Source organism: Lolium perenne, chromosome 4 (assembly GCF_019359855.2).
Source record: "Lolium perenne isolate Kyuss_39 chromosome 4, Kyuss_2.0, whole genome shotgun sequence".
NCBI classification, from domain to species: Eukaryota; Viridiplantae; Streptophyta; class Magnoliopsida; order Poales; family Poaceae; genus Lolium; species Lolium perenne.
Window position 1 is genome coordinate 401,901,246 of NC_067247.2, and position 71,683 is coordinate 401,972,928.

The window sequence follows — 71,683 nt, forward strand, 5'->3', positions numbered from 1 at the left end:
GTCAGAACTCCTATTTTCTGCAGCAGCCTAGGAGAGGACCTGATTGCTTTTTTTTTAAAAAAAAGAGTTATTGCCAGTTCCCTTCAGTATTCTCAAGTTTCCAAAGCAATTTGGACAACCAACTCTTCTTTATTGATCACATGTCTACCACATCTAACAATCGTTAGGCAAGCACACAAATTGACAATGTACCGAATGGTATCTCTTCTTGTCATCCAATTCATGCTACACCATCTTTTTAATTACTTAATGAGTGTTTCAAATTTAGATATGAATTTCTGTGATTTCATAGGTATTTCCTCTGACTTCTTTTATAGAACGTTTACGTGGGCTCAATTGGTCCTTCAAAATGTCATATAAAAGGGAACAAAGGGAGTACCTGGTATGTCTACATCGTTGCCTGATAGGTTCTAGCTTGATCGAGCGTGGTGCGATGAAGCTGACGATGGAGATCCCGGCAGTGGGCAGTGAGTCGTCCTTCCTGGATTCAGGTAGTCCAAACAATATTCAACGGTAGAGTTCAGGGGTTCAGGCAGCGCGTGGTGCCTCCCTGCTGGCCTGCTCCCGTACTACCGAGATCGAGATGCCAACTTCGCCGCGGCACCGCGAATGTATAAACTGGCAACTGATCGTAGGCGCCAGACACAAGAATGCAATGTCCAGCTGCGTGCCAGTTCTCTGAATTTTCGTCGTTCAGAGTGTCCACACGACTTGTCTGAATATTTTAAAGCCGAGTCTGAATATAATACTTGTAGGTTCGTTTTGCAGCCGTTCTGTATTGTATCAGAGCAGACGCAACCGCTCCCTTTGGCGCGTCCACGTTTTGGGCTGCGGAATGCTTCTCACATGGACCTCATTTCCAAGCTGGCGTTGGTTGCTCGGGAAATTCAACGGGGAATAGATTCAGAACCCATTAAAGAAAGACACTGGTGAAGCAACAAGGAAGAAGCAGCCCCGTCTGGGAGGACTAGGAGCAAGCGAGCGCCCACCTGAAGCCTCCAATCCCATGGCCCAGGTTGCGTTCCATTTCCGTTAATTATGAACCACATCACAGGGTTTTTCTTTCTTTATTTTCAAATTATACTGGGCGAATGAAGGAGCAAGTCAGATTAAAAACCGTCCTGTACTCTGAACTGAAGCTGCTGGCAAGATGATCCCCAAATCACTCAGCGTCTGCTCAAATGGACGACAAACATGGACAGTTGCAGACTTTCAGACAAGGAACTTATGCGGCGGACATCAATGATATGCGGCTCTGTCTGAAGACGAACGTAGGTGCATCAACTCTACACTGATTATTATTAACCAGGACTTGGCTCCTTCACAATTAAAATGAGGACCTCGTACCGAGCTATGATTTCTTTGTCATTATATTGAGCTCCTAACGCTGTTTCTTCCCCCTATCTTGAGGCGTTGGTTCGAACGGATACATAAACAATAGCGGATACAGACAAGAGCAGTTTCAAACTAACGTTTTGCAGCATCTCCACATAAACTATGCTGATTAGGCCATGCATAAAATTTGCGCGGCCACTAGCTGCCTAAAGCACCGGTACAATAGTATGATCACTATCCAGCTCATCTATCTGCCTGCCTTGACGACACGCATTTAACGCCTTAATTGACTAGTTAATTTATCAATTACAATGTGGTATGTGCGTCGCGTTGTAATCGGACAAACCGACTTCCAAATACATGTGTTGATATTTTCTATGTAGAAGGTTTGGCAAATCGGCTTTGAATTAATAAATCTAAAGAGAGATATGCATCGTACTGAAGAAGTTATCTTACAAAAAGAGTCAAAGGTTACGCTAGACACAGGAGAAAAGCTGCGCAAATCTACACTGAATGAGCATCTCCCTGCAACACATCATTCTCACTAGCGATGACTCGACGACGGTCGTCCCTACACACCAAAAATGTGCAGACCAGAGGCTGTCCACCCCGAGAGAAAAACCTCGGGCCACGGCGCATGAAGACCAACAAAGGGTCAGCGGCTCGAAGCAGTACAAGAGCACACACAAGAAAGACTCGAGGTTAGAGCGCCGAGGAAAACATAGAGAAGCATTTCCGATCGAAGACATGCTATGTCATGCCCAACAAGGCTGCCCGCTACAGATGTGTGGCGACCTGAGATTCAGTGCCTAATGTGCATAAAAAACAGGTTTCATAATGCAGAATCTAAAAGGAATGAATTGGAATCCAGAGGGTTTTGGAGATACTGCGAAGCATTTGTTTGTCAGAGAGATCATTAGGGAACATAAGTTAGATTTCCTAGCCTTGTTGGAGACTGGGAGATCAAATTTCTCTATTCCTTTTCTGAACCAACTTGCTGCAGGATACAATTATTCTTGGTTTTGTTTACCTCCTCATGGTAGATCTGGGGGTATTCTAGTGGGAATAAACTTAGACACTCTACAAGTGGTAAAGGTAACTACTTGGGATTTTTGTGTAAAACTTCATATAAAATGCAAAAAGGATGGCTTTGAATGGATTTTTATGCCGGTTTATGGGGTTGCCCAAGACACGCACAAAGGTGAATTTTTAGCAGAGTTAGTGAGAATATGTGAGTCTGAAACATTACCTATTACCTATGTTGGTAGGTGGTGATTTCAACATTATTCGGAAGACGGAAGAAAAGAATAATAATAATTTTAAGGCTCGATGGCCCTTCGTTTTTAATGCAATTATTGAACATTTGAACTTAAAAGAAATTGCTCTTTCGGGGAGACAATATACGTGGGCGAGTCGTCGAGATGAGCCTACTTATGAGAAGTTAGATAGAGTTCTAGCATCCATCTCTTGGGAACAGAAATTTCCTTTAGTGACTGTTCGTGCATTAACAATGAGCGCTCTACTGTGCGCAACTCGGCGAGCGTCCACATCGATTAAACGCGTGCACAGAGGCCGCGCGGCCTGGGGCAATGGTCAGCCAGCGGGAGACGCGAAAAAGCGTGCGCGCAGCGTTTACGCGAATCCCTGTTTAGGCCGGCTCAACTAAGCCGGCCCTGACGGGCGGCCTGGATCCACGCGGAGGCTCGGATCGGACGGCCCAAAAACTCAAATCGCTGAGAGTGTGCCTGGAGGTCTCACCGTTTATACTTTTAGATGCTCATAGTGCTTCACTTACATATATATTGAGTAGTTCCTCTGTTTATTATAACTCTTTGTTCTTCATTTATATCTTTTTAAGAGCATTGCTTTGCGCATTTTTTAAGAAAGAATTAGAACTCTTGCTTCACTAAGAAAGAATTAGAACTCTTGCTTCACTTATACACTTTTGGAGAGTTGAATAGTAATTGATTTGGTTACTTGGCTATATGTTGGGACTAAAACTTGCAAAAAAATATTTCATCGTTAGGCTAGGAGTGGTTGCGGTAATATGGTTAGCCCCCCTACGTAAAAAACATATGGTTTTTAATTTTGAAAAAACTCTCCATTGCAGGTTATTTACGGGTGTACATACCGGCTCCATTTTGTGGTCTTCTCTTCCGCGTCTGGAAAATCACGACATGTTTATAGAGATGTGTACAAGATTAGAAAAGATGTCGAGTGATATCCTTACTCAAGCATAACGACGGTATAGTCTGTGGATCGGCCCTCCGACACCCTAGTCGGTATATGCATAACGACGGTATAGTCTGTGGATCGGCCCTCCAACACCCTAGTCGGTATATGAGTTCGACATTTTATACTTATTCTTGCGGCTGTGTGTATGCAGAGGCCGGGTATAGAACTATCGTGATTGTATGGCCTTGATGCAAATGTTTCAGCTTAGTAAAAGCGCCATTTTTATCAAGAAGAAAAATGAGTCAAAAATTTGAGCTACGCAGAAACTTTTGAAAAAAAAATCTAGTCGGACATAATTTTGTGCATATCCTGGCAAATTTATAGCTATAAAATTGACAATACTATATTGAGAGGAACCTGTTGTTCTGGTTTAGTTTTAAATTTGCATACAAAATTCAAACTGTACGGGGTTTTAATACAGTAAAATCAACAATAATCCATTAACCAATATTTGAGACGCGGTGACCAATTATGGACTGGTTTCTCGCCCGGATCTGAAACTACATAGTTACCATCCTTGTCACAAAATGGATATAAATGTAGCGACTGTTCATAGCATCCGGCTATCTATTAGTACTGTCACGAAGAATGAGGTCTCACAGCCAAAAATCGAGGCCTGATCGAGCAGAATTTGAAACTGGCAACCTGGCCAGCGCAAGACATCCTAACATACTAGTGCTAGCTATTAGTAGTACTCAGTAATTCCGATGCAGGTGTCACAGACCCAGACCCAGCATCAGCCCTTGCTTATCTTACCCACACGCTGGGGATCCTCCACGGCCTTCTCGGCTTTCCTGCAATTAATCAAGTTGCAAACATCAAAAAGCGTCGAAACTACATCTCCACCGGCAGATCGACCAACAAGGGATTTCGATATATGCCCGTGGATCATGGATTCAATTGCTGATTCAATTGCTCAATAACCCAAGACAAGCAATGTCAGCGTTACCTCAGTTCTTCCTTAATCTCTTCATTGTTAGGGTCGAGCTGCAGCGCCTCCCGGAATGCATCAGCGGCGCCCTCGTAGTCCTTCACACAATGAGAAAATAACATACCAGGAGAGGGAGGTATATACAAGTGGAGATAATGGGTTCGATTGCGAGGGTAGAATCGATACAAGCAGCTGTACCTTCATGAAGCTGAGGGCCACGCCTTCACGATACCAGGCCTTGGGCCAGCGGGGCTGCATCTTTCTGCACTTGCGCGCAACTTCCAGAGCTTTATCCCCATGTCTCATACGCAGCCAGCAGATGCTCTGGTTGGCATACATGGCGGCATCTGTAGGGTGTATGTCAAGTACCTGCATTTACAATGAGCAAACGTGCACTCAGTTTAGCTCAACAGGTTGGTGAATAGATCTACTAACAGGCTCTATGGAGCATATCATTGCCTTTTCATCAGTTTGTTTTATTTTTATTTTTATTTTTCTCAAAATGAGGCTTATTCTCCAGCCTCTGCATCACTAGTTTAATTAATGTCTGACCCGAAGTAACAAAACCACGGATATAAGTTGTTGTCTGATTTAAGGCGGGAATGGCTCTACGGATATTGAGCTCACCATAAACCATCAGACAAGTAGTAGAGCTACAGAGAAAACTAAAACACCACATTTTCAATACTGAGCCCGATGTTCTGGAACTATTTCTGTGTGATCTTTGCGATTGTTTCAAACAAGTACTTCCTCTGTTAACTAGCTTGCTAAAAAGGCTTATATTGTGGAACGGAGGGAGTACTAGATAGGCTCGTGCACTTACCTTGCCAAAGAAGGATATCGCTGTACGGTAGTCCTCCTTTGCATATGCTTCCTTTCCTTGTGACTTCCAAGCAGCAATTCTTTCGTCCACAGAAGCTGCATTCTGAACAAAATAGCATGTTCAGTTACAGGCCTACCGAATGACAGTTGGACAGCACAGTAACAATTTAAAGTTCGAAAATTAAATGATGTGCTGCCTGGTCCAAATTCCATCATCCATAATCTCGTTAGCGCAAACTTGGCTGGGGGCAGTACCCATACAACCATCATGGTTTAAATCAGTTAGAAACTTTCCTAGTGAACAAAACGTCAACCCAAATTTGAATACAAACTCTATTTAGGTATAAGAATAGCATCTCCCATCCCAATACATAAAGGGTGCATGGACTAAGAGTTTATGAAGAATGTAGAGGCTTGCAGGTATAAAATGGTGACTACGGTTTCACAAATGTTATCATGCATAAGACTTGCCCTATTTCTTCTAGCCACATCAAACAATTGAAGGACCAACGAGATCCATGCATGCAAACAGAGTTCATGAGTACGCGTACTACGTGTTGAGACTTTTGAATTTGTTAAGGAGAACGCAGCATAAGCCATCTACAAGGGCACAACGAATATTTGTGGTCTAAGTAGAAAATACAACTCAACCACACATTAAGCTTCATGAGTATAACCTGGAATGAAGTGATAAAAAAAGTATGTACATGCCTGATTGAAGGCCTTCATTATCCCATCAACACTCCAATCTGGCACTTCGGGATCTGGTTTTGTCCCATAAAATAGAACTTCAACAAGGTCCCGATGCCCACCAAATGCTGCGATCTCAAATGGAATATTACCATGCTATATCATAAAAAAAAAACATAAGATGCCATATAATCCAGCACGAAATACAAAGCCATAAATGTCATTAGATTTTCTTTTCGACAAAAAACTTTCCGAGAAAATGAGATATTCCTGAATTCATCGCACTGGCAGTAACAGAATTAGACACTGTTAAATGAAAAGAACATAATTTACAAGAAAGCAAGACATAGTACTCCCTCTTGATCCATAGTACATGTACTGAGGGGAACGTTAAAACATAATATGGAACTACGGTGACGAACTAGTATTGCAAATCTCAAAGCATAAAAAATGGTAAGAGAGATTATGAGTTACCCTGTCAGGAATATTAGGATCGGCTCCCGCTTCTATGAGCAACTTAAGACAATCCAGGGAGTCATGAAAAATAGCATGCGTTAAAGCAGTCGGTCCAAAGCTACAGTGAGCATTCAGATCTGCACCAGCCTATGGATAACAGTAAAAGAGATTTAGACGCACAGCTGGTACAAGTTATCATGACACATTCAACCAAAAAAATAAGTTCCTCTACAAACTGAGGACACCTAATAGTTACCGTAAGAAGATAAAACTCAGGACAGTCAAACATAACAAAATATATCAAGTCAGTGAATTACTGGACCTCAATCAGTAGCTCCATGCATTTCAAGGACCTCTCATCGACAGCCCTCGCCAGTGGTGTAAACAAGAGTTGCTTTTTGTTTGGCTGAAAAGGGAAATGAATCACGGTTTTCAAAATAATATTTAGGTGCCACCTCCAAGAATAAAGCATACATCATCAAGCACACACAGTTTATCGCATTTGCCTTTTCAATTTATAATATGCATTCAACTAACTGAGGATGGAATAAACATACTTACATCAGCACCATGCTCCAGCAGAACCTTCACAGCCTCAGCTTTGTCCTTTCCAAGCGCCGCGTGTAATGGGGTACCATCCTGCTGATCAACAGTGTCCACGGGAAGTCCTCGGGACAGCAATAGCTTTATAGCCTCGCAGTGACCTGGTGTCATCACAAAGATAGCAGAAATCATGATATATCAGAACCAGAGGAACAGAGAATATCTATACCACTATATAGTACACCAGTTTTTGAATTCTGGTTAGCCACCACGATGAGGTGCAATCAGTTACTAGCCGTTGATTTGATTCACATCGTGAATATCAACCAGTTGTCGATCCCCAAGCTAATTGATCTAACGGCTGACATTTCTGGGATTCGCTCGGTACGGACGCACGCCAAAACGAGGCCATTCAGGATCTTTCTAGAGTCCTCACGGACGCACAAACGTCCTCAAAATTTACTCATGGGAAATCTATTTAAGATCTTTTGTGGCTGGCTGGTTGCTATGACTATGAGCTTACGTACACAACGATTGGAGATGCACAAGATCTGACACCAATAACGACACCAGCTCTAATAAATCAATCAACTCTGCATGATTCCGATTAAGGAGCAAGAACTTGGCAACCGCTTCTAAAAATCTAACGTGTTCTACAAAATTTGGGAATCTCAAACACACAAAAGGTACATTAGCAACCATAATGTGAGTGTCTCCGCATCGTTGCTTGAGTTTAACAATATATTGTTAATTTTACATGTAGATGTAATATCTTAGTACTATTTTCAGCACGATCATCAACCACCACCTCCGCTGCACGGATACGGGGCAGAGAGGCCGTGTCGGATACGGCTCGGATACCGTATCCCTACGGTTTTTGACGTATCGCTAAATTAACGAATTTAAAATAATTGGTGAATAAATCGGATACCTATTCCGATACGGTTTGGATACATGTCCGATACAGCCCAGCCTAGATAAAAAATCCTAACCTCTTTTGTAACCCTCCCCTCGCTAGTTCCCACCCTCCCCTGAGACCCCAACATAGCCGCATCCTCCCCCTTGTGGTGGCACCACTAGATCTGCACCCAGCAGCAGGCGGGGACATAGCCGGCGAAGACCCGACAACTTTTGCACCTCAACACAAGAGCCAAGAAGCAGCAGCTCGCCAACTCGCCAGTGGGAAAGCAGGAAGCAGTAGCTTGCCGCCCCACCAGCGGTAAACAGCAGCTTGACTAGCGACTGCAGCAAGCAGCCGATGCCAGGAGCAAGCTACAAATCCTAAGGTTCTACTGTGTAGTCATGTTACTATTTTAGAGAAATCAGGGGTTGTGGGGCAATACCAAATGCCGCTGTATCAATGTACTGGTGTAAATTTATTTCTAATTTAGAAAGCTAGTAAAACGTATCCTCGTATCCGTGCTTTTTCAAAATGTCGTATTTCCGTATCCGTATCGGTCCGATACGGATACACGTATCCGTATCGGTGCTGCGTAGACCACCACGCGTACCTTTTGCTAATATAGATAATACTTGTATTCAAGCAATGACATTGCTTCAATTTACCAAAAAGTGAGAAAGCAAACCTTCCTGTGCTGCAGCATGCAGCGGCGTGCAGCCCTTCTCATTCGGCATGGCAGGATCGCCACCGTGATCGAGAAGATACTTCACAAGCTGGATGTCCCCATTGAGTGCGGCATAGTATATCGGCGTCTCACCTACACGGGGATATAATAAATTGGTGATAAAAGAAATTTCTCCTGCCACGGATGCATACAGAATTTTCAACTAGGTGCGCACACCTGATTTGGAGAGGGAATTGACATCAACTGCACATGTCTCCAGGAGGAAGATGCAGCTCTGGAGGCAGCCCTTGCTTGCTGCCAAATGAAGCGTGTTTCTCCCCTCGGTGTCCTTAACTCCCTGCAGGTCAACCTCCATCGCCATTTCTGATATCGCAGGAACAGTGAAGTCAGAAAACGCAGATGATTATCGCACAATTTTTTTTTTGAGCCCACGCAGCCCCCAAATTTAGGGTTTTTCTGGGTTCCTCCCAAACTCGAAAGAGAGAGAAAAATAGATCGGGGCGGCGCTTACTCTTGAGGAGGGAGAGGTCTCCCTGGTAAGCGGCGTGGAGGGCGATCTCCGAGGGGGAGGAAGCCATGGTGATGGCGGCGGCGACCATGGTGGAATAAATTTCTCCGCCTCGAGCGGTGTAGGGTTCGGGGGAATGGGGAGGGGAATGGTGAGTACAGGGGATGGCGTGTCTGCTTATGCGCGTCCTCTAGCGCTAGGGCCGGCCCACATAGGCTGTCTCCGACGGTTTCGGGAACGTTCTAGATACTCCAGTTGGTTTTTCAGTTTACTCGTTTCTCTTCTGGTTTTCTGTTTTTTTCTGTTAGTTTTTCTTCTTCTTTTTCATGAGCATATTTCAATTTTGTGCATTTTTTAAATGCATGAACAGTTTTTTAAAATTTATGAACATTTTTTCAAATCTACAAATATTTTTGAAATTCATGAACATTTTTTTCAAATTTGTGAACATTATTTTTAAATCCATGAACTTTTATTTTTAAATATGAACATCTTTTTTCAAATTCATGAACATTTTTTAATTCATTTTTTCCAAATTTTTGAACAATTTTAAAACCTGTGACTATTTTCTAAAATCTGGAACATTTTTTGTTTCCTGTTTTTCTCAGAATTGACATAAAAACCGGATGCGTTTTCATGTACTAGCATCAGCCAAAGTGGAATGGAAGAAAACAGCCGCGATTGTGAGCGTGCGAGATAATGGGCCGGCCCAAGGGGGCTCCCACGCGAGAGTCAACGCCGCAGCGGACGCTACGAGCGCTGAATAGGAGCGTTGGTGTTTCTTGCTCCCACGAGTCGGTTGCCCTTTCTTTATTCTTCTCATATGTTGGCTGGTGAGTGTTTCATTGTCGGTGGCCAATTTCTGGTCAAAGTGGTGCTTCACTAGGCATTAAGCGACACAACAATCAAGACGCTTCTTCTTTGGCGCGTGCTGAGCATCCTCCGGAGGAACGGAAGCAGCAATCCTCTAGTTCCCGCGTCATCCGATCACGAGCCTCGTGACCGTCTGATGCTTTCTTTAACCCCACGCGTAGTCTCTCCACTGAACAAAAACAAAAAAAACGCATGCCTTACCTTTCCACCGCGCACATCCCGCACGACTTTGGGGTGGAGGAATGTCGATGTTTCGTAACCGGCTAGTTAATTTATTTGTAGGTAAGTGCTTGTGACCATGATCGGATGGGCTAACAGCATCAAGAACACAAGAATGTATACAGGTTCAGGCCCCGGGATCGTCCGGGTAAAAACCCTACTCATGTTGGGATCGATGTATTTTGCCGTGTGAGGCGCTCAAGGTGCAATGGTTTAGTTGGATGGATGGATGGTGGAGTCTCCGGTGGGGAAGGTGTATGGTGTGTGGATGTGTGTATGTGAGAGAGATGTCCCTTGCTTATATAGGGGTGCACTACCGCCTTATAGATGTGGCAAAGTAGTGTTACAGGTCCAGGTACAACCTATGATAGGATGTGAGCTATACTACACTATTGCGGCTGTCATCCGGTTGTCTGGACCGTACAGAGCATGGCCTCAGGAGGCTACTGTACGGGTCGTCAGTGATGACTTTTGGCCCCGGGGGCCCCTTCCCATCTTGGTTACTTGGGATGGGATTAATCATATAGGGCTTCTTTCTTCGTAACGTATGCCCTGGTGGTCACGACAGTGGCCTTGGCATCGAGGATTGTCTTTGATATGATGGATGGCCTTTGGCCAATTGATAGGCCTGGTAGGGCGAGTTACCTAGCTGGAGTCGTCTGCCCGACCTGACCTAGATGACGACCGGCTAGCCCCTCAGTCGGCCTTGCAGTTTTGCCTTCGAATGGTATTGGGTTCCCATGGTTCCTTCAGTAGCCCCCGAGCCTTCGCGTGACTCAAAGAGGTACGCGGGGGATTTTGTCATCTCGCCCGGCAACATGGGTATCTTGAACATAGGCCTTCGTGGTTCGACTTCGTTCATGGCAGCTTAACGGTTCTCTTTGGATTCACGCCCTCCCGTAACCAGTCGGACAACCGGTCCAAAAGGGGGACCTTGTTTGGTTGTGAAGAGCCACTGTTGTAGCGTGTGGTTTGAGATTTACTGACCGATGCGCTCATGTGGTAGTTGATGGGACCTGGCACCTCTATGATCGCTCAAGCCCCCTCGGGATGGAGCGGTTACCAGAGGCTTTGATGACGACGCATTGATGGTCCGCGGGGGAGGCAGTGGTAGTTGGCGATTGAGATTGAGCCACCACTGCAGGAAACAGACACATGTCATCGCGGCGCCACAGTACCCCCTGTGTGGTGGGTCCGTTTCAAGGCTTATTTAGGGAAGGAACGGAGTAGACGCGGGGAAGATTCCACCTGTTCTGACTCCCCCCCCCCCTCCACTGCCCCTTTTCTACTTCTTATTCATAGCCTTCCTTCATGGGTCCCCGGCCATCTCGAGGCGTGGTTGGGCCAAAATAGGTAGTTGGGGAATGGTGTAGGTTGACGGTCACCGAGGATTAGCTTCAAGGCCTCTCCTTTTTGGTTCTTCTTCCTCCGCCCGGCCAATGCTCGTGGAGTGTGTCGCGTCGAGAGAGGTTTCCTACTCCATAGGAACACGAAAGTGTACTCTTTGCTTCTTTTCTTGAGCGGGGGTTGTCGGTTCCGGCAAGCCTCTTCTTTTGGCCGGTGTTGTAACTGTACGAGATCCAGCCCCACCACCTGTAGGGTTGCACGTACGGAAAACAAAAAAATCTCCATACACGAACCAACCAAGATCTGTCTATGAAGATACAAGCGAGAGTTCGATCTGCTCATTACCAACACCGTGCAACAGAAGAATATGTTGATGACGATGTCGATGAAGCCTTATGAAAATCCTCACAGCTAAGCCTAGCGGTGAGGATGTCGCCGATTCCCCGATCCAACCTTCTGCGTCTAGTCGAGCAAGGATAACAGGTGTGATCCCTTTGAGAGTGTGCACGCATCCATCTCTTCTAGTCCAGTAGAGCTTCATCGTCCAGGGCTCATGAACTACTGGTGGATGCTAAAGGTGGAGTTCCCAACACATGGGAGAGAGAGAGAGATTAGATCTAGATCTACCAGAGAGGACAACTAAAAAACAACAGATTTAGATCTCATCTAGAGGGAGAGAGGAGAGGGGAGGAGCAGCCTCCACAACTCAATTGTGTGGGAGGAGGGTTGCCCTCCCCTCCTTTATATAGGAGGGAGGGTGAAAGGATAGTGGGAAACCAATACCCCACTGAGGCAAAACTACGAGGCCAGCTAAAGCGCTAGCCGAACACCCGCCAATGCTAATACACCAGCCGGCCCTCCTTTCGGCAAACCCAGCCGAGGCGGAAGACCGGCTGTCCAAAGATTGCTGCACCACCACGTGACTCTCGGGCACAAATAAGGGGTGGCCCCACTGGATCCATCCCATCCTGTGCAATCAAGGCCGACGTCATCACTAATCGTCTAAGCCACCGCTGGCAATAGTAAGGCCGATGATGACACATCATAGCATGTACCCGGGCCTGTCAGCATGGCGCCAAACAGGTGTTTCATGCAGAAGCCCTCTCCGGAGTATGGCCGGAGTCTGTCCGGAGACTTGTTGAAGTCTCCGGTCTGGCCGGAGTTTCCGGTCCCTCTGTGGGCCGGAGTTTTTGTGCCAGGCCGGAGACTCCTGTCTTCCAGACCGGAGACTCTGGCACTAGTTTCCTGCAACGGCTAGTTTCACGTGGACACTATATAAAGCCTACCCCTACCTTGGAGAAGACTACCATGACCAGAAATATCTTACCCCCCATTGTTGCAAGCTCCAACTTCCTAGATCTCTCATCCTATCCACTCCTAGCTCATGCCCTTCTAGGGTTTGGGTGAGAAGACCTAGATCTACCCTTCCACAAAAGGAATTTGAATTCTCCCTTGATTCCATTGAGGAACTTGTTACTCTTGGGTTCGTTGGAACCCTAGATGATTGTTGGTCATCCTTGTTGTTTTGGTAGCCACGAGAAGTTGTTGGGAGCCTCCAATTGAGTTGTGGAGTGTGCCCCAACCTTGAAGCATCTCGGAGTCTTGGCGGCTCGCGGGATTTGGTGAGGACCCTCCAAGTTGTGGAGTGTGCCTCATCCTTATGAAGGTTCTAGTTGTCGACCTCAAGGGCAACATAGTGATTCGTGCCTCTCCGTATTGGTGGAGGACACGAAGGAGATACAGTGTGCCATTTGACGGCTACTCGGTGTTTCACTTTGGTGACACCGCACCACTCCAACGGAGACTAGCTTCTATTGGGAAGTGAACTTCGGGATAAATCTCCGTGTCACTTTGTTGGTTATCTCTAAACTTACCTTTACTACTTGTTGCAAGCTTACTTGTTTTAGATATCCTTGCTAGCTTATATCTTGATCATCACATAGGATTGTTCACTTAGTTGCATAATCTAGACAATCTATATTTGAGCAACCCCATAATTGAAAAAGTAAAGTAAAATTTGTAGTTGCCTATTCACCCTCCTCCCCCCTCTAGTCAACCTCTTCGATACTTTCAATTGGTATCAGAGCAACATCTCTTTATTAAGGGCTTAACCGCCTAAAGAGGAGGATGACTAACTCGGACAACGAGAGAGAGACGGAGAAACTTAAAAATGCCACACCCTCTGTCGTGGGGTCTCCACGGCATATCCCATGCTTTAGGGGCTAGGATTTCGTAAAGGAAGATGAGCGTTGGTGGACTACTCGGCTTGACAGGACTCGGGGCACGATTTACCCAGGTTTAGGGCCCTTACTAGAAGGTAACACCCCTACTCCTGCCTGTCTATTTTATTCGGCGAGTTGCTCTTGATTACAGAAGCTACGGCGCAGAGATTGGATCTGGCGCAGGTGAGTTTTGCGGATGTCTCTAGGGTTTGCTATGACCCCCTCCCAGCCTTTATATAGGAGGCTGGGTCTCATGAGTTCGTACATGAGTAGGACTCGACTAAGAGTCGGTAACCTAACCTAGTCTTGCCTTGCAGGGTACCCCTTCCCGAGTTAGTCTTCTTTCTGCACCCGTGGTGGGCTTAAGCTTCATTGCCCTGATGGGCCGCCTGAGGGACCCACAGATGGGATGCACCCGATACATCAACCGTGGGGGTCCATTTAGTATCCCCATGTGAGTAGCCCCCGAGTGCCTGGTTGAGTCGAAGACTCGATCAGGGACTCACCCTGGACAATTGTTCGAGTCCGTCTTGAGTACCTGAAAAGGGAGGTATGCCAACTCGGAAGTTCATCGAGTCAAGACCGAGCTGGCAGTGAGCAGCTATATCAGAGTCGAGGGAAATTACTGAGTAGGCTTGGCGCACTAAATAGTTCGAGGCCAATTAGTCTCACTCGGGAGAAAACACCACTAGCCTTCTCAGGTTTCGAGTCCCCGGGCTCGAACCTGGAAATACCTGGGGTAGCTCGACTCGTGCCGCGGAGGCCTTACCGAGTCAAACTCCAGTTTTCAGTAAATTTTTACCCAACGCGTCCGTTAGGATTTTCATCATGTCGCAGGCACGGAAAAAACTAGGTAGCGCAGCAGTGGTGCGACTCCCAGGCCGGCGGACTCGATCCGCGGGTCTTACCTTCATGCTATGAACGTGGCATCCAGACTTATCACGCGGCTGACGTGGTCCGGGAACAGAGGTGTTTGCACACGACTACCCGAGTCCTGGGTACAGGCCACTGAGGAATGCTTCGACTCGTGGGGCTTTACCTCAGCGTCAGGCTCGAGGGTAGTAAATGAGAGGAGTCGAAAAAGTTGTAAGTATCAATTGACTCGAGAAATATTTTTCCTTACATGCGTCATCTGTGACGTCACAGCGCACTATGCTGCCACACCTTGTCAGGCGATGGGACGCGACAGGGGCTCCTGTCTGTCAGAGGTGACGGAGGCGTGTGTTCAGTTGACTGAACTTGACCATTCAGTACACGAGAATCGAGGGGTCCGGCGTAATGGCCTCCTCAATTTTCGCGCGTAGTGGAAGAGGTGGTGGCGCGCCGGTTCACCTCCGCGCACCACGTGTAGGCTTTGGATGGCAACGTGGGTTACCAGTAAGGATCTGACGGCTCAAAATTGTCGAGTCCGCGCATAAATAGCAGTTCACCGAGGACGATAAAAATCTTCTCTTCTTCCTCGCTCCCGCATCCTTTCTCTCCCAGCGCATCCCGCCATTACTCTGCCTCCGAGCTTCCTGCTCCCCCAACCATGGAGAAGGGAAAGAAGCCCGGGCGCAAGGCCACGGCCACTGACTCCGACGCGCCGAAGAAGAAGACGGCGACCTGGCTGAAGTCCAACATCCCCGCGAAGACGTTCCAGAGCATGGAGAGGGAGGGACTTATCCCACCGGAGAACGCCAAGGCTTGGCGGCGCGCAGGAAAGGAAACGACGCCGGTGCCACACGCGAATGAGCACGTGGCCTTCGTCGATCACATCTCCAGAGGTCTCTCCTTTCCCCTTCACCCCTTTGTTCTCGCGGTGTTAGCGGCGTATGACATCCAGCTGCATGATTTGCTGCCCAACAGCGTCCAAAGATCTCGCATGCTTCATCGTGCTATGCGAGTGCTTCCTGGGTGTCGCCCCGCACTGGGTGCTGTGGAAGCGAATCTTCGTCGTGAAGCCCCAGCCAAGCAAAACCGACCTCCACGAAGTTGGCGGCTGCAACCTCCAGGTTAACCCGCAAGTCGAGTACCTGGAGATGAAGTTCTCCCAGTCTGCCCAAGGCTGGAGGAGTCGCTGGTTCTACGTCAAGGACGAGGCAAGTGTTGATGGAGAGCCACTGGTTAAGATGGGCGTGCCGGTGATCCCTCGAAAATCTTGGAGGAATGAGTTGACCGCGGAGGAGAAAAGGCAAACTGATGGCCTGATGGATCAAATCGCCACCCTCTGAGAAAAAGAGCTGACCGGCGTTCATCTTGCGGCCACCTTCCTCAAGAGTCGCATCCAGCCTCTCCAGGCCCGAGTCCATAGCATGTGGGCTTACTCGGGTGCCTCCGATCCTACTCGAGTTCGAAACGAAGAACTTTCGACTAACGAACTCGAGGATAATGTCAGGGCGATCACCAAGATCAAGGCGAGTGACCCTTGTGACGCCATCCCTCCAGTTGCTCCCTTCGAGGCTAGCAATGCACCAACGATGGTAAACTTTTTTATCTCTGACTTGTCTTCGATTTCTTCATCCCTTTTAGAGTAACCTCATTTACAACTCGCCATTTCTTGCTTCTTCATCTTCAGAATCAGGGACTCACCCCTAGTGAGCCGCCTGCTCCTGGTAGCGCGCAGTTGGCTGAGGGCTTAGAGCCATATGTCGAGTCGGACACCAAACTCAATCCTTCTATGGAGATGCAGGAGGAAAGCGACGATGACGAGACAGCCACCACCAACACCTCAACACTGCCCCACAAACGCACCTGTGGTGAGGATCTTGACACGGAGGCCACGTCAAAAGATTCCTCTGCACCGGAGCAGTCTACCTCCCAACTGCTGAAGAATCCCATCAACGCGATTCCGCTGGCCTTCAAGCCTCCCATCTACGGAGGTAGCGCAGGTATCCCACTCGAGAAACCGCCTGTCACCAAGAAGCCTAAGCGCCTCTTTGGCCTTCGCATGGCACCAATCGACATCACCGACGACGAGTAAGTTTCTTCTGCTTCAACAGTTGATTTTTATGTCTCCCGACTAACCCATAGAGCCTCCTTTTCAGTGAGCCCACAGAGAAAGCCAAGACTTCACCACCCAAGGAGGGGAAGTCGAAAGCCACCCCAGAGACCGAGTCAACTCCAGCTGGAGAATCGAATCTTCTGAAGGGAAAGGTCACAGACTCGGGGAGGACGGTGGACTCACCAGTCATCGCGACTGACGCGGGACAACCTTCAGCAGCTGCCCCTGAGATTGCCCGGGCAGTTCACGCGTCAACCTCAGGGAATTCGCCAGACATCCTGAACCATGTAAGTTTTTTCGACTGAACTTCTCCGACTGGTTTTTCTTTGACTGAACTTCTTTGACTGGTTTTCTTCTGTTTATCGGGTGCGCGACCAGCGCTCCCAATGGGAGTAGCCCCCGAGTCTATGTTCGGCCGCATGCAGTCGAGCATAGACTCAAATCTTCATCTTCTAACTTGGTGATTTCCCTTGTTCAACCTTTCATCCAGAGCCTCGCCAGCTTGGGTCGCCAGTTCATTAATACTGAGACAGAGCGAGACCAGCTGCGCTCCCAACTGAGCACAGCCGAAGGTATTCCCCTTTTACACAACATGTTTGCCTTTGCTTCATAATTTCTTCATCTTCTGAATCTGCTCACCCTCCGAATCTCGCATAATCTCTATCTCAGGCTACCTTTGACAAGGATGTTGCCTTGACTCGAGTTCGCGAACTGGAGAAGGAGGTCGACAACTTGAAGAGGGAGTCTCAAGCTGCCCTTGATAAGGTTGCCGAGTCCACCCAGTGTGAGAAAGATGCACTCGAGCGGGAGGAGGCCTTGGCAGCTCGACTCCAGTCGGTGATTGAATCATTGTCTGGTAAGTTAGCAGCTTCTCCCTTTCATGAGCTCATCAGACTTGGCCATTGCTTAAAACTTTCAATTTTCTTCAACAGGGGCTCTTGACACTTCTCCGGATCTCGCCGATCGGCTTCGCGTTGACGCTCTGACTGACTCCATCGTGCTGGCCGAGGAGTAGAGCTCAAGAGCTAAAGTGACTCTGGAGAAGGCCAAGACTGTGCTAGCCTCGTTCCACCGGGACATGTTCCCTGATGAAGGGCTCCCGACAACGATCGACACCTTGCTTGGCACATATCTGGGCACCACAGCTCTGGCGGACTTTAGTCGGGAGCAGACAACCTCTGGAGCCGAGACTGCTCTCACGCTTGCTATGGCGAGTGGAATTGCTGGCGACTACGTCAAAGCTTTCTCTGGCCACCCGAAGGACTCCCGCGGCAAAGAGGTAGATCTCACGCCGTTTGCTCAGTGAGCTGCTGTCTTAGCTAAGCAGTTGCTAGCCATGCTTGAGGCCCAGGCGCGAGCCGACGACAAGGCCCGGGGGAAAACTAAGGAGAATTAGGGCCTTTTAGTTTAGGTCACAGTTGCTGTCTCCAAGTCCTAGACTCCTTCGTTTTTATCCTTAAGCTTTGTAATGAACTCGCTCTGTTTGAGCCTTTGATCTTTTGAATGAAAATTTTCACCTTCTGCTGCTGTACTTGTATTGCTTTTCTGAATTAGATTAGATCCTCCCGATGGGAGTAGCCCCCGAGTACAAGGTAGAGCTCGAAGAGACTGCCGAGTACTCAAGTTGAACTACTCGAGTCATGATTTTCCTTTGTTTTTTCTTACCCAGGCTAACACTTCTGGGTGCTCCGCGTCTGCTTCTGGCACTGATGTCCAACTTCAAAAAACGTCGTCGACTCAACCTCTTGCTGCCCCTGCCACGCGACAACCTTGTGTCCGACCTGATGACTCGACAAATTTCCTTCGCGCCCAGCTGAAAGATAGAGACCAGCAGCTGAAACGTTTGCAGGCTAAGGTGGACATAGCTCAGTCGAAGCAGAGGCGGGCTGCCGAGCGTGAAGAATTTCTCATGACAGAAGTGTCGAATGTCAGCAAGGACCTTGCATGTAAGCGCACAGTCCAGCCACCAAGTATTTTTATTAACTCCGTCATGATGATTGTTATTAAACTCGACTTTTTTCCTGTTGCAGGCATTCAACTTAACTCTGCAGACGAGCGTCGACGTGTTGAAAACCGGCTGAGGACACTCGCCAACAATGCTGGGTCCGATGCTTCAATCTTCTGGTCTGACAGGGGTAAGGCCTTCATATTGGCGACTCTTCAAGACCGCGCCAGCCAGGTTGGCAGAGTTATCGGGTCCTGCAAGTCTGCTCTTGCCAACATTTATCAAGCTATGTTTCCGCTCAACAAGCAGCCTGACGGTCTTTTCAGTCTGCTGAAAAAATTATGCGACTTCCTCCGGACCAAGGTGTTGGTACGACGCCAGCTCGTTGGTGGTGCCAAAGTTGCGCTGGCGGTGGCGAAGGCACATTACCCGGATGTCGACTTAGGTAGGATAGGCCAAGGTACCCCACCCGCCGCTGATGGTGGGGCAGTCGACTTGAGGCCTTACTACTCTGCTGCTGCTGATCCAGCCGTGAAGCTTATGCACCTTGGAGAGGAGGAGACTGACTCGCTACTTGCCCAGGGTTGGGAACCCAGGTTTTAGGGGTAGTTGGTGACGAAGGATTAACTTGTCAATGCCTACAGATTGTAGACTTAGGGTTTCGTAGAAAGTGGAGGGCAAGTAGATCTCGAAGGTTCAGCCGAAAAGGCGCTCGACTATAAAAACTAGGGTTTGTGTTGACAATGATTTTCGATCCCTTCTTCCTCCCTCGGCTCCCCTTTGTATAGGAGGGAGAGCCGAGAGATTTCGTATCATACCAGTTTACAGAGTCCGGGTTTCTCCCGTATTGTTACATGACCCGTGTTTCCTAATACAACTCTATTTCCATATCGAGATCTTGGGCTTCTGGGCTTCGAAAGCTTCGGGTCATGGACCTCGCATCCTTGCCATATATCCCGGGTACCTTCTTCGGCATGCCTATTTGGTATGCCTATGTCAGTAGCCCCCGAGATTTTGCTTGAATCGCAGAGTCGAGTAAAATCTCCATTGTAAAATTAAGTCGCATCTTTTCATACCGTAGAGTCGAATATTTTGTCTAACATATATTTTGTACAAGGATATTGGTAGATGGGGCTGGTTCATCTGACGGATCAGGTACCAGTTAACTGCTCTTGTGGCAATCCCACATAAACCTGCTTCAAGTTCAAGTCCTTGGACTCGAACTCGGGATACTGGCGTAATCCGACACGCGCCGCTTAAGGACTTATCGTGAATCGAATTCCAGTTATGTTTTATCGAGTACCTAACGCGTCCGCTAGGATTTTTCTTCGTATCTGTTGATACGGATAAAGTGGTAGAGCGCATTCGGGTGCGATGCCACGCCGCGCAGGACGGATCCTGGGGACTTACCTTCGTAAAATATTACGGCATTCAGAGTTTTTACCGCGGCGGACGCGCTCTGAGAATATATTGTCGAGTGCCTTTATCGGCTGCTAGAATTATGATTTTTTTCGAGTTGTCTGCTGACAATATCTTGATCTCCCGATGGGAGTACATGACGAGTTATGTGTAACTCGAAGATGTACGGTGAAAACTCTTCGTCTGCACTTCTATATTGTCTTGTCATTCTCTTGTTTTTCCTTCACCATATTTCATCGGGTGCGCGACCAGCGCTCCCGATGGGAGTAGCCCCCGAGGCTACAGTCGAGTGTTTGCACTTGGCTGTAGGCTCAACTTTTGCTATTTTTTGACCAACTCTGTATTTTTGTCTTTCGCATTATCCTCTTATCAGAAGTGTAAACGATACTTCTAATAAGAGTAGCCCCCGAGCATATGAACAGATGCTTGCATTTGATCATAGGCTCCCGAAACTTCTATCCTTGAGTATCCGATGTTTTATTTGTCGCTATATTTTGTTAAAGCAGTCGAATCTTTCTTGTGTGACGTTGCTGCTGACGCTGGCCACGATACCCATCTTGGGAAGCCACGACTTCTGTCACCTTACTGGGTCATGGGTCCAAAGTTCTGCACCATAAACACGTCGCGCAAGTGGGGAGCACACGTCATCCGTAATTTCCGGCACACGCGCAGTAACTCCCGTCCAGTAATTTCAAACTGATAAGACCTTTCTACCCTTTTGGACACGCGTAGGGATGGAAACACTCCCCCTTTTCATCCAACGGCTTGACGGATCAGCTTCTCGCTATAAATCTACCCCGTCGTCCTCATTCGTTCCCTTCACCGCGCCGCACATCTGTTCTCTCCCCTTCTCTCTCCGCCATTGCTGTCACTCAAGCTCCTTGCGCTCTTGCTTCTTTTCGTCCTGCTCTTCCACCAAATCACCCCCATGGCTCCACGCACGAAGCTGCTGAAACACTAGGCTCCGGGCACTGATGCGCCGGCGGAAAAGGCGCAGATCTCTGGCTGGGAACGGTCAAAGATCTCCGCCCAGGACCAGAAGACGCTGAAGAAGCTGGGCCTACAGAAAAAGCAGGAGTCCTTGAAGTTTCCCGGAGATGAAAGCGTTCCTCATCCTCCTATCGGATTTCGGGTAACATTCATCGATTTCCTTATTCGCGGCCTTTCCACTCCTATCCATGAATTTCTTCGTGGCCTTCTTTTTATCTACGGGATCCAGCTGCATCAGCTGACCCCGAATTCTCTCCTTCATATTTCCATTTTCATTACTCTCTGCGAGTGTTTCCTCGGCATCCATCCTCATTGGGGCCTATGGAAACGCATTTTCTATCTCCGGCGCAACAACTCTAGGAACGTCACCTACAATGTAGGTGGCGTTTGTATCTGCGTCCGTCCCGACGTTGATTACTTCGACGTGAAATTCCCTGACTCTGTCCAAGGGTGGCGCAAGAATTGGCTATACATTCAGGACGAATCTACTCCCTCTCAGGAGTATGGTATCGCGCCATTTGAAGCTGCCGAGGAAATTCAGAGGCGTAGATCCTGGGACACAGAGGCTACTGCCGAAGAAAAGGAGGCCACTGAAGCCCTGATGACCCGCGTCCATCAGCTCGAAAACACCGACGGAGAAGAACTCTCGGGTGTGCAAATAATCGCTTATTTCATTAGAATTCGGGTGCAGCCACTGCAGGCTCGCAAAAACCCTCTGTGGATGTACTCAGGAGCTAAAGATGTCGACCGTATTTCCAAGGACCTCTCTGTGAAAGACTTGGAGAGGCTCGTCCGACGTTTTACCTCTTTGAACAAAAACCATCCCGTTCCTTCATCCTGTCGCGTGGAACCATATAGTGCTTCCCACGCTCTTCCCCAAGTAAGTGTTTCTTCGGGTTGAATTCTCCATTATTTGTCGACTGCTGCTGATTTTCCTCGTGTGCTCATTTTTTGTCTTCTTTGCTTTGTATTTTGTAGGACCACCAAATTCTCTCTTCTCTTCCCCCACTTCCTGAAGGTGGAGAGGTAGATGGGCGAGTCGTTGTCACTGACGATTCGCAAGAATCTTCTCTTCCTGAGAGTGAAGCTGCTGAATCTCAGAAATCTGCGAGTTCCTCCAAAAAAGAAACTGGGTCAGAGCAACAATCTGAATCCAGCCACTCCATCTCTCCTCCTCTTGCCACTTCTCCCGAGCGCAAAAGGAAGAGAGACGAAGTCGAAGATTCCGGTGCCTCCAAGCTTACTGAACCAGCTGCCGAAGAATCCTCTCCGGAGGAAGAGGGTGCCTTCAACCCCTTCGATGATGCTGGCTCTGTTAGCTCGTGAGTTGCTTTATTTTTGTTTTTGCCTCTCTTTTTTCTTCGGTATTCTCATATTTTGCCTTACTGTTATATTGACAGGTCTGAAGGAGCGGAGGAAGAAGAACCCGCAGCCCATGGCACGGCTCCTACGAGCACGTCCAATACCATGGTTCTTTCTGAAGAACACCGCACAGCTGCGGAAACTTCGCCTCCCCCACAACAGAACACAGAAGCATCGACTCCTATGCCCATCCCCCGAGCGCCTCTGCCGAAGAAAGCAAGACTTGGGGCTGGTAGTACCCAAGAGATTGTCACGGGGAATAGTGTAACGACCCGGAAAAACCCTAAATAGATTTTTCTTCACCGCTGTTTGTTTTTCCGTGTCGTTCCAAGTTCATCATGGCATATGCATCATATCATCCATGTTTTGCCAAAATAAAATTATTTTATAAACCTCCCTTGTCCTTCCTTTAAATAAAACCAAATCTTCTCCCTCTCTTATTTCTTATTTTGTAATTAAGTTGTGCAACAAATAATTTCAGAATGAAATGTTGTTTTGTTTTGGGTTACAAATAAAGTAATATTTGAAAACCTAATTTTGAAACTCTCTCTCACCTTGCCTCAAGATTCAAAAACAGTTTAAAATCAAAAGAAAAAGAAAACAGTTTTAAAATAAAAATAAAAAACAGCAAAACCTACCCTAACCCTAATCAGGCCGCAGCCCATCTCCTCTCTTCCCCCTGGCCTTTCTCCTTCCTTTCCCCGCAGCCCACCTAGCCTCCCACCAGCCCAGCCCACCCCGGTGGCCCAGCCCAGGTTGGCCTGCTTACCCCTTCGATGGAAAAAGGGCAGCCTCCAGCGTTGTCGTCTTCCTCCTCTCACGAAGATGGCGTGGTGGATGCCGTGGTCCTCCCCTCCTCCTTACCTGCTCCCTCTCCCCCCCTTAAGGCTTCTTCCGAAACCCTAGCATCCACCAACCCTCTCTCTTCCCCTCCTCGCGCCGCCGCCTCCCTTTCCTTCTTCTTCCTCTGCAAGAAAACACGGGAGAAAACCCCACAGCACCGCCACTGCTCACCGTCGACCCGCCGCTCCGGTCATCCCCCTCCCCTTCCGAGCACACCCCGAGCTTCGCCTCCCTCTCCTTGTTCACCTCTTGCAAGCAATCAAACCGGGATGCGTTAAATCCTCATCGTTTTCGCCGTTCCCCTTCTTCGGTCCCGGCAGCAGATCGTCGATTCCGGCCGCCGTGGTTCTCCTCCGGCACCGGCGACCACACGTTGAGAAAGCTGGTGAGATGGCGCACCTCCTGGACCCCTTTTCCTCCCCTCTCTCTTCCTGTTTCTCCCTCTCATCGCGTTGCCGGCCGCCTTTGCCCGCAGATCTTCGCCGTCGATGCCTCTCCGGTGAACCTAGCCAGCGGCGCCGCCTCCATCTGGTTCGCGTCGACGAGGGACGCCGAACGCACACGCGCGCGCTTGCTGGGAGGCCGCCAATCGTCCGCGCGCATCCGTGCTTGCCGCGGTGACCACCCTCTGCCCGACGCGAGCGGCATCGCCCCAGTGTCGAACAGCTTCAGCGCGTGCGCGGACGCTTCGCCAGCTCAGCGCCACGCTGGCCTCCACGTCATCCACCAGGCCCCACGCGTCAGTGACCGCGGGTCAAACCCCCCTGGGTGAGAAAAGATCCCACCCATCCAGATCTGGTGTTTTTGCACCGAGGCCCCTGGCCCTTTTGTTTTATCAACCCGCCGTCCCTGTCAGTGACAGTTTTAAACAAAACCCCCTGCACCTTCTGTATACTAACCCGGGGTCCTCCCCCTAATTCAAAATTATTTACGAGTCCTTTTCTATTTAAAATAAATCTGTTTTCTATATTTTAAATACTAAAAACTGTTTATTTAATAACTTTTAATCTGTAACTCGGAATAAAATGTTTTCTATATGAAAGTTGATCAGAAAAATGCACTGAACATGAATATGCCATCCATGCTTGCTGTTGCATCTTGCATCATATAATCTCGTGATAGTTGCAATAACACCTAATATGGAACATATGGAATATGTGGGATACTATATAAATGTTGTCCCGGTTCCATTTAACTTTGTTGTAGCTCACCCCTGCCATGTTTGCTATGCTAATCCACCCTTAAAATTGTCGGTAGAAAATGCAACCTCAACCCTAATTGTTTGTCCGGGGTTCCGACTCCGCTTAAATGGATAAGTTGCATCGCATCATATCTGCCATGTCATGCATACCTGCAATTGATCATGCTGGATCTTCTTTATCCGTAGTTGTAAGACTTGCATCCGTTGTTTGTCCAGCATTTGCTTCTTCCCGGATAGGATCGCGAAGTGGTGTTGTGAGCTACGACGAGTTCTCCGGATGTTCTTCGACAACCTTTAACAGGCAAGCATTTCCTATACTCCTGTCTCTGCAGGAGTCGCTCACCTATTTTATTTTGCCTTCTCTCTTATGCTAGCCTTGAGTTGCGTTCTTGTCACGTGTCCTATCCACTTGTTACCTCAAGCAGCCCATATTGCCACCACCACCTCCTACCGCTATTGTTTGGTTATCGGGTCTGCCTTGCGAGTCGTAGTGCTTGCTAGTGCTGTTTATGTCTCGTTACCGTTATTGTTATCTTATCGGGTTAGCGGTTGGGGAATCATGACACATGGTTTGTGGATATGTTGTTGGAGATAATCACACTTACTTTATTGTTAACAACTAAAATTGTAAGCAGAGGCATCTGTGAGCCCCTTTGCGAAAGCATCGGAACTTTGACTCGCTAATGTCCCCTAGGACCCGAGTTCTTGTTATCTGTTCCGAGATTGAGCGCTCTACCCATGCGTGGGGACGTTTATCGGGACCCCCCCTCACCCATTACCTTTTCTCAAGTCAGTTGAAAAGGGGGCCACAACCTTGGTTTTATTTGCCTATGCCATGTATGCCATGCTTTACTTCCTGTTGCCTTCGGGTGTTTACTTCCTGTTGCCTTCGGGTGTTTATATTCTCGCATCGTACCTTGCGGGACGTTTAGCGAAGCGTGTGGTTCGCACGCCTAGCCGCCGGCGCAAACCCTGAGTCCGTCTCGGAGTACGGCCGGACTTCGTCACGGGTAGCTTAGTCGGGTGGCCCCCCTAGACTTTCTTGTTGAACTGGGAACGGTCTTGTTGTGAGACTCCGCCGTAATTAAGCGGGTTCGAGCATGCGTATGGTTACATTTGGGCAACCCCTGCAGGGTGTACATCTTATCGATAAGCCGTGTCCGCGGTTATGGACGACTTGGAATTGTATAGCTCGATCATAGAACAACTTACACTGTTATCTTGATGCTAATAATTTGCTAATAACTTGCGTAGTAATATAGCATTACTACAACGGCTGCCTAATAAAACTTGTCCACTGTGTGAGTGCCTTTGTAAGTACTTCCTTGCGAGGGGGGAACACATCGGTCGGGTTATGTTTGCAGAGTATAGAACTGTTAGTTATGCGCTCTCTCATCTTCTCTGATAGACGGCTGTTGTAGAGTGTCTCTATAGGTTTTTAGTGCTTGCGCGCTGCCGCTTAACCCCACCATATTGCCTATGACGTTCCTCTTGCGTCCTCTAAGTCCCCTGCGTGCCTCAAGTACAAAGGACGACTGGTTGACGAATGTTTATACGTCTTGAAGTCTTGTTAAGTACGAACCCGTACTTATTGCTGCTTCTTTGGGATATAACCGGGCAGGTATGAAGTTTTGTTCGACGAAGGCGACGTTAGCAAGGTTACCCTTCCGGCTTGGCCTGGGCAGGGCTATGGACGCCACTGGTTATCTTCAGGACTCTTAGTCCAATTTGTATCTTGTCCGTACTCGGATGTATTCGATCTTCTGTATGATTTGGCTTTTTGTGCTGTATTTGTATCTTGACTCGTTGGAGTCGTTGTTGTAATATATGTCTCTTGTGGGCTCTATTGTAATCCTGTTGTAATGTTACCGCTCGTGTTAATTCCTCTGGCATCACGTGTGTGATTCGTCGCGCACGTCGTGTCGGAGGGCGTCTCTGAATCGATATCGTGCGGATTTCGGCGGGATCGCTGGAATCCTCATGGTACCGGTTCCGGGGCGTCACAAGTTGGTATCAGAGCCTCAGGTTGACGGTACCCCACTAGTCCAGCCTGTAGGATAACCTTGCCAACGGTCGTTGAGTTTGGAGTGTCAAAACTATTTTTGAAAAATTCGTTGGATAGATCTGATTAGCTCTGAATTTTTCTCCGTACCTATATTCTTTCTCCTCTTACCTTTGCGAGTTTTGAGTCTTCTCTCTTATCTGAGTTTTCTGAGTCTTAGGTCTCTACGCGGGTTGGACGATCTCTGCCTTTACCCTAATAGGTCCGATCTTCGGAGGATCCCGACGGAAGAGCATCATCGACAGCGGAACAACGACTTCTTGTTAGTGGTGTCGACCGTTCTACATGGAGCAAGACTTCTTGTTAGTGGTGTCGAGAAGATCAACATTTCGCCAGAAGAAGGTTCCACCCCAAGGTCGGGTGATTGTCAACATGGTACAAGAAGACTCGGTAGTTCACCTCTCTCCCCCTTGCATGACGTGGAATCTCGGGGCGAGATTCCTTGTTAGTGGTGTCGTTTGTAACGACCCGGAAAAACCCTAAATAGATTTTTCTTCACCGCTGTTTGTTTTTCCGTGTCGTTCCAAGTTCATCATGGCATATGCATCATATCATCCATGTTTTGCCAAAATAAAATTATTTTATAAACCTCCCTTGTCCTTCCTTTAAATAAAACCAAATCTTCTCCCTCTCTTATTTCTTATTTTGTAATTAAGTTGTGCAACAAATAATTTCAGAATGAAATGTTGTTTTGTTTTGGGTTACAAATAAAGTAATATTTGAAAACCTAATTTTGAAACTCTCTCTCACCTTGCCTCAAGATTCAAAAACAGTTTAAAATCAAAAGAAAAAGAAAACAGTTTTAAAATAAAAATAAAAAACAGCAAAACCTACCCTAACCCTAATCAGGCCGCAGCCCATCTCCTCTCTTCCCCCTGGCCTTTCTCCTTCCTTTCCCCGCAGCCCACCTAGCCTCCCACCAGCCCAGCCCACCCCGGTGGCCCAGCCCAAAGTTGGCTCGCTTACCCCTTCGATGGAAAAAGGGCAGCCTCCAGCGTTGTCGTCTTCCTCCTCTCACGAAGATGGCGTGGTGGATGCCGTGGTCCTCCCCTCCTCCTTACCTGCTCCCTCTCCCCCCCTTAAGGCTTCTTCCGAAACCCTAGCATCCACCAACCCTCTCTCTTCCCCTCCTCGCGCCGCCGCCTCCCTTTCCTTCTTCTTCCTCTGCAAGAAAACACGGGAGAAAACCCCACAGCACCGCCACTGCTCACCGTCGACCCGCCGCTCCGGTCATCCCCCTCCCCTTCCGAGCACACCCCGAGCTTCGCCTCCCTCTCCTTGTTCACCTCTTGCAAGCAATCAAACCGGGATGCGTTAAATCCTCATCGTTTTCGCCGTTCCCCTTCTTCGGTCCCGGCAGCAGATCGTCGATTCCGGCCGCCGTGGTTCTCCTCCGGCACCGGCGACCACACGTTGAGAAAGCTGGTGAGATGGCGCACCTCCTGGACCCCTTTTCCTCCCCTCTCTCTTCCTGTTTCTCCCTCTCATCGCGTTGCCGGCCGCCTTTGCCCGCAGATCTTCGCCGTCGATGCCTCTCCGGTGAACCTAGCCAGCGGCGCCGCCTCCATCTGGTTCGCGTCGACGAGGGACGCCGAACGCACACGCGCGCGCTTGCTGGGAGGCCGCCAATCGTCCGCGCGCATCCGTGCTTGCCGCGGTGACCACCCTCTGCCCGACGCGAGCGGCATCGCCCCAGTGTCGAACAGCTTCAGCGCGTGCGCGGACGCTTCGCCAGCTCAGCGCCACGCTGGCCTCCACGTCATCCACCAGGCCCCACGCGTCGCTGACCGCGGGTCAAACCCCCGGGTGAGAAAAGATCCCACCCATCCAGATCCGGTGTTTTTGCACCGAGGCCCCTGGCCCTTTTGTTTTATCAACCCGCCGTCCCTGTCAGTGACAGTTTTAAACAAAACCCCCTGCACCTTCTGTATACTAACCCGGGGTCCTCCCCCTAATTCAAAATTATTTACGAGTCCTTTTCTATTTAAAATAAATCTGTTTTCTATATTTTAAATACTAAAAACTGTTTATTTAATAACTTTTAATCTGTAACTCGGAATAAAATGTTTTCTATATGAAAGTTGATCAGAAAAATGCACTGAACATGAATATGCCATCCATGCTTGCTGTTGCATCTTGCATCATATAATCTCGTGATAGTTGCAATAACACCTAATATGGAACATATGGAATATGTGGGATACTATATAAATGTTGTCCCGGTTCCATTTAACTTTGTTGTAGCTCACCCCTGCCATGTTTGCTATGCTAATCCACCCTTAAAATTGTCGGTAGAAAATGCAACCTCAACCCTAATTGTTTGTCCGGGGTTCCGACTCCGCTTAAATGGATAAGTTGCATCGCATCATATCTGCCATGTCATGCATACCTGCAATTGATCATGCTGGATCTTCTTTATCCGTAGTTGTAAGACTTGCATCCGTTGTTTGTCCAGCATTTGCTTCTTCCCGGATAGGATCGCGAAGTGGTGTTGTGAGCTACGACGAGTTCTCCGGATGTTCTTCGACAACCTTTAACAGTAAGCATTTCCTATACTCCTGTCTCTGCAGGAGTCGCTCACCTATTTTATTTTGCCTTCTCTCTTATGCTAGCCTTGAGTTGCGTTCTTGTCACGTGTCCTATCCACTTGTTACCTCAAGCAGCCCATATTGCCACCACCACCTCCTACCGCTATTGTTTGGTTATCGGGTCTGCCTTGCGAGTCGTAGTGCTTGCTAGTGCTGTTTATGTCTCGTTACCGTTATTGTTATCTTATCGGGTTAGCGGTTGGGGAATCATGACACATGGTTTGTGGATATGTTGTTGGAGATAATCACACTTACTTTATTGTTAACAACTAAAATTGTAAGCAGAGGCATCTGTGAGCCCCTTTGCGAAAGCATCGGAACTTTGACTCGCTAATGTCCCCTAGGACCCGAGTTCTTGTTATCTGTTCCGAGATTGAGCGCTCTACCCATGCGTGGGGACGTTTATCGGGACCCCCCCTCACCCATTACCTTTTCTCAAGTCAGTTGAAAAGGGGGCCACAACCTTGGTTTTATTTGCCTATGCCATGTATGCCATGCTTTACTTCCTGTTGCCTTCGGGTGTTTACTTCCTGTTGCCTTCGGGTGTTTATATTCAGATCGTACCTTGCGGGACGTTTAGCGAAGCGTGTGGTTCGCACGCCTAGCCGCCGGCGCAAACCCTGAGTCCGTCTCGGAGTACGGCCGGACTTCGTCACGGGTAGCTTAGTCGGGTGGCCCCCCTAGACTTTCTTGTTGAACTGGGAACGGTCTTGTTGTGAGACTCCGCCGTAATTAAGCGGGTTCGAGCATGCGTATGGTTACATTTGGGCAACCCCTGCAGGGTGTACATCTTATCGATAAGCCGTGTCCGCGGTTATGGACGACTTGGAATTGTATAGCTCGATCATAGAACAACTTACACTGTTATCTTGATGCTAATAATTTGCTAATAACTTGCGTAGTAATATAGCATTACTACAACGGCTGCCTAATAAAACTTGTCCACTGTGTGAGTGCCTTTGTAAGTACTTCCTTGCGAGGGGGGAACACATCGGTCGGGTTATGTTTGCAGAGTATAGAACTGTTAGTTATGCGCTCTCTCATCTTCTCTGATAGACGGCTGTTGTAGAGTGTCTCTATAGGTTTTTAGTGCTTGCGCGCTGCCGCTTAACCCCACCATATTGCCTATGACGTTCCTCTTGCGTCCTCTAAGTCCCCTGCGTGCCTCAAGTACAAAGGACGACTGGTTGACGAATGTTTATACGTCTTGAAGTCTTGTTAAGTACGAACCCGTACTTATTGCTGCTTCTTTGGGATATAACCGGGCAGGTATGAAGTTTTGTTCGACGAAGGCGACGTTAGCAAGGTTACCCTTCCGGCTTGGCCTGGGCAGGGCTATGGACGCCACTGGTTATCTTCAGGACTCTTAGTCCAATTTGTATCTTGTCCGTACTCGGATGTATTCGATCTTCTGTATGATTTGGCTTTTTGTACTGTATTTGTATCTTGACTCGTTGGAGTCGTTGTTGTAATATATGTCTCTTGTGGGCTCTATTGTAATCCTGTTGTAATGTTACCGCTCGTGTTAATTCCTCTGGCATCACGTGTGTGATTCGTCGCGCACGTCGTGTCGGAGGGCGTCTCTGAATCGATATCGTGCGGATTTCGGCGGGATCGCTGGAATCCTCATGGTACCGGTTCCGGGGCGTCACAAATAGTTCGACTCCTTTGCTGGATGATGTGAGTTCCCTTTTTCCTCGGTTTCCCATTTTGTTTTGCTTGTCTATTTTTCCTTCTTCTGCCGATGTTTTTCACCTTTGTCGGGTTTCCTTCCTCTGACGATGTTGTTTCTATCTTGTTGTTTCTTAACAGCCCCTGATGAAAGAACTCATCAACCTGGGCTCCCAATTTATTGGGTTCCGTGATGAAGCCGCCACTTTGAGAGGTAAAACCACACGGTTCCTAACATATTTCCAATTTCTGCCAAGGCATTGTTCTCCTTCTGTCGAAGATTCTTTGCCTTCTAACCTCTTCCCTTCAGAGGCGCTCCGCCGTGCCGAAGAGCGTGCTGACGCGCTGGAAGCCAAGCTTAAATCCAGCGAGACAGCTCGTTTAAAAGCCGAAGAAGATGCCGCTGCTGTCGAGGGTCTCCGCCAAAGACTCAGGACTGCTGAAGATGCTTTAAGCGAGAAAGAGGCCCGGCAAATTGAGCGTGAAAACGCCATAGTAGAGCGCTTCAATACGCAGAACCGGAGATTCACCAGTAAGCTTTTACGTTGCTTGCCTTTTGCTTCTGTCTTTATTTGTTTCTCTGATGTTGATGAATTCATGGTTTGCTCCAGCAGGGCGGATGGGTGAAGAGTATACCTTGCATGAAGAGACCGAGGACCGTCTTCTCGACACTCTTTCGATCCTTGAGCTGAACGGCGACTTGGCGCGCACCAACATTTCTGCTGCACGTGGCGCGCTGAAACGCATCTTCCCCCATTTCTTTCCCAAGGAGACGCAGCCGGAGATTTTCTCTGAGCTCGTCCAACGCTTCATGGTGAAGGAAGATCCTGCTTTGGCCCATCGTCAGAATAGCCTGAAGATTGGGGTTGAAGGGACCATCGCCTTGGCTGCCGCCAGCGGCCAGGAAGTTGACTGGGTGAAGGCTGGCACTCCCCAAGGACTGAACAAGGAGAAGTGGAGAGCTCTGGTGAGGGACGCCAAGCCTCACTCGAAGAAAATCATCGCCTATCTCGACCCAAAGTCTGATGCGTCCACCAGCACTGCCAGGACGGAGGTCAAGTAGACCAACCTGTATCTATGTTTTTCTTTTCTTTTGTAGTTGTTGCTTTATTTTGTGGCTCGCGAAAATTCCTATTGGCTCGCTAGGAGTCGCCTTTTGTAAGGATCCTCTTCTATGTAAATGTCTTGGGACATTAATGAAAAAGTGTTCCCTGCCGAATGATTGATGTCGATATTTCTTTTCTTCCAATTGGTTTTTGATAACTATACCGAGGCTTCTGGACCTTCCGACGCTTCAACCGCCGCGTCTCGTTCTGCAAGAACTCCTGCCGGCGTTTTCTTAGACGATTCGTCATGCGCTGATTCAATCCATCAAGAGTTAGCTGATCTTCGACAGCAACTCCAAGCGATGAAGAAACAGGCCGTGACTGTTATGGACCAATCCCACAAATCTTTGGATCACGAACAAGATGCACTTCAACAGGCACAGGAAGCTCTGAAATTGAAAGAATCTGCTGCTGCCGATGCCTTGCGGGCTATCACACGCGAAGATTATATGCTTGACCTCATGACTGACGCAAGTCAGGATATGGTGGGTATGTTACGCTTTTATCCTTTTCCCTAACATTCCTCGTGCTTCTTCTCACACTTTTGTTGTTTTCTTCATTGCATATAGGTTCGTTTCTGGATGCTGTCGCCGAAGAACAACGCGTTAATGCACGAGTCGAAATTCTTCTTCGACTTGCCAAACAGAACGATATCGACTTCTGGGCTAGTGAAGATCGCACTCATCGAATTGTCCGGTTCCAGGACCGAGCCGCTCAAGTTCGGCAATTCCGTGATTTCTTCGGTAGTACTCTGGCCATGATATATAACACTTTATTTCCTCGAAACCCTCAGCCTGCAAATCTCACTGAGCTGATGAACAAATTCAGAGATGTAGAAAGTATTCACGACTTTGTGAAGGCGCAGCTGGTGGCCGGCGCAAAGTTTGCTCTGATTTGGTTGAAGGTCTGTCACTCGAAATTGGACGTCAACAACCTCTTCGACACTTTTTCCCGCAAGACGTCGAAAAGGAGGGTAAACGTTGACAAACATAATGAAGTTGTATCACCTGTAGCCGAGAAAATGATCGATGAGCTTCTTCGGTACGACGCTGCTTTCTTCACAGATTGTCGGTATGATGACTCGACACAGATTGTTCGTGCTGCCAGGGAAAACATAACCATAGATAGATTTATGTAGAAACTGTTTTTCTCTTTTCCCGACATATTTGGTTTGAGACGAATATATCTGTAAGTCGTATATATTGTAACCGAGACTTGTGTGTAGTCAAGGTGAATTTTTATGTTTGTTTCCTTGAACCCCCGAGTGTTCTCGGTTGGCATAACTATATTTGTTATTCGCGAGATTTATTACGAAACCAAGGCGTGTCTTTTGCGAGTGTCGAATATATTGTAAATTCATCGGGTGCGAAGTCCCGAGCCTTGTTCTTGTAAAAATCATATGCAATCATTATTTTTATTTCAACTATGCTATATTGCAGCTTCGCAAGCCCGCCTCATTAAAAACCTTCCAGCCCCACTCGGTGCCCTGAAAGGAAAAGAGTGCGTCTGGAAACTTGCGAGCTCTTCAGATACAGTGTGTGTTTACATAGTTGATACTATATTGACTTCTCTCTAAGCGTAGAAGCGTCGTAGCTGCGCCACGTTCCACGGGTTTGATTCATCCTTGCCTGTCTTCTTATTCTTCAATCGATACGCTCCTCCCGGAATAACTTCAGTGACGATATATGGCCCTAGCCATGGAGACTCGAATTTCTCGTGTCCATCTTGGTTTAGTCGTAGAACTAAGTCGCCAACTTCAAAAGATCTGGGTCGCAATCGTCAACTGTGGTAATTTTTCAGATTTTGCTGGTATGCAGTCACCCTTGACAACGCTACGTCTCTTGCTTCGTCGAGTGCATCGACATCGTCCTCCAGCGCCTTTCTTGCAGTTTCTTCCTCATATTTCATGACTCTGGGAGAGTTGTGTTCTATTTCTATCGGGAGTACTGCCTCAGCTCCATGGACCAAAAAGAACGGGGTTTCTTGCGTCGCTGTGTTTGGCGTTGTTCGCAGACTCCATAACACACTTGGTAACTCATCAATCCAAGTATGTTTTGCTTTTTCGAGAGGTGTCAGCAGGCGTTTCTTGATACCGTTGCAGATTAGACCGTTTGCCTTCTCGACTTGCCCGTTGGTTTGCGGGTGCGCCACCGACGCAAACTGTAGTTTGATTCCAACGCCTTCGCAATACTCTTTGAATTCTCGGGATGTAAAGTTGCTGCCGTTGTCCGTAACGATGTTGTGTGGGACGCCGAACCAAAAAATTATCCCCTTAATGAAATTCACCGCCGATGCTGCATCTGCCGAGGTTACTGGTACTGCTTCTATCCATTTGGTGAATTTATCGACAACTACTAGCAAATATACGTGTCCTCCTGGCCAAGACTTGTGCAATTTTCCCACCATGTCGAGTCCCCATTGTGCGAAAGGCCAGGACAATGGTATTGGCATTAATTCTGCTGCCGGAGAGTGAGGTTTTGCCGCGAATCTTTAGCAAGCATCGCAAGTGCGCACTATGTCTTTTGCATCTTCTATTGTTGTCAGCCAATAAAATCCTGCTCTGAAAGCTTTTGCTGCTATTGCTCGACTGCTTGCGTGATGGCCACATACTCCTTCGTGTATATTTTTCAGTATAACTCGGCCTTCTTCGGGTGTAACGCACCTTTGCAAAAGACACCAGATATGCTTCGTTTGTAGAGTTCTCCTTTCACCACGGTGAAGGCTTTGGATCGTCGAATAACTCGCCTTGCCTCAACCGGGTCCTCAGGGATTTCCTTATGATGTATGACACATATGCCTGCATCCAAGGGATTTCGACCATCATGACTTCCTCTGGTTCTTCCTCATCATCTGATATATGGTCCTCTGAGGCTGCGGGAGCCCCCGAGTCTTTCGTGACCTTCTCTTTTTTTCTTCGGTTGCTTTGGTGCTTTCTTCGGCTTGGTTGATCTTTCACTGATTTCCTCCAAAAAGACTCCAGGTGGGATAGGGAGACACTGCGACCCGATGTTTGCCAAAACGTCGGCTTCGTCATTGCTGAGCCTGCTCACATGATTTACCTCGCAGCCATCAAATTGTTTTTCGAGTTCGTTGTATACCTCCTTATATGCCATCATGCTGTCGTTGAATGCGTCGCACTTGTTCATCACCTGTTGAGCCACTAGCTGGGAGTCGCCGAAGATCTTTAAACGTGTGGCGCCGCACGCCTTTGCCATCTTCATCCCATGAATAAGAGCCTCATACTCTGCCTCATTGTTTGATGCGTTGGGGAAGGTCATTCGAAGTATATATTTTATCTTGTCGCCCTGTGGTGAGACAAGTACCACACCTGCTTCGGCTCCTTCTAATCTCTTGGACCCGTCGAAATTCATGTGCCAGGTACTCGACAAATCTGGGGGTCCCGTATTTTGAAGTTCCATCCACTCTGCCACGAAGTCTGGTAAAATCTGTGATTTGATCGCCTTTCTTTTTTCATATGTGATGTCCCGAGGGGAAAGCTCGATTCCCCAAAGGGAGACACGTCCTGTAGCTTCTGGATTGTTCAGTATGTTTGAGAGAGGTGCCTCATTGACTACTATTATCGGGTGTGCCGAAAAATAGTGCCTTAGCTTGCGTGCTGACATGAAAACTCCGTAGGCCAGCTTCTGATATTGCGGGTAACACTGTTTAGATGGCGACAAAACTTCGCTGACGAAGTATATTGGCCGCTGAACCCCATGAATCTTCCCTTCTTCTTCTCGCTCAACCACGAGTACTGTGCTGACGACCTGAGGTGTGGCCGCAATGTATAACAACAGAGGCTCCTTTTCGCGTGGTGCTACCAACACTGGAGGTGTCGATATTGTGCGCTTCAAATGTTCGAAAGCTCTGTCTGCTTCCTCGTTCCACACGAACTTTTCCCCTTGCTTGATCACCGCGTAGAAAGGCAACGCTTTTTCTCCTAATCTTGCGACAAATCTGCTCAAAGCTGCGACTCGCCCGGTCAGCTGCTGTATCTCCTTGAGCTTGGTTGGTTTCCTCATCATCAAGATAGCCTGTATTTTTTCTGGGTTGGCCTCGATTCCCCTGGCTGACACTAAGTATCCGAGGAGTTCTCCCGTAGGAACACCAAAGGAGCACTTTGTCGGGTCCAACTTGAGGCGATACTTGTCGAGATTATCGAAAGTTTTTTCTGAGATCATCAATCAGAGATGACCCTATCTTTGTTGTTATGACGACGTCATCGATGTATACTTGAACATTTTTTCCAATCTGTGTGGCCAGGCACTTCTGCATCATCCGCTGATACGTGGCTCCCGCGTTTTTCAACCCGAAGGGCATTGTTCTGTAGCAGAACACGCCATAAGGGGTTATGAAAGCTGTTTTGACTTCATCATCTTCTTTCAAGCGGATCTGATTGTAACCAGAATACGCGTCGAGGAAGGAAAGACGTTCGCAGCCTGCCGTGGAATCAATAATTTGATCGATCCTCGGGAGGGGAAAGTGATCCTTAGGATAATGTTTATTGAGACACGTGAAATCGACGCACATGCGAAGGACTTTAGTGTTTTTCTTCGGGACCAACACTGGGTTAGCGACCCACGTGGCCTCTGTATGCAGCTCCTTGATGAAACCCGCGTCGTGGAGTCGACGGATCTCAGATAACATGGCCTTGCGGTTTGGCTCGGAGAATCGCCACAAAGGTTGTCGGATTGGTCTCGCTCTTGGGTCTAGATTGAGGTGGTGCTCGGCAAGTTTCCTGGGTACTCCTGGCATGTCAGCTGGACACCATGCGAAGATTTTCCAGCGCTCACGGAGGAACTCGACGAGCGTGCTTTCCTATGCGCTGTCCATGTCGGACGCGATGGATGTCGTCTTTTTTGGATCTGTCGGGTGGATCTGTACTTCCTTTGAATTTTTTGAGGTGTCGAAAGCTTGCTCTTGCAAGGATCTGCCTCCGTCAGGTAGCACGTCGTAGTTGGTGGTGAGCTTGGATGCTTCGAACTCAGCCTGCATCCCAAAAGTTTCAGAAAGCTTGTGGAAATCTTTGTCGCACTTATCTGCTAGGGCGAAGCTTCCTTTGACTGTGATTGGGCCATTGGGTCCGGGCATTCTCCACAGCAAGTATGTATAATGCGGCACAACCATGAATCTGGCATACGCGGGTCGTCCCAAGAGAGCATGATACTGTGATGGAAAATCGATAACCTCAAACTCTAGCTTCTCCTTCCTGAAATTTTCTCGAGTTCCGAACTGTACGTCGAGTGAGATTTTTCCTAGCGGAAAATTCGGCTTTTCAGGTGTGATACCATGGAAACGTGTATCTGTTGGCGTCAGATTTGCCAAGGATATATTCATTTTCCACAACGTATCCGCGTATATGAGATTCAAGCTGCTTCCTCCATCTATGAGTGAATCCTATGGCTTGTCCCGACCAATTAAGGTACTCGATGGTTGGTGGAGGCATCTTCTCTGCCATATATACCTGTCACGAAATCAACTTATGCGCCCTATTCGAAGGTCTGCCCTTCTGTATCATCGATACTGCTCCCGTTGTATCTATGAAACCATCGTTATTGCCTGGAGGTGCCGCAAGTTGCAGCTGATGTTGATTTGAACTGGTAATTGCGGGTGGTGGTGGTAGGTGAACTTCACTTCTTGGCCCCTGCACGTATGTCCTATTTGCTGCTTGCGTGTTGGTGTTTTCAGCGTATCTTCGCAGAGCCTGGAAAGTTCGGCAGTCCTTCTGGAGGTGACATGACTGTCTCTTTCATTCGCTGTCGAGATAAAAGTGCATCTGGCACGGCCCGTTCAGCAGATCTTCAGGTGATACATTATATGGCCTTGGGAACCTAGGCCGATTATTTTGTCTGCTGGAACTCGGTGCATCTCTGCGATCATTGCGCTGATCGTTGCTCCGCTGGTAATCATCTCGATAATTTCCTCCACTGTTTCCTCGGAAGCCAGCCGCTACTTGGCTAGGACCGTCATAGTCTGTGTTTTGGTGAAAACGTCGCCTATTTTGATAGTTGCTTCTGTTGCGATTCTCTTCGGGTGACCTCTGCCGTTTATTGTGAACAGCATCTTCTCCATCAGCCCAGCGATTTGCTATGTCCATGAGGTCTGCTATGGTTCGCGGGTTGGACCTGCCCACTTTCTCGATTAGATCTCTTCTTCGGATTCCAGCTACAAATGCGTCGATTGCTCTCATCAGACACGTTCTCAGCCGAATTTTTAATGATGCTCCACCTTTGGATATACGCCCTCATTGGCTCATCATACTTCTATCTGCAGGTCCGTAGCTGCTCTATTGACGCAGGTTTCTTGCACGTGGAACGAAAGTTTCTCACGAACAAGTCCTCGAAGGTTTCCCAACTGTCGATGGATCCCTCCGGCAACTTTTTCAACCACGATCTTGCGGCTCCGCTCATGTGGACTTGAATGCTCTGCATGGCTGTTGCCCTGGTTCCGCTCGTCAGCTTCACCGTCTCTAAGTAATCAACTAGCCAATCCTCAGGATCTTGCAATCCATCGAATTTCTTGTAATTGTCGGGTAACTTGAAGCTAGAAGGTACTTTAGTTTTTCGAACTCGTCGGGTGAAACAAGGGAGTCCGCACAATTCCTCTTCGCTAACTTCCGGTGAGTGCCGACGTTCTCGCGTTCTGTTCTCTCGTGCTCTATCGATTCGGGCCTGGGTCACCGTATTTCTCGCGTCACCTTCTCGTGGAGGATCTCGCGCTGCCACCGTAGTGTGTCGAGGACTATTTTGCCTTGGAGTATTTTCGGGTTGCGGTGTGCTTGAACCTGCTATCGCTGCCCCCATAACGCCGACTCCTGCCATAGCCATGTTGTACAAAGCTTCCCTGGGGTCTCCCGCAGGTGGTTTGGATGCCATGATGAAAGCATGTGTCGCCATATATCCTGCTTCCGGAGTTTTTGGGATGATGTGACCTCTTGTGTCTATCGACATAAATGACATGTCGAGATTCTGGATCAAGTTCTCACGATCTGCTTCAGGTACGTTTGCTAATCGAGATCTCACTCTTGCGCGGGCGTCCCTGTGACTATCTCCCGAAGTTCCTGATTGTCGACTCAGGTTGGCCCTGCGCACACTTGACGCAGAAGCTGCAGCTCTTCTTTCGTCGAGTATCTTTTGCTATTTTTGTAGCTCTCGCGCAACACGAGCGAGTTTATATTGATATGCTTGCAACGCTTCTGGTGAAGCCGTTGTAGTTATCGGCTCTGCACCGCTCATGGCTCTCTGAGCCCGATCCCAAGCTTCTTGCGGCAGTCGCACTTTCTCTCGTGGCGTAGTCCCGACGTACTTGTTGCCTAAACCATGTGTGAGATCTGCGGGATCGATGTATGGATTGCCCACATCATCGAAAGCCTCTGACGCTTCGTCTTCTGCACGGCTTGATTCGCCAATTGCACAGACTTGATGATATATTGTAGCTCTGTTTTTCTCATCTTCAGGATCGGTGACACCGTCGTATAGATCGGCGAAGACCTTGATAGAAGTAGATTTGTCGATGAAGTCGAAGTTGTCGATGCTGTCGGAGTCGCTGCCCAGATCGGAGTCTGTGAATGACCCGAAAGTCGTGTCACCGATTGGATCGGCGAGTTCCGCGCCGATGGCGGGCTTGATGAAGCTTGGTGGCGAAATCTCCTCGTCGCCTGACTCGATTGATGTTGACGATCCCGAGAAATCGGAAACGACCGCTAACGGTCCCGATAGAATCGGTGCCGCGAGACGGTGCGATCCTTCTCTCCCCACGACGAAGTGGAAGCTCCCGAACGTCATCCTCGTCGACTCTTCCAGATCGGCATATGCATGCAAACGGGCGGGAGGGTGAGGAACAAAAGCGTCGAGATCAGAGCGGATCCATTTACCTCCATCCATCGCGTTGCTCGCTGTCGATGATGTTGACGATGATGTTGACGATGCCATCGAGATCACCTCCTTGCAGCCTCCAGTTCCCACAGACGGCGCTAATTGACGAAGGATTAACTTGTCAATGCCTACAGATTGTAGACTTAGGGTTTCGTAGAAAGTGGAGGGCAAGTAGATCTCGAAGGTTCAGCCGAAAAGGCGCTCGACTATAAAAACTAGGGTTTGTGTTGACAATGATTTTCGATCCCTTCTTCCTCCCTCGGCTCCCCTTTGTATAGGAGGGAGAGCCGAGAGATTTCGTATCATACCAGTTTACAGAGTCCGGGTTTCTCCCGTATTGTTACATGACCCGTGTTTCCTAATACAACTCTATTTCCTTATCGAGATCTTGGGCTTCTGGGCTTCGAAAGCTTCGGGTCATGGACCTCGCATCCTTGCCATATATCCCGAGTACCTTCTTCGGCATGCCTATTTGGTATGCCTATGTCAGTTGGTCTATCTTCCTCGTTGTATCTTCAGCTTTGTATATAACTTGTACATTTGTAGCCTGTGTGCTTCAGCCTTGTAATGATAATGTTTCCATTATACTTCAAGTCCTCCCGCAAACTCGCATTCCTTCCGTTAACTTGGTTTTGCGGGTACAAAACAGCTACTCAGGTGATTGCGTGTTAGGGTACGATTTGTAGTCTTGATTCTGTGGCCGTCAGGGTGTGATCCTTAATGTAGCTCGCTGGTGATGCAGCCCCCGAGTGTCCTGGCACGGCTTCAGTAGATTGTCGAGTTCGGTAACTCAATTTTTTCGACTGTTTTGCTGCGCAGCCCCCAAGTATCTCGAGTGCAACTGCGGCGAGGTGTCAACCTAAGTTTTCAGTTCATAACTTATTTGCGGCGCAGCCCCTGAGTGTTTCGAGTGCGACTGCGGCTAGGAGTCACCCTAATTTTTCAGTTCATAACTTATTTGCTACACAGCCCCCGAATGTTTCAAGGGTGACTGCGGCTAGGAGTCACCCTAAATTTTCAGTTCATAGCTTATTTGCGGCACAGTCCCCGAGTGTTTCGAGTGCGACTGCGGCTAGGAGTCACCCTTAATTTTTCAGTTCATAACTTATTTGCGGCACAGCCCCCGAGTGTTTCGAGTGCGACTGCGGCTAGGAGTCACCCTTAATTTTTCAGTTCATAACTTATTTGCGGCACAGCCCCCGAGTGTTTCGAGTGCGACTACGGCTAGGGGTCACCCTAATTTTTCAGTTATGACTTTCGCGGCTCAGCCCCTGAGTATTCGAGTGCGACTACGGCGATCGGTCAGCTGTAGCTTGTGAAGCGACTAAGCCGCGACACAGCCCACGAGTGGTCGAGTGCGGCTGCGGCGACTAGTCGAGCTCCAGGTAGGGTATTGAACTGTAAGAGGACAAAGGAAAAAATGCTCGCAGTGGAGGGTGATGTTCATATTTATTCAAGTGTGTTACACTGATGGCTAAGTAGCCTTATTGAAATAACAGAAATGAAATCTAAGCGTAAAAGCGACGTAGCTGGGAGACGTTCCAGGGGTTGCTGTAGACTATGCCGGTCTTCCTATCCTTGAGCTTGTAAGCGCCGTTCCCGAGAACCTCTGCGACGATGTAGGGTCCTTCCCAGGGAGACGACAGCTTGTCATGGCTTGTCTGCTTTAGTCGTAAGACCAAGTCCCCAACGGCGAAAGTACTGCTGCGCACTCGACGACTATGGTAGTTCCGCAGTCCTTGCTTGTACACCGCTGACCGTGCGAGTGCGATGTCCCTAGCTTCGTCGAGTGCATCAATAGTGTCGTCAAGCGCGGCGTTTGAGTTGGCTCCGATTAGACAGCGACTCGCGGTGCATTGTGGCGAACTTCGGCGGGTAAGACAACCTCTACACCGTAGACCATGAAGAACGGCGTGTAGTCAGTTGATCTATTGGGTGTTGTTCTTAGGCTCCATAGTACTGATGGTAGTTCTTCAACCCATGCTCCGGCTGCACGATGAAGTGGTGTCATTAATCGCTTCTTGAGGCCGCTGGTGACTAGGCCATTGGACCGTTCCACCTGGCCATTGGTTTGTGGGTGCGCCACAAATGCGTAGCTGACTTTGATCCCTTGCTCTTTGCAGTAGTCCTGGAACTCTTCTGCTGTGAAGTTGGTGCCATTGTCCGTGATGATGCTATGTGGGACTCCAAACCTGCACACGATGGACTTGATGAAATTGACTGCGGAAGTCACGTCCTGAGTCGTGACGGGCATCGCCTCGATCCACTTGGTGAATTTGTCGACTGCTACCAGGAGCCTTGTGTGTCCGCCGTGTGAGGAATGCTTGAGTGGCCCCACCATGTATAGTCCCCATTGTGCAAAGGGCCATGCTAGTGGTATCGTGTTGAGCTCGGTTGCAGGGACGTTGGGCTTAGTCGCGAACATCTGGCATGCCTCACAGTGAAGGACAATATTTTTGGCGTCATGCTCTGCTGTTGGCCAATAGAAATCGGCTCTGAATGCCTTGCGGACCAACATTCGACTACCCACATGATGTCCGCAAGTGCCTTGATGAATGTCGAGTAGAATATCTTTTCCCTCCTCGGGTGTAACACACCTCTGGAGTACGTCATATATGGTGCGTTTGTAGAGTTGCCCGTCGATGACTGTAAACGCCCTTGCGCGGCGCATCACCCGACCTGCCTCTGTCTCGTCGTTGGGGAGCTCTTTCTGTAGCATGTAGTCGAGTAATGACTGCATCCACGTAGTCTCAACCTGCAGCACATGTTCTGCTTTTTTCTCTGGTTCACTAGTTGATGCGGCTGCTTCCGTATCTGCGCCTACAACCTGGTTTTGACTTCTCCGTGACTGTGGGTTTGGGTTTGATTGAGTGCTCATCGATTTCCTCGTAGAAAACATCGGGTGGTATGGGCGCACAGGTGGACCCAATGGTTGCTAGTTCGTCAGCTTCTGCGTTACTGCTTCTCCCAATGTGCTGTAACTCACATCCATCGAATTCGCTCTCAAGTGTATTGTAGAGTTCCCGATATGCGGCCATGTTTTTGGCTGGGGCGTCGCACTCCTTCATGGTTTGCTGTACCACGAGGTTTGAGTCGCCATAGATGACGAGTCGAGTGGCGCCACAAGCATTTGCCATCCGCATCCCATGTATTAGGGCTTCGTATTCAGCTTCGTTGTTTGACGCGTTCAGGAAGTTCACCCGAAGCACGTACAATGTCCTGTCTCCCCTTGGCGAGGTGAGCACAATCCCAGCTCCTGCTCCTTCATTGCGCTTGGATCCATCAAAGTACATTGTCCAGGAACTCGACATATCTGGCTTCTTTGGTGCTTGCAACTCGAGCCATTCAGCGTGGAAGTCAGGGAGTACTTGCGACTTGATCGCTTTCCTCATCTCGTAGGTGATGTCTCGAGGTCCCAGCTCGATTCCCCACTTCGCGACTCACCCTGTTGCGTTGTAGTTGTTCAGTATCTCTGAGAGCAGGGCTTTGGAAACCACCGTTATTGGGTGCTCCTGGAAATAATGTCTGAGCTTGCGAGCCGTCATGTACACCCCATAGGCGAGCTTCTGGTAGTGCGGGTACCGTGGCTTTGATACAGATAGTACCTCGCTGAGGTAGTAAACTAGGCGCTGTACTCCATGGACTGCACCTTCTTTGGGTCGCTCCACGACTAACACAGTGCTCACTACTTGTCTGGTTGCTGCAATGTACAGGAGCATTGGCTCCTTCTCCTGGGAGCAACGAGGACAGGGGGAGTCGACAATGTTCGCTTGAGTGCTTGGAATGCTTCCCGGGCTTCTGGTGTCCACTCAAAATTATCTGACTTTTTTAGCAGCTGGTAGAAGGGGAGGGCTTTTTCGCCAAGTTTGGCGATGAATCGGCTGAGTGCTGCGACTCGCCCAGCCAGCTGCTGCACTCCCTTCACATTTGTTGGCTCCTTCATCGTCAGAATGGCTTGTATCTTTGTCGGGTTCGCCTCAATGCCTCTAGCGGACAGGAGGTACCCAAGTAGTTCTCCCTGGGGCACGCCAAAGGCGCACTTCTTCGGGTTCAGCTTGATGCAGTACTTGTCAAGTGCGGCGAAAGTCTCGCGGAGGTCGTCGATGAGGGTAGCCTCTTTCCTCGTCTTGACAACTATGTCATCCACGTAGACTTGCACGTTGCGGCCTATTTGCTTCTCTAGGCAAGCTTGCATCATTAGCTGGTATGTGGCACCCGCGTTTTTTAGCCCGAAGGGCATAGTTGTGTAGCAGAACACCCCGTAAGGTGTGATGAAGGCTGTCTTTTCCTCGTCCTCCTTTTTCATACGAATCTGGTTATAGCCTGAGTAGGCATCGAGGAAGGAGAGTCTCTCGCATCCAGCTGTGGAGTCGATGATCTGGTCAATGCGCGGTAGCGGGAAGTAGTCCTTGGGGGAAATGCTTGTTCAATGAAGTGAAGTCAATGCACATGCGCAGCACGTCTATATTTTTCTTCGCGACAAGCACCGGGTTTGCCAGCCAAGTTGCTATCTTGATCTCGCGGATGAACTTCGCTGCTAAGAGTCTGTTGATTTCCTTGCCAATGGCCTTGCGCTTTGGTTCTGAGTAACGTCGTATCGATTGCTGTACCGGTTTTGAGTCCTTGTTGACTTCAAGTGCGTGCTCGGTGAATTCCCTAGGTACTCCTGGCATGTCCGCTGGGGCCCATGCAAAGATTTCCCAGTGCTCACGGAGGAATTCGACGACCGCGCTTACCTATGCGATAGGCAATGTGGTGGACACGAGTGCGGTTTTGGCTGGGTCAGTCGGGTGCACTTGGTACGCCTTGGTGTCCTTCTTCAGGTCAAACTCCATCTCGGGTGCAGTTTTTTCGGTTAAGGGTAGGATCGAGTGATCTATTGTTGCCGCAATTTCTGCGAGCTCCTGCTGCATCCCGAAAGATTGAGAGATCTTGCTGAACTCGACGTCACAACTGTCGGAGCGCTTGTAGCTTCCATGAACACTGATTGTTCCTTTAGGTCCTAGCATCTTGAGCATCAGGTACGCGTAGTGGACGACGGCCATGAACCGGGCGAAAGCGGATCTACCCAGTATGGCGTGGTACTGCGAGGGCCAGTCGACCACCTTGAAGTCGAGTTTCTCCTTCCTGAAGTGAGCTGGAGTGCCGAAGACGACCTCGAGTACTATCATGCCCAAGGGCCGGACTGCTTTTCCAGGTACAATCCCGTGGAATGAGTTTTCCGACTGAGCTAGGTTTTTGATGGATATGTTCATCTTCTCCAGCGTATCGGCGAATATGATGTTGATTCCACTTCCTCTATCCATAAACACCTTACTCATGTCGAAACCCCCGATCTGGGCATCGAGCACAAGCGCGGCGCGACCTAGGTAGGGTACCCGGGGTGGATGATCAGCTCTTGAGAACGTAATGCTCGCCTCTGACCAATGGAGGTACTCGGGCGTAGCGGGAGGTGCGGTTTCTGCCAAGTTTACTTGTCGAGTGACTAGATTCTGGCTTTTTTTGGACGAAATTCCTTTATGTATCATGTATACCTTGCCTCGAGGTTGAGGGTATCTGTCTTCCTCGTCTGCGCGATGAACTCGCAGTTGATGATGGATAGCTGCGGACTGGTGCGGCCCTGGTGCTGGTAACGCGGGTGGAGCTGGCGGAGGTGGTGGCAGCGCGGGGGGCGGTGGTGAACCAACTGCTACGGTTCCAGGTATGACCGAGTAACCCGCTTGCTGCGCCTCCTGCTGCTTCTTCCATGCGATTTCTGCGAGTAACTGGAACCTCCGGCAGTCCTTCAGCTTGTGGTTCGACTTCCGGTTACCATTGTCATCTGTGTACATGTGTGTCGGCCAGGGTGCATCGAGTTGCTGTTCGGCTAACATTGGCGGCAGTCCATCGGGGCGAGGCTTGCGTGGCTGCCACTCACGTCCTTGCCTGCGATAGTTGTTGCCACGGTTCTCGGTAAACCCTGCTGCAACCATCTCCGTGTTCTCGGCTCTGCGAAGGCGCGGACCTTGCGCTTCCTTCGGCGCCCGAAGTCGCGGTTGTACCTTCTGCCGCCCTCGCTCGGATACTGGATCTCCATGTCATCATCTTCTGGCGAGTGCGGGCGCGCGCTGTGTACTGACTCTTCGCCATCTGCCCAGCTGTTGGCGGTTTCCATGAGGTGACTCACCATTTTTACCCTTGCGCGTCCTATTTGTTCCTTCAGGTCCACTCGACGTAAGCCTTTCTTGAAACTCTCGACTGCGGCTTCGTCGGAGATGTCCTCCGCATTGTTTTTCATGACGGTCCACCGCTGGATGTATCCGAGGATGTTCTCGTCGTCATTGTCGACAGGCCTTCAGCTGCCCTATTGTTACGGGGCACTTGTAGGTGGACTTGAAGTTCTGCACAAAGTCATGTTCGAAGTCCTCCCAATTGCTGTACTCATTCCTGGGCCGGCGATTCAGCCAGTTGCGTGCGGCTCCGGTGAGCTGCAACTGTATGTACTGCATGGCTGTGGTTTTGTTGCCCCTCTGGAACCTTACTGCTGTGAGGTAGTCCTCCAACCAAGCTTGCGGTTCTTGAAGGCCGTCGTACTTGGGAGTCTCAGCCATCAGTTTGAAGTTCTTGGGCTTTCTAGCCTCCCGAATCTCGCGGGTGAAGCACGGTGACCCGTAGAGATCTTCCTCATCGAAGTCGGGTGAGTTGCGCGCTGCGCGCTCTGCCTGGGACCTGTTGACTCGGTCTTGTGTGGCCTTATTGATTTCCTCTTCCCGCTCACGGCGTCTGCGGTCCACCTTACTCTACGTAATCTTACTACGCAGAGCCTCTGGGTCGGCATCGCGGCGCGAGGCGCGGTTTGCCCGAGGCTCGGACTTGTCGACTACGGCCGGAGTAGGTGCAGTCACCGTACGCGGGGTCGGAGGTGTTTCGAGTGCAGCGCCAACCATATTCAGACTGCGGATGGCTTGTTCGTGCATCTTTGCCCACAGGTCGCTGGCTGGCGGCTGTATGGACATGAGGTACGTTTGAGCTTGAAGGAGGCCGCCCTGAGGCGTCTTGGGCACTATGTTACCCAAAGTATCTGTCATCATGAAGGAGGTGTTGAGATCCGCTCCGAGGTCCCTGATTGTTTCCTTGATCGCAGCCTGGGGGATCTTGTCGACACGGGATAGTCGTTTGGACGCAGGGTGCCCCTGCTCTCGACTGGCTTCGTTGGCGACTTGCTCCGCCCTTTCCGCATCAGTTGCCTGCTGGCGCTCGTCGAGTTCCATTTGCAACTTCAGCAGCTTTTTCCTGTTTTGGTTCAGGACGTAGCGGTATGCCGTCAGCTCCTCCCATGACGAGCCTTTAGGCATGTTGCGCCCTTGTGTGACTGCTCGTTCGGCCGTTTCCATCGCTAAGCTGGAGATGCGCACGACCGGTAGGGTGCGGCCTCGCTTGCCCCTTTTGCGCTTCACCGCTGACCCCAAGTCTCGGGGCTCGCGGCTTCCGTCCTGCTCGCTCCGCCGGTTGCTGTCGGGGCCTTTACCTCGGGGGAGGCGGTTGCCTCTAGATCTTCATCTTCGAGTTCCTCCAGGCCATTCGCCCACCGTTTTTGGCGTCGGTCGGGTTGGCGGGGTCGGATGAACTCTCGCTTCCGCTGGGACTCTCAGAGTCAGTCCTATCATCATCGCGCGGAACTCGGTGGACCATCCCCACGAAGCGGTGAAGGTCGAGGTAGGCGCGGGGAGTTGAGTCGAAGCCAGATTCGATCTCGCTCCTAGGGCCAAAGGACGGTGATGAGGTTGTCACTCGGGTTGGCGAAAGTGTCGACTCCGTCACTTGGGGACGAGTCGAGTCTTGAAGGCGCAAGATGCCCACGCGGCTTGCGCGGAAGTTCATGTCACCGAACGTCAGATCGATGCTCTCGTTGAGAGCGTCGAAGTCTGGGCGCGATGCCGGCGAGTGCTCGGTGAAGTCGACGAACCCGAATCGAATCAATCCAGCCCAGATTGGCGAGTCACCGCGAACGGTTGTTGATGCCGAAGAAGTCTCGACTCCAGCGCTCCGGCTTCCCACAGACGGCGCCAAATGTCTTGGGGTCTCCACGGCATATCCCATGCTTTAGGGGCTAGGGTTTCATAAAGGAAGATGAGCGTTGGTGGACTACTCGGCTTGACATGACTCGGGGCACGATTTACCCAGGTTCAGGGCCCTTACTAGAAGGTAACACCCCTACTCCTGCCTGTCTGTTTTATTCGGTGAGTTGCTCTTGATTACAGATTCTGCGGCGCAGAGATTGGATCTGGCGCAGGTGAGTTTTGCGGGTGTCTCTAGGGTTTGCTATGACCCCCTCCTAGCCTTTATATAGGAGGCTGGGTCTCAGGAGTTCGTACATGAGTAGGACTCGACTAAGAGTCGGTAACCTAACCTAGTCTTGCCTTGCAGGGTACCCCTTTCCGAGTTAGTCTTCTTTCTGCACCCGTGGTGGGCTTAAGATTCATTGCCCTGATGGGCCGCCTGAGGGACCCGCAGATGGGCTGCACCCGATACATCAACCGTGGGGGTCCATTTAGTATCCCCACGTCAACCTCCAACACGGACAATGAACCTCTCACCTTGGGCACCGTGAAGAAATTCATGGACGACATGTTGGAGAATAATAGGAAGTTGGAGGAAAGACTAACGGCCAAGTTCGCATCTACATCTTCCTCCGCAACTAGTGGTAGTGTTGATGTAGATGGGAAATCCCCCCAAAAGAAACCGCCTCCCGAGATGACTAATATTGATGCCTCTCTTGATTCTCATGCCACTAAGTACCTTTATAACAATGCACCAAATGTTGCACATCCTCATATAACCAACCTTGGTCCACCTCTCTTGCTAGATAGCACTCGTTTTACTAATTGGAAAGCTTCTATGAAGTCTCATGTATGTAGCTCATCGATGCAATTATGGAGGGTCATCAAGAATGGATATTCACTGAGCGACCCCGACAACTTGACCTCGAGTGAGATCATTGATGAGCAACTCAATGCTTCCGCAATGCACATGCTTGAAAAATCAATGGCCAATGAAGGTGTTGATCACATTCGGTCTATCAAGACCGCCAAAGAAGCTTGGGACTATATAGTTGATTTGTATGATGGTAACACGAGCATGCAACGCTCGAAGAAGGCCATTCTTCAACAACAAGTTGACGACTTCATCATGAAGGATGGAGAGTCACGGAAGAACTCTACCAGAGACTCAAATCTCTTACCGTTGCCATGAGGGATCTTGGATTCAAGGATGTTGATGATGAATGGCTCAAGGGAAAGTTCCTTCAAACCTTGATGCCTTACAGTGAGAACATAGTGATGAATGTCTATGCAAGAACGGACTACATGTCTCTATCACCTAGTGATGTGTTGGGGGTCTTTGTGACCATAAACATGATGAAGAAATCCTCAGAGCATACAATTGCTAGAGTGAATGGTGCAAAAAGAGTGAACCTTGCTTTGAAGGCCAAGGCTCATGAGGAAGAAGGTGATAGTGATGATAGTGGGCGTGTCCATGTGCCTGATACTAAGGAAATGTTTGAGTCATGGAATGAGTGTTTGGCGCTTGCGGCCAACCAATGGTGGAAGAAGAAGGGAGACTTCACTTCAAGCTCCTCAAGATACAAAGGAAAGGTAGCCTCAAGGGACTCCAATGGGAATGAGAAGAAAGCAAGGACATGCTTCAATTGTGGAAATGCCTCTCACTTTGTCAATGAGTGCCCTTATGAGAATAGAGCCGAAAATGGTGGAAGGCTCGCCAAGAAGACCAAGTTCATTCCCCAAGGCCAAGAACTTCATGAAGAAAGCACCTCAAAGGGCTCTTGTTGCTAACCATGAAGAGTATGAATCCGGTGGTGAAGAAAGTGAACAAGTGGGCATGGCGGCCGTGGCTATTGGCGTCTTGCCTTCATCATTGAGACCTCTCTTCACCTCCCCCAACGACAACAAGAGCTCCACCAACCACAAGTGCCTTATGGCTAAGGCTTCTACCTCTAAGGTGACTCCTCCACTCAAATAGCATATTTCATCTACTCCATCTTTATTAGATTGTGTTGAGGAAGTTGAGGATAAGGACAAGACAATGGGTGGCTTTGCCATTTTTGTGAAATCTCTTCGTGGAGATGCGAAGCTAGCATTTGAGTCCCTCAAGCTCCAACTAGGAGAGGCAAATGGCCTCATTGATGAGCATGAGGAGAGGATTGAGGAGATAGAAGGCTTTGCCCGTGATGATGCCGAAAAGATCGCGGAGCTTGAGGAAGCTCTTCTAGAGGAGAAAAATCTTAAGGAATCAATTGTGGAGACCTTCACCTTGGACTTAGCTAAGATGAAGGATTCCCGTGATCATGCTCTCAATAAGCTTAGAGAATTCATTGGGTCTAATGAAGAACTTAAAAATGGTCACAATGAACTTCTTAAGGATCATGCGCAACTTGAGAAATCTCTCAAGGAAATCTCAAGTGAGCTCAAGACTCTTAGGGAGCTACTTGACACTCTACTAGCTAAAGATCTCATGAATCATTATGACAACCTCTCTAAAGATTCAAATGTTAATGCTTGTGCCACTAACCCTTCGTGTGACAAAGCATCTCTCATTGAGGAGAACACTAGGTTGAAGGCCCAACTTGAAAAGGGTCTAGCCACTTGCATCCAAGGGGAAAAGAACCTCAATGACCTTTTGAGCAATCAAAAGGGAGTTGTTGGGAAAGAGGGACTTGGGTTTGCACCTAAGTCCAAGAAGGCCAACAACAACAAGAAGAAGCCCACTCCCCCCCACTAATGCTATTATTTTTGTGAAGGAGGGGGAGTTGGCTAGTGAGGATGATTCGGAGACCAACACCATTGTGGGTGGTGGTGCCACAAGGGGCACTCCCATTCATAATGATTTTGCGGGAAAATACAACCCATCTTATGTTCTTTTAAAATCTTATGATGGACATGTATTTGCTAAATATGCGGGTACTTCATATGGTGATGATTATCACTGGGATATTTGGGTTCCTAAGACCCTTGTGACTAACAAAAGAGGACCCATCCAAAAATGAGTACCTAAAACAAAGACTTAATTCCTTGTAGGGATATGCTTCCGGAGGAGGATCAGGGCTTATTGATAGCGGTTGTTCCGCACATATAAACAGAAGTAAAGAATTGTTAGAAGATCTTATGTATCAACTCGCCAAGTACTCTCACGTCACCATTGGAGATAATTGTCAACTCAAGGTATTGGGACATGGCAAGGTGGTGATCTCTCTGGACTTGTCCATTGAGAAAGTCCTCCTTGTTGAGTCCCTTAGTTATAATTTACTTTCCTCTAGGCAATTATGCAAATGCAGCTACACCGTAGTCTTTGGACTCTTCCACGTGGCCGTCCTTCATACTATTTCTCTTAAAGTAGCTTTTGTTGGATTTGTGGAGAACGACTTGTATGTGGTGGATTTCTCGAAAGAAACCACTCAAGTTGCCACATGTCTAATGGCTAAATCCGACGTGGGTTGGCTTTGGCATCGCCACTTAGGCCACGTCGGTATGAGAAATTTACAAAATCTATTGAAGGTTGAACACGTGGAAGGAATAACTAATGTGAATTTTTCCAAAGATCGTCCTTGTAGCTCTTGCATTGCCGGAAAGATGCATGAGAAGAATCATCCCAAGAAGACTATTATCACCTCCACAAGGCCCTTCCAACTCATTCATTTGGATTTGTTTGGGCCTCCTACTTATGATAGTCTTGGTGGCAAGAAGTATTGTTTGGTGATTGTTGATGATTATACAAGATATTGTTGGGTTTTCTATATCAAGAAGAAGAGTGAAACTCAAGGCAAATTCATTGATTGGTCCACGGAAGTGCAACGTCAACATGACACCAAGATCTTGGCAATTAGGAGTGATAACAGGTCGAAGTTCAAGAACCACACCATGGATGAATTCTTGAGTGATGAGGGGATAAGGCACCAATATTCCGCAGCTTACAACCATCAACAAAATGGTGTAGCTTAAAGGAAGAACCGGACACTTATTGATATGGCAAGAACCATGATGGCGGAGTTTAAGTCTCCATATAACTTTTGGGCCGAAGCTATCAATACCTCTTGTCATTTATCCAACCGGACCTATCTTTGTCCACTTCTTGGCAAGACTCCATATGAACTCCTAGTCAGTAAAAAGCCTACTCTCAATTACATTCGTGTTTTTGGGTGCAAATGCCATGTCTACATTAAAGGCACTAGGTTATCTAAATTTGATTCTAGAACGTTTGAAGGCATATTTGTTGGTTACGCTGCAAACTCTCACACTTATAGGATCTACAACATATCCACCGGGTGTGTTGAAGAATCTATGAATGTGGAGTTTGACGAGGATAATGGCTCCCAAGCGGGGCATATTGATCATGATGTTGTAGATGATGAACCTCCCTCTATTGCCATAAGAAGAATGGGTATAGGTGAAATTATACCCGTTGAGGAACCCCTTGTGAAGCAAGAGGTGGGAACTAGTTCCATGCAAGTGGAGCCATCTACTTCAACCGTTGATCAACAAGCGAACCAAGAACAAGAACAAGTCCTTCAAAATGCTACCCAAGATAAAGATAATGATCAAGACCCACCCAACAATAATGGTGGTCAAGACCTTGGTGATTCTTCACCAAGGACCCCACTTCGGGTTGATCATAATCAAGATAAAGGTGATGATGAGGATATATGTATTGGTGAAACACCTCATGAAGTGGTCCTTTGTCGCATCACTCATCGAGCTTCAAGATTGGATAGAGATTCTCACTATAAGAAGAACATCATTGGATGCATGAGTAGAAAGGTATCCACCCGCAATCAATTGTTGAATTTTTGTGGACACCACTCGTTTGTTTATTTTATAGAGCCCATCAAGGTATATGATGCTCTAGAAGATAGTGATTGGGTTGAAGCTATGCATGAAGAGCTCAACAATTTTTATCGCGACAAAGTGTGGTCATTGGTTGAGAGACCCAGAGACACCAACCATGATGTCATTGGGACCAAATGGATATTCAAGAACAAGCAATATTCAAATGGTCAAGTCATTCGCAACAAAGCAAGATTGGTGGCTCAAGGCTACTCCCAAGTGGAGGGAGTCGATTACGGTGAAACATTCGCCCCCGTTGCTAGACTTGAATCCATTTGTATTTTGCTTGCATAGGCCACTCATCATGATTTCCCTTTAGATCAAATGGATGTTAAAAGTGCATTTCTTAATGGTCCCCTGAATGAATTGGTGTACAACAACCTCTGGGATTTGACAACCCCAAGTTCCCTAACCATGTCTACTTACTTCATAAGGCACTATATGGTCTTAAGCAAGCTTCACGGGCTTGGTATGACCATCTTAAGGAGTTCTTAGTAGACCGTGGCTTTGACATGGGTGTAATCGATCACACTCTTTTTACTAAGAGAATTGATGGAATATTTTTCGTATGCCAAGTATATGTTGATGATATTATTTTTGGTTCTACTAATCAAAATTATAGTGATGCTTTTGCTAAGACTATGACCGATGAATTTGAAATGTCCATGATGGGGCGCTTGGAAGTCTTTCTTGGATTTGAAATCAAGCAATATAAAGATGGTGCCTTCATCAAGCAAGCAAAGTATACCAAGGACATGCTCAAGAAATTTAATATGACCGATGCCAAACCATTGAAATTTCCTACGGCAACCAATGTGGATCTTAATCTAGATCCAAAGGGTAAGCAAGTTGATCAAAAGCTTTATCGTTCTATGATTGGTTCTTTGCTTTACCTTTGTGCATCTAGACCGGATATTATGTTTAGTGTGGTTATGTGTGCAAGATTTCAAGCTAACCCTAAATAAAGCCATATGATAGCGGTTAAGAGAATCTTTCGATATTTGGTTGATACTCCCAACTTTGGTCTATGGTACCCCAAGCTCGGCCTTTGATCTTATTGGCTATTCGGACTCGGATTGGAGAGGTGACAAAGTGGATGGAAAATCAACTTCGGGTGTGTGCCAATTTCTTGGTGGGTCACTTGTTTGTTGGTCTTCCAAGAAACAAAATTGTGTTGCCACCTCTTCTACCGAAGCCGAGTATATTTCCGTCGAAAGTTGTTGTGTACAATTATTATGGATGAGGAAATGTTTAAAGGATTTTGGTGTCAATTGTGACAAAGTGCCTCTTTTGTGTGATAATGAAAGTGCTATCAAGATTGCTCACAATCTGGTGCTCCATGGCAAGACTAAGCATATTGAGATTTGTCATCATTTTATTCGAGAACATGTGGCAAATGGTGATATTGAGCTATCTTATGTCAACACCAAAGATCAACTCGCTGATATCTTCACCAAGCCTCTTGATGAAAGAAGATTCAAGGAATTGAGGAGTAAACTAAATATCATTGATTCTGACAACTTCTATTAATTGACAAACTTGCATACCTACCCATATTAGACTCCTATCTTGGTTTTAGATGTAGGCATGGACATAGGGGGAGTGTAGATCAATTCATGAGTCAACACTACCTCTATTATGCGCAAATAGACAAATCATGCATAATGGTCACTTTCGTGACAAAATGTGCATAAATGATGAGTTTTGATTATGAACCCAAGATTTATCTTCGCGGTGTCATGTCAAGCATACTCATACATGGTGGCTACGGCCACCGACCTCTTCCTTGGAAGAATTGGACTTATTTTCTTTTATTTGGGTTTTTAGACCTTTAATTCTTATCCTTTGGGGAAACACTTGAAGTTGGCTTTTAAATTTGCATCTTGCAATTCTCAAGTGTGTACCCACTCACAGTGACATGATCTCTAAACTTAAGCCTGCATCATATCCCATAAACATGCTTCTCTTGCAACACATATTTCCTCACACACTTAATCTGGCTTTCTGGGAGAAGTGGGCCGGAGACTCCGGTCAAAGCGAAGACTGTCGTGGGGTTGTCACGGCAAGTGTCCTCATAGGAGAACTTAGTTGTGAGGCCATTACTATGAGGTGAAGCCTTGGAAGGGTTAGTTCGGGAACGAGAGACACGAGTTTACCCAGGTTCGCCCCCTCTATGGAGGGTAAAACCTACTCCTGCTAGATTGCTATTGATGATTCGAGGTCTCGATAACAAGGAGTGATTCTGGCTTCGGATGTCTCGAGTGCTATTGCTATGACTTAGAACCTAAGACTTGTCTATCTATGTCCCAGGAACCCCCTTATATAGTGGCTAGGTTCCTGAGTTTACAAGACACTCCGGGTTCTACCCGCAGTCGGAGTCCTACACTAAGTCCTCTAGGTCCTTCGTGATTTCCAAGTCTGGAAACCTTTGTCTTGTATACGAAGCTGGACCCTGGCCGGGCCCCATCTTCTATCCGGGCCCCACATTATGGCCGGGTCCGGTCTTCTGGCGAGGTTCGGTCCTCTGGCGAGGTCCGGTCCTCTGGCGAGGTCCCGTCCTCTTGCCGGGTCCGGTCTTCTGGCGAGGTCTGGTCCTCTAGCGAGGTCCCGTCCTTTGGCTGGGTCCGGTCCTCTGGCGAGGTCCCGTCCTCTGGCCGGGTCCGGTCCACTGGCCGAGTCCCGTCTCCTGGCCGGGTCCGATCTCCTGGCCGGGTCCGGTCTCCTGCCCGAGTCCGGTCTCCTACCGCGTCCGGTGTTCTACCGAGTCCGGTCTTCTGCCGAGTCCGGTCTTTTGCCGGGTCCGGTCTTCTGCCAGGTCCTGTCTCTGGCTGGGTTCCTTGTAGGCTCGCCGGCCCACTAAGTTCTGGCCCTGGCAGCTCCCAGGACAAGCCGGCTTCAAGCCTCCCTGGGCCTGGCAAATCTCGCCCGTCGAACTCCTGGGACTCGGCGAACTTCGTCCCGCGAACTCGGGGCCTATCTGTGGGTAATTCCCCCAACATTAGCCCCCAGGTTAGCTTGGACTCGAACTTGGTGTGATAGTCCATGCTAAGCTCCTGAAATAAGAATAAATAATTATATTAAGGAGTAAGTCCAGGCCATCATGTCAAATCAATGGGCCGGTTCGCTCCATTGTTTGTTTTAATGAACCTGGCTCTGCCCACTTCCGAGTTCTTACGCCTCGAGGCCCACTCTTAGCTATTCTGCCGGTTCCTTCTCGAAGCCCCGTTTAGGTAGCTATGTTTGAGGGCATATTTTCCCATTTTTAGGGTTTAATATTGCGTATCACCCATGATTTTCCTTGGGTGACCAACTCAGATTCTGGATCCGGGTTCGCTACATCCTCCTCTGTGGGAACTTTCACTAACAGACTCTGTAGCTCGTCAAGGAAGACATCGGGTGGAAACGGCTTCTTCTGATAACCCAGCCGAGATAATGCATCAGCTGCCTCATTGTGCCGGCGGTCAATGTGATCGACCTAATATCCTGCGAAGTGGTCTGCCAATGCTGTAACTGCTCACCTGTAGGCTGCCATGACGGGGTCCTTCGAATCCCAAGTCCCTGTAACTCTTCCTGTTGCTTCTCTGTTTTATATGATATCAGCCAGAGGTGCAGAGCTGACGACGGTAATGGCACTACAAACAATTGGGGCTTCAATGACGGTATGGGGCTGACGTTTGAGAAATCCGTCAGCGATTGTCTTTTTCTATGACGGTACGGCGTTTTCGCGTCACAGGTGGCGTTTTGGGCCGCTCGGCCCCAAAAAATAGTGACGGGCGAGCTCTAAACGTCAACGATTGTGCAGAAATGAGCGTCGCGGGAGGTGGGCGGCCCGAACTGCAGAGTCAGCAGGGGGGTCGTCACAAGAACTGGGCTTCGGGTCGGTGGACACACCTGACCCACACTCTGCACGCTTTTGTTCACGTACTTTTCTGTCTGCCCGCACAACAGTCCAAGGCCTGCAGCACTGGGACCCATATTTGTAAGGGGAGACAACCACTGTCTACACACATGTACCTGACCTGCAGCACTCAGGCCCGCATGTCAGGTACCGACACAACCCTCCTGTGTGGGGCCGCCCGTCCCGACAGCCTCCAGGCATGCGAAGTGGACCAGACCTGTCAGTACCACCAACATGGGCTCCACATGTCAGTTCCCATGCCAAAAAAAATTGCGCACGTGCGAGCACAAGTGTCCGCTCGCCACACCTCGGGACGCAAGGCCCCGCAGGTCAGAGCCTGATGGGACCCTTGTGTGAGAGTGTTGGTGGGTCCAGCATGCCAGAGAACTGTGGGGCCCGCATGTCAGAGACTGGTGGGCCCAACCTGTCAGAGTATGGACCCAACGTGTCAGAGCTGTGGGGCTCACATGTCAGAGCTTGGTGGGTCCCATGTCCCATTCCCATCGGGCCCACATGTAGCCGTGGGACCTACTGGATTCACTAGGTGTCCCACCTGTCAGCTACGCGTCAAGGTGTCCTTGGGCCAGATTGGCTGACTAAAGGCCCAAGGCCAATTTATTCAGGTTGAAACAAGACATGCAGAGGAAATTACTGGGCCAAAGGCCAATTTATTCAGGTCGAAACAAGAGATGCAGAGGAAATTACTGGGCCTAAATTACCCAATTCCAATTTATTCATGTTGAAACAAGACACGCAGAGGAAATTACTAGGCCCAGGGCCAATTTATTCAGGTTGAAAGAAGACACGCTGAGTTAATTACTGGCCCTAAATTATTGGGCCCAAGGCCAATTTATTCAGGTTGAAACAAAACACACAGAAGAGCCCATATTATATTCAAAGCCGAATAAGGGCCCAATGCCTTATCCTGGAATCGCATCCCCCGGTAACATTGATACAACAAAAGCAGGTCTCTAATTAAAAAAATGTTCCTAGTAGCAGCACGCGCAGGGCTCTGTGTGACACTTAGAGGTCTCGGCCACAGCCAAACTTGACGGAAAAAAACTTGCAGAATCACCCATACCGTCAGTCCGACTGATAGCCATCGTAGTAATCATAGTACGAGAAACCTAGCTCGCCATAAGGTTGCACCCTCTGTAGTTCAGATGACTCGATGGTTCTGCAATACTCAGCCAACATCTCGTCAAGACGGAAAGGGCCTCCATGTTTGTCCAGAGAACCTACTCCATAGCCAGGAACATATTCCGGCTCCTCTTGCCACGAGAGACCCCCGTCATCATAAGCTCTAATCTCAGATAAATCCGCATAGTAGATGCTGCCGGATTGGACGGTGTGGACCTTGCTGGTGTCAATGGAGATGCACCTGTTCCGGCCGACGAAGATGGAGCGGCTGCCGATGCTTCTGACCGGCTCTAGGACGCGCATTTTGGTGTCCACCCGGTAGACAATAGGTTCGCCATTGTAAACCCGCCCGCTCAACACATACAACAGCTCCCCCTCAGACTCCACAAGGTAACACAAATTGGCTGGGTATTGGCCGGGCAGAGTTGGTCCAGAAATGATGGCGCTCATCCTTAGAGTCCTTGCTGAGCGTAGCAATTGAGTTCCTTCATCGGCGGCGTAAGTCATGCTTGAAATGATGGAGCCGTATTTATCTGTTGCGAATATATCGCCTGCATAGTAAGTGATGCTGTGGAGAACTCCAAAGCAACTTGCCGCCCTGTACTCTGCTTCTCCAAAGCCTAATGCGGAGCGCCCTTCCTTGGTGCTCTGATCAGCCCACCGCAAGCCACAATTTTGAAGGTCTGATACGAACACCATGAGCGGGGACGTCATCACGACGACGGAGGACAACTCTTCCGCTGGTATCCGCGCCTTCAGGCGTACAATGCAACCAGTTAAGGGGTTGAGCACCCGAGTCTTGTACGGCTGCACTCTCTGCCCTAGCACAATGAAGCCGCCCGTTGTGGCCACAAAAAAATACCTACTTAGAGCTGAGAATTAGAGCTTTAATCGAAGAAAAATATTGATAACAGCAAATATATACTGAAATGAACAAGCTCAGTTCTTAAAAGGAGAAGCAAAGAAAAACTTAAGGTAACATAGGACCGGCAATAATTAACTTAATAAACTGAAGTCGTGCGGATGCAAATTAAACTATATATGTGAAACTGTTGCATATGGCGAAGAATCACCTGCGGATGGCATCGGAGATTTTCTTCCGCAGGCAGCGGCCAGTGATCAGATTCAACAATGTGACACCGCCCTCGCCCACATCAGAAAGGGAGTGCTCAAGAATTATCCACTTCATAGGCTTAAATTTGGGCGCTCATGTGGCGCGGCGCCAGCAACCGCATACTGCACGGAAAGAGGTGTAGTAGTCGAGGTCGTCCGTGGACAAGAAGATGTCGCCGATCTTCTTGATGGGGTCGTTGGGGAGATCGCGCCAGTCCACATATTACCCATACCTTGGAGATGGCCGGCCATGGCTGTACGAGGGTTTTCTGATGTGAATCGATCGGTGAATGGAGAGTCGTGGTGGAAATGCTTCCCGAGGAACTGCTTAATAAAGGGACCTTGGAAAGCTGAATAGATGAAGTAGTGTAAAAGCGTCTGTAGCAACCGAACCGTCTTAATATTTTTATGTTATCTGGATATTCCGTGCGCCACAGAGTTCAACAATTCCCGAGGCAACATTATCTCCTACAAACGATCTGCAAAGAACTACGAATATTCAGAGATACCAGAAAACTGCAGTCCTAACTACATGCCAATCTGTCATCGCATCCCTGTTGGCTTCCTCTCCTCTCTTTCTCTAAACACGCATAGCAAATTAGCAATGCATATCACTATTCACTACAACAGCTCTAACACCAGCAGAAATCTATGCATAGTGTGCAGCTGGGCAGATAAGTTCAGCAAAGAGCTCCTACGTGACGCTGGCGAGGACGCCGCTCGGCTAGAGCTCCTACCCGACGCTGGCGAGGACGACGCCGCTCGGCTAGAGCTCCTACGCGACGCTGTCCTAAGAGGATGACGCTCGACCAGAGCTTCTACGCGACGCTGGCGAGGATGACGCCGCTCGGCCAGAGCTCCTAGCTACGCGAAGCTGGCGAGGATGCCGCTCGGCCAGACCTCCCACCCCGACGGTGCAATCCTCCCAGCGCCGGCTAGCTAGTTTATGCCCCCTCCCCCTAAACACCATACCTTGGGCCGGCGGGAAGGTCAACGACGGCAACCTCGCGGTCGTCCTCCAAGTTCCAACGTCTTTGGATGGAGGGCCGGCAGGGAGAGCGAGCCTCTAAACTCGGTCAGTAATTAATTTCGACACTGTCGCATGGGCAATGTTGACCGAAATTGGCGAACTTATATGGATTCAGATTTATCGGTTGAGTCCTCCGCCGTCCGATTGTATCGTGATTGGTGCATAAGAGTTGCAAGTTGGAACGCATGCAACTGAGCTTTTTCAACCGAAGTTGGGAAAGGAATTAAGAAAAAAGCTCTGTATATCTCATATTTTGTTGACCAACTTAATGTTCAAAGTTTTTCTGCACGTGTGTATTACTATTTAAACCTGTATGGACACAGTATTTTTTTTCAGTTGCCATCTACAAGTATAAAATATAGTATTAGATTTTAAATATCATGTTGGAGTTTGGAGAATGTATTTCTCCACACCTCTCTATCCAAAAATAAAATCCTTGCGGGCTTACATAGTGCAGATGGTGTGCATGGCAGCCGTCCAAATCAGACCATGCATCTTTGCAAATGATGCAGAGACTAGAGATTCCCCTTTTCGAAAAAAAAATCCTTGAAGACACAAAACTAAAACTACTGTTATCACCGCTTTTCAAGCCTGATGGTATTCCTTTCTCAATTGAAAACACACAACATAATTACCAGTAAGATCAATTCACCTATAAGATCAATTCAACTGTACGAAAACTTAACTAAGATAAGCTCACCACAAAAAGACTACCAATTACCTTCACACCATTAAATCACATGTTAACTACTTAAGACAGAGGGTAGCTCGTCGTGAGCACTATACACGCTTCAGCACATTCTCGGCCCTGCTAAAATCGTAGACTTACCACACCTTCAGAAGTGAAGGATCCACCAGCTGGAAGAACATGTAGCATCGGAAAAATGTCTTGACATAGGACGGGACAATATTTTAACATGGCGGTACCAGCTTAAGGATTGAAGGTTCCACCAGCTGGAAGATTAGAGAGTAGATGACCATGGGATACCTTCCATTGCTGCATAAGTCTGTTCCAATCAACATTGCTAATCAAGCTGATGGGGCTTACTTTTGGCATGGCGGTACCACTTTCAGGATTAAAGTTACCAGCAGCTGCATGGCCATAAAGTAGCTGACCATCCTCTGGGGATAAACTCCAGTGCTCCAAGAGTTTGTTCCAGTCAGCATTGCTCATAGAGCAGATAGGGCTTTCCTTCGGCAGGGTAGTACCACCTTCAGGAATAACGGTTCCACTGGCTGGAAGGCCTGATTGTAACTGACCATGAGATGCCTTCCAGTGCTGCACAAGTGCGTTCCAGTCAACACTGCTGATTGACCTGATGGGATTTTCACTGAGCAGATGTTCATTAAACCGTTGTCTTCTGAGTTAGTACCGACGTAGTAGAAGGGCTCTTTGAAGTGACATTCTAGAGGCTACTTGTACTGGCGGACGATTTTTATCTACATAAACACTTGCCTAATGACATGAAATAACATGCATAAGAATGACAATCTCTGAAAATTAAAAGCTTTATATAGACATAGATGGAGGCAAATGGAGGTAATAAGAACTTACCGCAACTCTGGTGCAGTATTCTGAGAGGAGCCCGGTGTATTTCTTGTATCTCTTTAAATTTGGACGCAGAGGCAATTCGCTGGCAAACTTTGGGGTGATTTCACCCACAATTCTTCTGTTACTTGTTGCATGTCCATCAACTGATCCAAATGCTAAGCCTCCACTGGGCCTGATATATATACGTCTAACAGAGGGCGCCAGGACTGGCAATGATCTTTCTGGGCCTGGCTGGGGCGTGTTCACATCTGGAGGTGTCTGATTTGTTCCCTAGTAAGAATAACAACATGTATCAATCAAAAGAGCACGGCGGAAATTAATTTTCGTTTGCAATCAACTATAAATCTGCGAATAGATCTAGCAATAAGAAATGTGTCAAGAACTTATTTTGCACAATATGTATAGAACCTCATAAAAACATTGAGGAAAGCCTCAACTGCAAGCATAGTATCATCAGTACAATGAAGAGATAGAAGGCCCAATAGTATTAAGCAGCATAAAAAGTGTTAGAATTAGATTTGGTTTCAGAAAACTGGATGCAGTAAGACTTGGTTTCAGAAATGGAAGAGATAGAAGGCCCAATAGTATTAAGCAGTAGAAAACTGGATGCAGTAAGACTTGGTTTCAGAAATGGAACTGGGGCTTTGCCCTTTTCTTCTAAAAACAATTAATAGTATTCGTCTTTTCAACACTCGCTGGTAGCCTAATCATCGGACAAAGTGCGATCTATAGGGATTGAGGCCTCATAGGCAAGCACCACAACCAGTAGTATGAACAGAAGGCACTAAAGCAAGCAGCTTCGCAAGAGCCTGATACAATAAGTAGCGGAATTGCAATGGGGATCATGGGGACAGGTAGAACCGATCAAATCACACTCTGGTTACACCTATCCCCATGAATGCCAATACTACTTGCAGCAGCGTGTTCATACTCATCGGAAATAATGAGCTACAAAGGACCTTCAGGCTTCAACCTGATCGACCAAGGATAATTTACTTGGCCTCAGACATCATCGGCCAAACGATCTCTTCCCAGAGAGAACAAAGCAGAGCCCAAATCAAAGTTCATGTCATCGTAATGCAGAAATGCGAGGTCTCTACCAACAAAGCTACATCTACATTAAGCCACTTTCTAAGCAACCGTGTTAATGATCTAAACAGCTCAACTTAACCTATAGGATCCTACTACTTACAGCCATGATGCCGCTGATGAGGTGGCCGGAGCACCGGGGCGATGTGTCCGGGTGAATAGGATGATGAAGTGCGGTGGTGGTGGATGTGACCGGAGGCAGATCTAGGGTTCGTCGAATTGGGGAAAACTGGATGTGTACGGTGAATAGGATGATGAAGTGCTTGTTGTGCCGGCATTTTGTATGCAGTTCCTTGAATACCCTTGCGCACTCGCTGTGTTTAGGCATAACAGTTAATAAAACCAACGGGTAGAAAGGACATTTCTCGTTTGCCTGATATCCGAAAAACTAGGGGACATTTCGGTTATTGAAAATTCCCGCGCGCGCCAATTTAGGATCCTCGAAGTTTTGGACAATTTAGACAGGTGGGTCCGCAATATGCGGGTCCTTCGGTCCACCTCGTCTCCTTCTCTTCGCTACCCCCATTTGACTACAAATTTGGTTAACAAAATATAAGATACATGCCTCAAAATTATACCATTGGATTCATATTCAAAAGAAGTTTTAAATAGAATATTTTTTGTGATATATACATCATATTTTGTTGACCGAATTAGTAGTTGAAGTTTTTTTTTTAAATGTGATACCCCTGTAAACCGGTATGGACTATGGAGGGAGTAGAGTGGGAGCGGTCACTTCCAGGTTGCATTATTACTCACTCCGATTCATATTACTTGACACTAATATAGATGTATCTAGACACATTTAAATTATAGATACATCCATTTTAGTTGCAAATAATGGATAGGAAGGAGTGCTACAAACAGTTTGGAACATATCTGAAACATCTAGACAGCAAAATTATAAACAAGACTCAGTAAAAATAAATAGCAGTGGACTAGTAGAGTACTTTGCAGCAAACTGACAGTTTTTTTCAACTAATCAAAGTAACTACAGCTACATGTGCTTGCATATGCGAATGTAGAGACGTAGCTGCTTGGACGATCCATCACCGATGAGGTATGGCCCCGACACCATGAGGAACGACGTAAGCTCCTCAACCGGGACGGCGCCCGGCGACGCGCTGCTAGAAGCATAGGCAGCCATCCTCACGACATCCCGCTTGCAGTCCGCTTTCGAGGATGGCGGCGGGCCACACGCCCACATCTTCACCCTGTACAGCGGCCATGCAGATGTGCGCACACTGACGCGCACCAAAGACACGACAGTGGCCGAGCCGTGCACGCCGATGTTCAGGACGAACACTGAGCCGTCCTCCCCTTGGATGACGATACGCCTGAACGGCGAACCCGAGCGCGTCATGGTCACCCGGAACTCTCTGGACATGCCATACTCTATCATGTGCACCTGAATCGAGTGGGCCTCTGCGGGTGGACGACGAGCGCTGACGGTGGGGCGGTGAAGTCACAGCCCGGCTCCGTGCAGGTGCACCGGGCGTGCGGGCACGCGATCTGGTGGCTGATGGACTCGTGGTAGCTGACGACGACCCCGCAGCCGTCGTGGGAGCACATGACCCGCGCCGTTCCAGCGATGTTGTACACGATGATCTCCAAATTCCTATCGTTTATTTCCACGGTGTCGTCCATCGCAGGCTCGTGGGTGAATGCGAAGCCGCATTGCTCTGCTTCTGGCACCGTTTACTGGGAAGCTCGCCGACGGTAGGCCTGATACCACCCTGCAACTATACAGATCAAAGTACGTGGAATAACAGTTTAGCACAAGTGAAACCAGCAAATATTTAACAAGAATGAAAATGAGGGATGGAGTCTGGGAGGAAAAGGGAGCGACCTTGTACAATGAACCTTGGGGAAATCGATGGAGTCTCGGAGGAAAATCAAGCGACATTTAAAATCCGTGGGTGGCCTGGGTGGGGTAGCATGGGTGCGGGAATGAAACGGACGTTCTCCACCCTTCGTTCTCGATTGGACGTTCGAGATTGAGTCATATTTGAGCTAAAAAATAAAAACTGCTCAAAAAAAATGAAAAAATTACAGAAAATAAAAAATGTTTCTTTGTATATTATGTGAATTTTTCGTACCATTTGGATCAATAGTTTAGGAATAAATGTCTTTTTAAGCTAAAAATCATAAAGATCTATTCATTTATAAACCATAGATTCAAATGTGATGAAACTTTCACAAAACTACTCATCCGTGCATTTTCGATTCAGTTGAATTTTTTCAATTTTTCTGAGTAGTTTTAGTTTTTTCATTCAAATCTGAGGCAATCTGGTACGTCCGATCTAGAATGAATGGTGAATGCTCCACGGGTCGCAGCCTCGCAGGCGGCGGGGCTGATACCACCCTGCAACTATTTTGCCCGGTCTAGCCCAAATTTGCTGATTTTTGGTGTAAATCTGTCCTCAAACTGTTAATTAAACCTAATTTTGGTCCTTAGCAACGGTTTAATGATGGTTGACTGGTTTTTTACTCTTTTTTTGCCACCGTGGATAAAATTGACCGATTTAATCTACGTGGGATCGTTTGTCCTCAGTCAACAAATAGAAGAAATCTCCTTGCCCTAAAACACATGTTCGTCACCTCCGCCATTCTTGCTTGGTGCAATCATCCTCGCTAGTATTACGATTGCTTTCTTCCTTTCATCCCGACGCAAAAGCCCTCTCATGTCTGGCGCTTATTATGCCTTTTCCGCCCGGCTTATCAACCCTCATATAGTGTCAGGTGCCGCCACTAGGTGTTGGCGAAGTGTCAGGGTTACTACGCTCTAAATGGATAATGATCACGATCTCGTCGACGAACGTTCGTAATACACATACTATTATGGCAAACATATATATAGTGATAATTTGTTTTTGGTTATATTAATTATTAGGTCGTATAAACAGGAAAACCAATTTCGATCCAATTAAAGCCCCTATTTTTACCACAAATTAAGGGGAGTTTTCTATATATATAATTAAGTGACCCCTAAAATTGATCAGGTTTTTTGAGGCTGATCATTAGTGGGTTCCCCCACTGTGCATATTTTTTAAAATTTTAAAGTCTGTAAAGTACAAAATGTTGTTGCTATAGAGAGATTAGCAACATAAGGCTAGCTAAAAGGCCACAAACCCAAATAAGAGAGAGAGGGAGAGAGAGATAGATAGAGAGAGAGAGAGAAAGTTCTCTCTAACTATGAGAATCTCTCAATCCAGGTTTTGAGGCCACCATATAAGACTTCCTAGATGCATTATATATATGCACTAGAAGAGCTATACCTCATCCTTGAACTTTCCTTTGCATGCATCTGCAGAGACCCGGGGGGGGGGGGGGGTGGGGTCATTCCTTTTTGTCCACATATCATGGACCATGCATGCATGCGGTGGTGGTGTCCAAGAGATCAAGGGACAAATGCCGGTATTGCGAACAATTAATGAACCTTTCTATATATATATATATCGACCGAATTAAGATGATGACTAGCTAGAGATCAGCAATGAACATTTTTGTTTGTTCATTTTTGGTTAAGTTTACGAACATATATATGCATGTAGACCCAAATTTAGGCCTAAAAGTTGTGTCGTTTCTTATGTCACAATATAACCTCACCTCCGATGGTGGTTACCCGAAATGCATGGGAAGACCCCCCCCCCATACTACACAACTTTTTCCTACAAGTGACATCACATGTATTCGAAAATGATCGAAAATGGGAGGTGGATATATTTTTGTATGGTATAGTATATTATACATGGGTGTAAGTACACCCAGGAGTTAGGAAGTATTTATCATATATATATATGCAAAATAAGGGGCTACGTACCTAAATTAAGAATATATATATACCTAAAAAGAATATATATATATATATATATATATATATATATACCAGCACTATTCCGCAACCAGTTGCAGAATAATATTCTGAGCATCGAGTTAAACTTTCCTGAAGACAAGGTTGAACTTCCAGGATAACAGGGATTGGAGCTACTGATTCTACATCGAATTTCTCAACCGTTTGTCGGAATTGTGCAAATGATATGCCGTTGGATAGATAATGAAAAACCGCAACTTTTTCATGTTTACACTTTTCGTAGATTCTTCACGGTTTAAATTTAATTTTGAAAATACGAAACGGTTCTATGTGGCCACAAAACGAACTTTTAGTCCAATTTTCGAACCCCTTATCCAAATGATGCAAATGATATACCGTTGGATAGATATTAAAATTTCGCATCTTTTTCATGTTTTGAGTTTTTCTAAATTCCGAACAGTTTTTGAATAATTTTGAAAATACAGAAATTCAGACGTATTCAAAAAATAGGCGAACGGTAATTTCGATAAAAAAATTCAACCATTTGTCGGAATTGTGCAAATGATATACCGTTGGAGAGGTAATGAAAAACCGTAACTTTTTTATGTTTACACTTTTTGCAGATTTTGCATGTTTCAAATTCAATTTTGAATATACGAAACGTTCCTATATGGACAAAAAATGAACTTTTACTCCGATTTTCGAACCCCTTCTCCAAATGGTGCAAATGATATACCGTTGGATAGATATTGAAATTTCGCAACTTTCTCATGTTTTAAGTGTTTTCAAATTCCGTACGGTTTTTGACTAATTTTGAAAATACAAAAATTCAGACGTATTAAAAAATGGATGAAAGGTAATTTCAATGAATTTTTTCAACCATTTATCCGAATGATACAAATAGTATGTCATTGGAAAGCTATGGAGCATACGCAACTTTTTCATGTTTTAAGTTTTTTCAAATTCTGCATGGATTAAATTTAAAAAAACAGAGCATTGAACTGCCCGGTGACATGCGCTTGCACTTCTCGTGCTATGAGGTTGAACTGCCCGACGCTGTTTTGGCGTGACGGAGCACCAAATGATTTCCCCACAATTGTCAATTGATAAATTCAAACAATGAGAATGATATATCATTGGAAAGGTGTCAACAAGGCGCATCTTTTTTGTATCTAACATTTGTCCCAAATCCGTACGGTTTAAAAATAATTTTAGAAGTTTTAAAATCATGTTTTCGGTGTTCTTTGCGATATGATGACTTGAATTTGATGGGTTAAATCCCTAGATTTGCTGTGAAATGCAATAGGTAATTAAATTAGACTCATACTCTATGTTATAAAGGTTTTGGTGCCAGCGATTGATGTGTTCGGTGATCAAAACGGTGAGATTTGCACAATAGATTTCCGCCCCGCAAAAAATCGAGCATTGAACTGCCCGGTGACATGCGCTTGCACTTCTCTTGCTATGAGGTTGAACTGCCCGACGCTGTTTTGGCGTGACGGGGCACCAAATAATTTCCCCGCAATTGTCAATTGATAAATTCAAACAATGAGAATGATATATCATTGGAAAGGTATCAACAAGACGCATCTTTTTTGTATCTAACATTTGTCCCAAATCCGTACGGTTTAAAACTAATTTTAGAAGTTTTAAAATCATGTTTTTGGTGTTCTTTGCAATATGATGACTTAAATTTGATGGATTAAACCCCTTGATTTGTTGTGAAATGCAATAGGTAATTAAATTAGACTCATACTCTATGTTATAAAGGTTTTGGTGCCAGCGATTGATGTGTTCGGTGATCAAAACGGTGAGATTTGCACAATAGATTTCCGCCCCGCAAAAAATCGAGCATTGAACTGCCCGGTGACATGCGCTTGCACTTCTCTTGCTATGAGGTTGAACTACCCAACGCTGTTTTGGCGTGACGGGGCACCAAATGATTTCCCCGTAATTGTCAATTGATAAATTCAAACAATGAGAATGATATATCATTGGAAAGGTGTCAACAAGGTGCATCTTTTTTGTATCTAAAATTTGTCCCAAATCCGTACGGTTTAAAACTAATTTTAGAAGTTTTAAAATCATGTTTTCGGTGTTCTTTGCGATATGATGACTAAATTTGATGGGTTAAACCCCTTGATTTGTTGTGAAATGCAATAGGTAATTAAATTAGACTCATACTCTATGTTATAAAGCTTTTGGTGCCAGCGATTGATGTGTTCGGTGATCAAAACGGTGAGATTTGCACAATAGATTTCCGCCCCGCAAAAAATCAAGCATTGAACTGCCCGGTGACATGCGCTTGCACTTCTCTTGCTATGAGGTTGAACTGCCCGACGCTGTTTTGGCATGACGGGGCATCAAATGATTTCCCCGCAATTGTCAATTGAGAAATTCAAACAATGAGAATGATATATCATTGGAAAGGTGTCAACAAGGCGCATCTTTTTTGTATCTAACATTTGTCCCAAATCCGTACAGTTTAAAACTAATTTTAGAAGTTTTAAAATCATATTTTCGGTGTTCTTTGCGATATGATGACTTGAATTTGATGGGTTAAACCCCTTGATTTGTTGTGAAATGCAATAGGTAATTAAATTAGACTCATATTCTACCATATAAAGCTTTTGGTGCCAACGATTGATGTGTTCGGTGATTAAAACGATGAGATTTGCACAATAGATTTCCGCCCCGCAAGAAATAGAGTATTGAACTGCCCGGTGACATGCGCTTGCACTTCTCGAGCTATGAGGTTGAACTGCCCGACGCTGTTTTGGAGTGACGGGGCACCAAATGATTTCCCCGCAATTCTCACTTGATAAATTCAAACAATGAGAATGATATATTATTGGAAAGGTGTCAACAAGGCGCATCTTTTTTGTATCTAACATTTGTCCCAAATCCGTACGGTTTAAAACTAATTTTAGAAGTTTTAAAATCATGTTTTCGTTGTTCTTTGGGAGATGATGACTTGAATTTGATGCGTTAAATTCCTTGATTTGTTGTGAAATGCAGTAGGTAATTAAACTAGACTCGTACTCTAACATATAAAGCTTTTGGTGCCAACGATTGAGGTGGCCGGTGAACAAAACGATGAGATTTGAACAATAGAATTCCGCCCCGCAAAAAAACGGAGCATTGAACAGCCCGGTGATAAGAGCTTGCACAGCTCGGGAAATGAGGTTGAACTGCCTGACGCTGTTTTGGAGTGACGGGGCACCAAATGATTTCCCCGCAATTCTCACTTGATAAATTCAAACAATGAGAATGATATATCATTGGAAAGGTGTCAACAAGGCACATCTTTTTTGTATCTAACATTTGTCCCAAATCCGTACGGTTTAAAACTAATTTTAGAAGTTTTAAAATTATGTTTTCGGTGTTCTTTGCGATATGATGGCTTGAATTTGATGGGTTAAATCCCTTGATTTGCTGTGATGCCAACGATTGAGGTGTTCGGTGATTAAAACGATGAGATTTGCACAATAGATTTCCGCCCCGCAAGAAACAGAGCGTTGAACTGCCTGGTGACATGCGCTTGCACTTATTGTGCTATGAGGTTAAACTGCCCGACGCTGTTTTGGAGTGACGGGGCACCAAATGATTTCCCCGCAATTCTCACTTGATAAATTCAAACAATGAGAATGATATATCATTGGAAAGGTGTCAACAAGGCGCATCTTTTTGTATCTAACATTTGTCCCAAATCCGTACGGTTTAAAACTAATTTTAGAAGTTTTAAAATCATGTTTTCGTTGTTTTTTGCGAGATGATGACTTGAATTTGATGCGTTAAATTCCTTGATTTGTTGTGAAATGCAGTAGGTAATTAAATTAGACTCATACTCTATGATATGAAGCTTTTGGTGCCAACGATTGAGGTGTTCGGTGATCAAAACGATGAGATTTTCACAATAAATTTCCGCCCCGCAAAAAAAACAGAGCGTTGAACTGCCCAGTGACATGCGCTTGCACTTCTCGTGCTATGAGGTTGAACTGCCCGACGCTGTTTTGGAGTGACGGGGCACCAAATAATTTCCCCGCAATTCTCACTTGATAAATTCAAACAATGAGAATGATATATCATTGGAAAGATGTCAACAAGGCGCATCTTTTTTGTATCTAACATTTGTCCCAAATCTGTATGGTTTAAAACTAATTTTAGAAGTTTTAAAATCATGTTTTCGGTGTTCTTTGCGATTTGATGACTTGAATTTGATGGATTAAATCACTTGATTTGTTGTGAAATGCAATAGGTAATTAAATTAGACTCATAATCTATGATATAAAGCTTTTTGTGCCAAAGATTGAGGTGTTCGTTGATCAAAACGATGCGATTTTCACATAAGATTTCCGTCCCGTAAAAAACAGAGCGTTGAACTGCTCGGTGACATGAGCTAGCACTGCTCGTGCAATGAGCTTGAACTGCCTGACGCATTTTTTGGAGTGATGGGGCACCAAACGATTTCCCCGCAATTCTCACTTGATAAATTCAAAATATATCATTGGAATGTTGTCAACGAGGCACATTTTTTGTATCTAACATTTGTCCCTAATCCGTACGGTTTAAAACTAATTTTAGAAGTTTTAAAATTATGTTTTCGGTGTTCTTTGCGAGATGATGACTTGAATTTGATGGGTTAAATCTCTTGATTTATTATGTAATGTTGTAGGTAATTAAATTAGACTCATACTATACCATACAATGATTTTAGTGCCCACGATTGAGGTGGTCGGTGATCAAAACGACAAGATTTGCACAATATATTTCTGCCCGTCAAAAAACAGAGCATTGAATTGCCCGGTGAGATGAGCTTGCACTGCTTGTGCAATGAGCTTGAACTACCCGACGTGGTTTTGCAAAATGCTGAAGTGCCTACCTGCAAGGTTGACCTGCGTGCCTGCCAAGGTTGAACTACCTACCCGTTACGGTCGAACTATCTGATCTGTGAAGGTTGAACTGCCCGCCCTATCAATCTATCAAGGATACCGATGAGATAATATTTATTGATGAGTTTTATTTATTTTTATGCAATGCAAGGTGGACTGTTATATTTATTTATACTTCCCGTAGTCACTGCTTGTACTAATCGGAATCATGGCTCGCACTTCCCACGGGATATGAGCTTTTACTCATCATGCAATCTGCTTGTACTGCATGCCCATCAAGGTTGACCTGCGTGCTCATCAAGGTTGAACTGCCTACCTTCAAGGTTGACCATCGTGCCTGGCAAAGTTGACCTACTTACCTGTTACGATTGAACTACCTTCGTAGTGAAGGTTGAACTGTCCGCCGAATTAATCTATCAAAGATACCGGCAGGATATTTTTTGGATAAGTTTTATTTATTTTTATGATT

The 71,683-nt window shown here is 47.3% G+C and overlaps 3 protein-coding genes and 1 pseudogene across 3 annotated transcripts; 1 reads left to right on the forward strand and 3 right to left on the reverse strand.

Annotated features, from left to right (window-relative positions):
* Nucleotides 1-3,980: 3,980 nt before the first annotated feature.
* Nucleotides 3,981-9,282, reverse strand: LOC127323587 (uncharacterized). The gene is made up of 11 exons (XM_071819591.1): nt 9,110-9,282; nt 8,815-8,961; nt 8,599-8,730; nt 7,031-7,173; nt 6,792-6,875; nt 6,488-6,616; nt 6,035-6,169; nt 5,325-5,426; nt 4,700-4,870; nt 4,520-4,599; nt 3,981-4,364 (listed from the first exon to the last, which is right to left on the reverse strand). Exons 1-11 carry the CDS (start codon nt 9,195-9,197, stop codon nt 4,307-4,309), a joined length of 1,269 nt encoding a protein of 422 aa, XP_071675692.1. The 5' UTR covers nt 9,198-9,282; the 3' UTR covers nt 3,981-4,306.
* A 33,318-nt stretch (nt 9,283-42,600) lies between these two features.
* On the reverse strand, nt 42,601-43,203 carry LOC139830420 (uncharacterized). The gene has a single exon (XM_071818417.1). It carries the CDS (start codon nt 43,201-43,203, stop codon nt 42,601-42,603), a length of 603 nt encoding a protein of 200 aa, XP_071674518.1.
* A 10,256-nt stretch (nt 43,204-53,459) lies between these two features.
* On the forward strand, nt 53,460-54,216 carry LOC139830421 (secreted RxLR effector protein 161-like; annotated as a pseudogene).
* Nucleotides 54,217-63,505: 9,289 nt separating this feature from the next.
* Nucleotides 63,506-63,871, reverse strand: LOC139830422 (uncharacterized). The gene has a single exon (XM_071818418.1). The coding sequence runs from the start codon at nt 63,869-63,871 to the stop codon at nt 63,506-63,508; it is 366 nt and encodes a 121-aa protein (XP_071674519.1).
* Between the last annotated feature and the right edge of the window lie 7,812 nt (nt 63,872-71,683).

Bases quoted from the DNA above. Each gene is read 5' to 3' on its own strand.
- LOC127323587 (XM_071819591.1), bottom strand. From the start codon at position 9,197: ATGGTCGCCGCCGCCATCACCATGGCTTCCTCCCCCTCGGAGATCGCC. The intron at 8,962-9,109 runs GTAAGCGCCGCC...CTGCGATATCAG, and splicing joins AGACCTCTCCCTCCTCAAGA to AAATGGCGATGGAGGTTGAC. The intron at 6,876-7,030 runs GTAAGTATGTTT...TTCCCTTTTCAG, and splicing joins TGCTGGAGCATGGTGCTGAT to CCAAACAAAAAGCAACTCTT.
- LOC139830420 (XM_071818417.1), bottom strand. From the start codon at position 43,203: ATGAGGAAAGCGATCAAGTCGCAAGTACTCCCTGACTTCCACGCTGAA.
- LOC139830422 (XM_071818418.1), bottom strand. From the start codon at position 63,871: ATGACGCGCTCGGGTTCGCCGTTCAGGCGTATCGTCATCCAAGGGGAG.